We start from the raw sequence: 71,223 nt of genomic DNA on the forward strand, positions 1-71,223 counted from the left end.
AAATGAACACCCGGGAGCAGCTGCTTTGATGGTGAACTGCGGGTCCCTTGAGAGCCAGTGGTTCTCCCTCTCAGCCTCGGCAGCCTTAATGACTTCAAATACCTTGGTATTCATTTACATCCTCATTTAAATACTTGGTAGAAAAATAATTACACTGAGGTGTTTGATGAGATGAAATCTGATCTCAGCAGATGGAGGAAGCCTTCCCCTTTCATCAGCAGGGAAACCAAGTGTCATTTAAATGAAAATCTTCCTGAAATCTCTTTATTCCTAAATTTGCTGCCAATATCCCTGAGGAAATGCTTCCATCAAGAAGGCTTGGTGATATTGGGAAAGGGTACCAATTTCAGAAGTAATTGTCATCAGGTAGAGTAAGCATTCCCCCTGCCCCACTCCCCCCCAGCCCCATTTTTAACACTTGCTGTGGCTTTCGAGTTTTGGCTTGAAATAGAACACAAATGTGAGTTTGAGAATGGAAGTTTTTCCCAGCCAGGGTTGGGGATCCAGTTCGGTGGGCTTGGTGTAGTGTAGGAGGATGCCGGCCCCCCCCCCCCCCCCCCCCCCCCCCTGGCGGCCGTGCGCCGCTCCGCAGGGCTAGCAGCCGTCTACACTGCAAGTAGCTCGTTCGCCCCTACCGCCTCCCCACGCCGGCAGCTCACTGCGAGGAGGCACTTGAGTTCGCAGTCAGTGCGGAAGCCGGTGTGGGTGGGGAGACGGGAGGCATTTCACCCCCGTTTCCATGGCAGCAACATACGATCCACGGCGCTGAGAGCCGAGCGGATTTCAAGGGAGGTGACTTTTTACAGGTACTTGCTGCTGAAAAACAGTTTTCCTGCCAGATTAGACTGTGAGCGCTTGAGCCTGTTTGTACTCTTTACTGTTTATTTTACAGCACGCTTGCCAGGCAAGACTCTGAACAAACAGGTCTGGATTTCCTATGGAATTTTCCCGAGACCCGCTGTCACGTCTGTCCCGCTAGCGGGGAGACCGGTGGCCCTGGCCGGCTAGAGCGGCTGTACGCAGGGGGCACTTCGGCCGTGGCTGCCCCGGGAGAGCCCGAGACACATTTCGTTTGCGGCTGGCCGTCTTCTTGGCCACAGCAGGCTCCGTGGCCGGTCAGAAGGCGATTGGAGGGGCAGCGTGTTTCACGAAATGCCCTGTGGGGGCAGTCGGCTGCTCGGCGGCGGTTTCTCTCGCACTGGGGGCTGGAGGACCAGCTGTGTTCCCCGTGCTGGGTGGGAGGGAGAGGGGGCCAGCTGCACGCTCTGTGGCCTGCGGCCAGTGGAAAGTCTCCAGCCGCCTGTGCCTCTCGCTGGGGCGGTCCTGTCAGCTGGGGCTCTTGTTCCCTGAGGCCAGCGATCACTGGGCTTCCCGATGCTCCTGCTGGCCCTTTGTTTGGGGAAAACCAGACTAGTCCAGGAGGGAGAGAGAGAAGACAAGAAAAAACAAACACACACATGACAAACCAAAACAGTATATTTACAATACGTTCTTTGTAAAACAAACAAAAAACCTAACTGGAAAATCAGGATGGAAGGAAATAGCACTTTTGTGCAAGCTCACAGAGGAATGACTAACAAGGAAGCTACTCAGTAGAACTCGTTCTCATCCAGAAAAGCTCCAAGCCATTCCTGTCATACTCTTGGCAACTGGGGAGGTTTCGTAAAGGGATTTGGGGAAAAAATGATGTCTTTGGATGGGACACTTTTCTTTGTCTGTTTCCTTGGGACTGCTCTCAGCACTCACGCCAAACACCACTTTTCAAACTGCCATGCCTCCCATGCTTTTCTTGGGTGATTTGCCAGGATGAGATGAGAATATAAGCACGTGAGACATTTCAGTATGTTTCAGTACTTCTACAGTCGACTGGTTTCTCAGGTGTGTTCCTTTTGAAGACACCTCTCTTATGTGCTGTGGATTACACAAATCTACCTCCTCCTGGCCTTTTGGGCTCCATTTTGAAAAGAATGCTATGGTTTTATGTTATGAGATACCTTTTCTGAATAAAAGTATTTTAGTTTTAAGATATTACAGTGGTCTAAAAAAAAAAAAAAGATATTACAGTGGTCTAACTGATAGTTGACCTTCTTCAGCCTAACCCTCATCTAATTCAGACTTGCTCTTTGAGATCTCAAATTTCACTGTGTTCTCCTTTCTTTGGGGACATGATTCCTCATGGTTTCAGTTCATCAAGATGGATCAAGGTGACTCAGACCAGCCCATCACTGGTTTTGGTTATTTATTTGATCGGTCTTGGTATATGAAAGCTCAGAAGGAGCTTGGAAGGTTGGCAGTGTTTACTAAGAGGTAGTAGGATAGTTGACCACCCACTAGGTGGGTGTAAGAAATGACATTCCTGTTTCTTTTCTAGATATTCAATGCCACAAAAGAGCTGGCTAACACTGCGGCCTATCAGTCTGTCCGCATCTTCTCCGTGTCACTCGTTCAGGCAGAGCAGGAGCTGGAGGACCTTGCTCAGGTTGACTTGCAGTGGGCTAAGCCCACCTCAGGTAAGGGGTTGCTGGAATGCGTGCCATCACCTACATAATGGGTCAGAGCCCTAGGTGGAATCTGTAATCCTGGGTTCGCTTCTGATCTATTTATTATGATTCAACCATCCCTTTACTCATTTCTTGTTGACTTTCCACCTGATTTCCGATGGTAGCCATTTCATGTTTCCTCCCAAGATTCCACCAGTGACACTCCGCCCCCCCGCCTTGCTCTGAGCAGATGATGCTTCCTTGAGCTTCGCTAAACACACTAAGGCCCTTCAGCATGAGCTCTGCCGGCATCTCTCCCCACAGCCTCAGTGCTCTTCTGCTTTTCTCTCCCTTCCTTTGTTTCCTGTGTCTGAACACAATGGACCGGTGTCCTTTCAGGGCTGCCTCTGATGCGGGTGCTCACCCCCTCCACGGCCTTCTTTTACCCCTTGGGCTCTGGTCTTTCACGCCCCTGTCCACTCAGCACAGACTCCTTATTTCCTGCCTGTTCTCTGTTAGGCTTTGTGCTGGGCCCCAAAGATACAGCCGTGGGCAGTGCAGACATAGGCCCTGCTCTCAGATTTAGCCTTCCTTTTATTCTGACAAAGCAAAGGAAAACTGAACATAATAAACACCCTTCTCATGATGCCTCACCTCTCTCCTAAGCTTTTCTAGAACATCTTTTGTTCTCATTCTTTTCACTGCCTTCCCATATGTTCATTCTTTGTAATGTGGCTTCCGCTTCTGCCTCAACAACTTGCTCACCTCAAGGCTACTGCTGTTCTTCCAGTTATGCACTCCAGACACTCTAGCACTTGACACTGCTGACCGCAGCTTTTAGAAACTGCATGTTCCAGGGGTGCCTGGGTTTGAACATCCGACTCCTGATTTCGGCTCAGGTCATGATCTCAGGGTCCTGGAATTGAGCCCCTTGTTGAGCTCTGTGCTCAGTGGGAGTCTGCTTGGGACTCTCCCTCTCCCTTTGCCCCTCCTCCTACTCTCTTATTCTCTCTTTCTTTCTCTCTCTAAAATAAATAAATCTTAAAAAAAAAAAGAAACTGCACATTCGTCTTCACTTGCATGGTCTCTCCTCTCCCTAGTTTTCCTCCTCTGACTTCTCCCTCTTTCTCTTTGCTTTCTTCTCTCTCTTCCTCCAAATGTGGTCCCTTGTGCTTTTTCTTGTCCCTTTTCTTTTTTCGTCTGTACCTGCTTTACTTTGCTAACCTCTGCTCCCACATTTTCTTTTTTTTTTTAAATTCAATTAATTAACATATAGTGTATTATTAGTTTCAGAGGTAGAGTTCAGAGATTCATCAGTTGCGTACAACACCTAGTGCTCATTACATCACATTCCTTCCTTAATGCCCATCACCCAGTTATCCCATCCCCCCACCCCCCTCCCCTCCAGCAACCCTCAGTTTGTTTCCTGTGATTAAGAGTCTCTTATGGTTTGTCTCCCTCTCTGGTTTCCTGTTGTTTTATTTCTCACTCCCTTCCCCTATGCTCCTCTGTTTTGTTTCTTAAATTCCACATATGAGTGAGATCATATGATAATTGTCTTTCTCTGATTGACTTACTTCACTTAGAAATACCCTCTAGTTCTATCCGCGTTGTTGCAGATGGCAAGATTTCATTTTTTTTGATGGCTGAGTAATAGTCCGTTGTGTGTGTGTGTGTGTGTGTATCATACTTCTTTGTCCATTCATCAGTCATTGGACGTCTGGGCTCTTTCCCCAGTTTGGCTATTGTGGACATTACTACTATAAACATTAGGGTGCAGGTGCCCCTTTGGATCATTACATTTGTATCTTTGGGGTAAATACCCAGTAGTGCAATTGCTGGGTTGTAGGGTAGCTCTATTTTCAACTTTTTGAGGAACCTCCATACTGTTTTCCAGAGTGGCTGCATCAGTTTGCATTCCCACTAACAGTGTAGGAGGGTTCCCCTTTCTCCGCATCCTCGTCAACATCTGTCATTTCCTGTGTGCTCCCACATTTTCAAGTGTTAATTCATTCAACAAATATTTGAGAACCTCCTGTGTGCTAAGCACTGTTCTAAGTGCTTCGGGGACGGCAGTGGGTAAGACAGGCAAGAACACCTGATCTCATGGAGCTTGCTTTCTAGTGTGGGGGATTTTAGCAAATGAATAATAAAATCAGTAAATTATATACAAAGTGTCTGATAATACTCAGTATCACACTATCTGAATTCTCCCTATGAGAACTCAGGAGCTGAATCGATTTGGGTAAAATTTTGGATAAATCTTTTGGTCTATGAACTTTCCCTATGTGTTATCCAAAACTCAGGAATCAGTTAGATTTGGATAATATATTTTACCTTGCTATCAGCAGACTTTCACTCTAAACTTGGAGACCTAATACATTTTTGGGTATGAAGGGATAGGGTAGATGGTGAGCAAACTAATGAGACAAAAACACATAAATGAAATACCTCAGGGCAGGGGGTGCAGTAGGACTGTTGGGGCTGGGATGGGGTTGTGGTTTCCAGTGGAGAGCGGCCATGGTGGTCCCGACAGAGAAAGGTGAGGCAGTGCAGGTACTGGGGCAGAGCACAGTAGGTCAGGCCGCTCTTATATTCCAAATTTCTGCCGCCTCTCCTACTGTTGTCATATCTCTCTGACTGCAGCTGGGAAGGTTCTCTGATATTAAGGACTCATCCGGATAATTCAGGGCAGTTTCCCTGTCTCAAGGTCCTCAACCCCAGTCACATCTACAAAGCCCCATAGCCACGTAAGGTAACAGATCACAGACTGCAGGCATTGGGGTGTGGACATCTTTGGAGGGCTCTTCTGCCTTCCACACATTCTCGTTCCCAAGCATTTTCAAGTGGCTTTGTGGCTTTCTGCTTTCTTTCCTCCAAGATGTGATTCCCCTCCTGTCTTATCTTCCACTGTTCTCCTTTTATGGTCTAGGCTCTAATCAAATCCTTTCAACAGTTTTCCTACTCTGTGTGCCTTTTTACATATTGTTTCTTCTGCCCAGAATACCAGCTCTGCATCCCCCAACTCTCTCCCCGTCCCCCTTATTTACCTTTTCCTTCTCCCTGCCCATCAGTGGATCTGCCTTTATACCAGCTACCCACAGCCACCAGACACCAGCCAACGAACCTTTACTGACTCTGTGTTAGGTACTAGACACTGGGGATCCAGAAGGGAAGAAGATAAGGTTCCTGCCTTGGAGTAGCTAATACTCCAAGGGTAAGGGAAACACTATGCATAGAGTATTATGGAAGCACAGGGGAGAGGGGTAGGTCTTATTAGGCTTTTTGTGATGTGCCTTTCATTTGCTCTTCTTTCTCTTGCTGTTGAAACCCCTTACCACTTGTTTGTACCTCTTCAGGCACTTAACCATATTTTGCCGTATATTTTATTCAGCTGAATGTTTGGCTTATTCTGTAGAATATAAGAGCTATGAGGAGAGCCTCCGTGTCTCTCCATATGTCTTTGTTCACTGTATCCCAACCATCTAGAAGGGCCTGGCACCTAGAAGGTGCTAGTCGGTTTTATCTCATTCGAAACTGATTGGAATTCCCAGTATTACACTGTCAACTTTCTGAGGGCCAGAGCTGTACTGGGTTTGGGTCTTCTGTAGCGCCGAGCCAGTGACTTACATGCAGTAGGAGATCTACCGCGTTCCTGACTTCTTCTGTTTAACTTTTCCTCAACAGAGAACTTAGGCCATGGGATTTTCAAGTACATGTCAGCAGTGTGCTGGCTCTTTGGACGTTCCCTGTATGACACTCTGCAGTACCCCATCGGGCTGGTCTCCTCCTCGTGGGCTGGGACACCCATTGAAGCCTGGTCATCTGGAAGGTCGCTGAGAGCCTGTGGTGTTCTGACACGAGGGTGAGACAGTATCCTGAAGTCTGGGAGAAGGATCCAGGAAATTTTGTAAGAGAGAAGGATCATGGTTTTCTCTGGGGAGCCAAATACTTGTTGAATGTCCAAATAGGTATTGAATGTATGTAGCTTATTGCACGAACATGGAACGTGTTATTTTCACTGTCGTCAGCACCATGCTCATCTGAGAATATGTCAAGAAGAAATTATGATCCTTTTCCTTAGTAATAGCTAATACTTCCTGAAAGCTTTCTCTATGTTGGATACTGTTGTAATCACTTTGTATGTATTAATTCACTTAGTACTCGCAATAACCTCTAGAAGTGTAGATACTATGAACACAAATAGTATGTGGATAAAGCTACTACGTCTCAGTGGTTTAGTAACTCACTCATGGGTACAACTGGTAAGGGGCAAAGTCTGGCTTCAATGTCTGTGCTCTCAGCCACTGTGCTGTATTGCCCATAAGAATAAACAGTCTAACAGGAAGAACAAATACACATGTAATCAAAGAAATTTATTTGATTATGAAATTCTGATTATGAAAGCACAATCAGGAAAAGCTGGATCTGGAAGAATATGTGGAGTGGGGGAGAAAGGAGTAGTTAATAAAATCCTGACACTAATATTAACACAGAGATTAACAGTATGTGAACTGCTTTCACAGACGTTGTTTCATTCAATCTGAGAAGGCCCCTGGGGAGAGGATGGACTTGAGCTCTTAGTATAGCTCAGGTAAAGACATGCCTGTAGGGAAGGGGAGATGTTCAACTTTGGAACTAAGAGAATGGCCTAGGTAGAGTGGGAGGGATGTAAAGTCAGGCTTCCCAGATCTCTGGGGACAGGAAGGGACGCCACCGAATGTGTGGGGAAGTGGGCATTCTCATATATAGCGGTCATGAGTATAAACTCATATATGCATTTTACAGAGAACTTTAGGAATGTGTCCAAAGCCTTGAAAAAATATGCCCTTTGACCCAGCAGTTTCATTTCTGGGAATTTATCTTAAGGACATAATTAAGCATATATGCAGTGATTTTAGCTATAAGGAAGATGAGCAGAAAGCTTAAAAAAAATCCAAGTGTCCATCCACTGAGTCCTAGTTAAATAAATTGTCTGCATGAGATACTCATAATAAAACACTCCTCCCCTCTGGTTTTAGTGACCTTATCTGGAAACTGGGATGGCCCTCTCTGGACTCATAGCTGACCGATACCCTTATCCCAGGAAGAACCTGGACAGATATGAAAGTTGGAGGCTGTTCACATGTTTTCATGTGAAACAGAGTGGTTCAGTCTGATTCTGTGTTGCTTTCATCAGAAGTTTACCCCAAGTGAAAGCTGGATAGACACCCAGTTTCGGGATCATCCTGTGATTGGTCACTAGCTCTCTCATGACACTTGTGAATCTTATCAATTGCAGGTTGATTCCGTCTGATTCTGTGACTGGTCCGAGTAAGTACTCTGTTCTCTGGAATGCCATGATCCATCCACTGCATAACATGACTCTGAAAGGGGTGATCTGGTACCAGGGTGAGTGCTCATTTTGCTATTTCTCCATTGTATCAGTTAGCTTTTGCTGCATAACAAACTACCCCATAACCGAGTGACTTAAAACAATAATAATTTTATTTGGCTCACCATTCAGTGGGTTATTAGGGTAGTTTTCCTGTATAGACTGCTTTGGTTAATTTCTCTTGGGATTGCTGATGTGTCTTTGGCCACTTGGCAGGTGTCTGGTGGCTGGATGACCTAGGATGGCCTCTTCCTCCTGTTTGTTGACTGCTGGGGCACCATGGTCTCAAGTGGTCTCTCAGCCTTGAGCAAATTAGTTCAGACTTCTTTATCATTGACATAGCAGTCTCAGTCTCAGTCTCATAGCATTCACTCAGCAGTGTCTGAGTGAAGCCCAAAGCTGAAGCACTTTTCAAGCCTCTGCTTGCATCCCATTTGCTGAGGCCCCTTTGGCCAGAGCAAGTCTCAAGGCCAGTCCAGAGAGACTGCAGGAAGGCCCACTCCCTAAGGGCACGGATGGCGGTTGGGGAGCAACGTGCGGCCGTGTTTGTATCCACCCCAAGCCCCTCTCACAATCTGGACTGTTTTTAGGGGAGTCCAACGTGAATTTTAACAGGGACCTGTATAATTGCACGTTCCCTGCGCTCATTGAAGACTGGCGCCAGACCTTCCACCGTGGCTCCCAGGGGCAGACAGAGCGTTTCTTCCCGTTTGGATTTGTCCAGGTATGTGTTGGGAGGAAGAAGGTTTGGGGCATGGGTGTGGGGGTGTGCTGTGGAGGTCTCTTTCCTGGAATCCATATTCCTTTTTGTGCCCTCATAGTCTGCTGGTCAAGAACTGAGTGTCAGACTTAATTCATCTCAGTTCACTGATGGGACAAGTACATCTGCAAAAAAAGGTTAATAAGTGACAAATACTTCTTATTAAAAAAAGAATACATGTTCATTAAAGATATTTAAAAGATAAGCAAAAGAAACTGAAACATTTCTAATTCCCCAATCCTGACATAAGCTGACCTCTTCTGCTTATGTGTTTCTGCAATGAGATCCATACCATAATACTGTACCATAGCTTGCTTCTGCTCTTAATGTCATATTGTGAACAGTTTTTCATGCCAATAAATATTAATCTTGAGCACAACTCATAACGATTGCAGGGCACTTTGAAATCCGGTTGTATTCTAATTTATTTAACTAGTTCTCAGTAAATGGGCCCTTAGGTTTCTTTAAACATCTTGCTTTTATAAGCAGCAGCGTTTATTTTCCTTGTGGCTAAGTCATTGCATATGTGCTTAATTCTTTCTGTAAGATAAATTCCCAGAAATGAAATTGCTAGGTCAAATGGAACGCTTTTTAAGGCGTTGAACATGTCCTCAAGTTTCTCTGTAGACATGTATTAATTTGGATTAATTGTATACTCAGCAGCTATGTGTGAGAATGTCCACTTCCCCACACCCTCCCTAACTCGGTGCTGCCCCTTCTGCCCCTCTACAGCGAAGCTTTGCTCTCTCACTGCCTGCCCACTGCACGCGTTCTTTGCCTGGAGCAACCTTACTCTCCCACACTTCCCTAGCCAACTTCATCCTTTAGACCTCAGCCTGGGTATCAGGTTAGGAAGCCTTCTGTGAGTATTCAACATCTGGGGTAGGTACCTCCTTTCCCCAAACAGATGATTACTTAGCACCCTCTCCTTCCCCATGTTACTTGCGTGTCGGTTGCGCACATGACCACGTTTTTCTGTATCACATTTACATCCCAGTACCTAACTGCTCAGCAGTCGTTAAATATGGCCTAACACATGAATGAAAAAAAATATCAAGAGAAATCATACTTTTAATTAGCGGCAACTAGTCAGGAAGATTCTGCTCTCCTCCTTGCTGAAAAGGAATAAATGCATTTAACCAAGTTCATAATGGTGTTGCCTTACCTGTTCCTATGGCCCCTCCCAAGACCTAGACGTCTTAGCAGGGTGGTCGTTCTGACTTGCCTGGAATATAGGAAATAAAACAAGTAAGGTGTTAGAAAACCAGGGCCCGACTCCCAGCATAATAACGGAATCGGCTTTAATACTTGAATTGGACACACATGCGTCCAGCCGTCTGGCTCCGCAGGGTCCACAGATACCTCCCGCTCACCGTCCTCACATCTCCCCCACCCTGTCCTAGTTCACCATACTTTTTTTGGATAAAGATTTTTATAGACCTTTTTTCCACTTATAATTACTTTACAACCACATTCTTTCTCCTTTCTCACATTTGTTTTGACTTGGAAACAAGATGATTCTACTCATTATTATCAAAATAGCAAGCCCTGTCATCAGTTCTGTGTTTCTGTTGGTGGAAACCCCATTTGGACTTTTGAGGTTCTTTTTTTGTCTTTGCTGTGTAGATGGTGATTTGAGTGTGACTTCAGCCAATTCCAACCATGTGTTGTATGCTTATTATATGCCATGAATTGTGTGAGGTGCTAGAAATAGAGCGTGAATCAGAGAGACCTGGTCCTTGCACTTATGCCTTTCCGTTTAGTGAGACTAAGTCCCTTAGTCTCATGGCTTTAGCTGGTCATCATCGACAAAAATCTGTTGGTTGCTTGTGGAAAATTGGGAATGCAAACATATACCTTCAATGGGAAATATCAAATATGACAAAATAATGGTTCAGCACACGGATCTGGAGCTAGTCTGCCTGGATTCAAATCTAGCTCTGACTCTTCTCTAGCTATGTGATTTTTTAAAAAATATTTTATTTATTTATTTGACAGAGAGAGACAGAGCAGAAGCAGGGGGAGTGGGTAAGGGAGAAGCAGGCTCCCCGCTGAGCAAGTAGCCTGATGTGGGACTCTATCCCAGGACCCCGGGATCATGACCTGAGCCGAAGGCAGATGCTTAACTGACTGAGCCACTCAGGCGCCCCTAGCTATGTGATTTTGAACCAGATATTGAATAGGGCATTATTATTGGAAGTAGTATTTTTATTATTATCTTTATTATTTTAAGTATTACGTGAGTTGATCCATATAGAGCCTGGCACATGCCAGGTAATGTTAGTATTAATTATTATCAATGTGAGAAGTCAGAAAATCTGGAGGGACAGTTGGTCTGCAAGGAAAGATGAATTTATAGAGGTGTTGAGTTTGAAATGATGGTTGCAATAGCTAGAGCACAGCTAGAGATGTAGGACAGGAGCCCAGCGGAGTTAGACACAGGTATCCAGGGGTTATTAGTAGGGAGGTGACCCGGAGTGTGGGAGGGAAGGAAGAGCAAGAGGCTAGGGAGTCCCTAGGAGTATGCGTTTTGTACAAAGGGTCTGGAGGAACGGTGGAGCGGACTGCGAAGTGCAGTATGCTGTTGTAAAGTCCTCTGAGTGTGGCCACTTTTATATTCTGTGGCAATCATATGCCTTCATTAGGAGCAGTATTTCTACTAATCACTGTGGGAGGCTGAACAGCACCCTAGTAGATCTCAGATCATGGGGTATGCTGGCGCCTCCGTGTGGCCGCTGTGGAGTAGTGCAAGCAATGAAACCGGCCAATTGCTGCAGGACTTCTCCCCACTCTGCCATTTTGAAACAGCTTCCTTGGCAGGAGTGACCGTATTCAGCATTTCTCCCACTTGTGCTTCAGGCTAGTACTTACCGTAGACTCTGTCTGGTAGCTTCGTTGCTGTGAACTTCATCATGACACTGGCTGGTGACCAGTGTTCCGCTCTCAGTCTTCCGGGTGTTGTGTGGGAATAAGTAGGGTCACTCAGTGGGTCTTTTCACGAAGTTCCTTTGTGAAGCTTCAGCACCTTTTATCATTTCATATATTCCAGCAGATTTGCCTAAGAGGTTTTAATAAGAGAACTGGAAATGTCCCCTTAGTTCCAGATCACGTCCTTTTTACTACCACTGCAACCTCTCCAGTTTTTCCTGAGGATTTTCTAGTCTTTCTGGAACAGCTCAAGAAGCAGAAAACTTCCTGTGCTCAAAGCTTCATTTGGCCACATTTGTTGGGATGATCCCAGGTATTTGCTGGTTCTGGGGGTGAGAAGGCTTGGGGGAACAGCCTCTTCACGATGTAGCTCCTCTCATGGGGACAGAAATTTTCAAATGGTGTCCAAAGACAGTGTGGTTGCTTGTCCAGACTGTTTCCCAGCTTGTGGCCTGGCTTACTGTTAGATCATGGTTGTGAAAGAGAGATAATGGGTTGATGCCTCTCATTGGCTGGACTGGGGCTAAGAATGATGTGTAGTCTAAATCAGAGAACAGGGTGATATAAATACGAGAGAAGTAAGGAAGGAAGAGTGGGACCACATGCGTCAGAGTAATATTAAAGAGTTTTCCCGGGAGCCTCTCCTCTGCAGGAGTAGGAGTCTGTCGATTTTAAGTCTAGATGGAAGTATTTACTCAGGATGTTGCAGAGTCAGACAGACTCTTACTACCTTACTACCTTACTACCTTACTACCTTACTACCTTTACCGCTCCTGCACTACTCTGAGGCGCCATCTTCTTTCCCTTGAAGTGTTGCCTCCTTACTGGTCTTCCTGCTTCTACCTTTTCTCCCCTTTAGGGTAGTCTCAACATTGCAGTTAAAGTGATCCTTTGAAGTGTAAGCCACATCAGAAGGCTCCAGTGGTTCCTCTGTACGAGCGAGGTCAGCAGAGTGACACGTGGTCTGCCCCTGCCGCCAGCGCCCATCTGACCTCCTGTCCTAACTCTCTTTGCCTCGCTCGCGCCACGTCAGCTCCGCTGGCTGCCTTACAGTCTTACTTACACACAGGGCATACTCTGCCCTAGGGCCAGCCATTTTCCTTTCCTTCAGCCTAGAAAGTTCTTTCCCTGGTATATTAGTTTTCTGTTGCTGCATAAAAAATCACTGCATATTTAGCAGCTTAAAACAATGCTACACACATTTCTTATCTCACGGTTTGTGTGGGCGACGAGTCTGGCATGCCTGGCTTAGCTGAGTCTTCCACTCGGGGCTGCAGTGAAGGTGTTGGACAGAGCTGGGGTCTCAGCTGAGGCTTGGGGTTATCTTCCAAGCTCAGGTGGCTGTTGGTGGAATTCGTTTCCTTGAAGCTCTAGAACTCAGGGCAGCTAACTTCTTGAAGGCCAGTAGGAGAGAGCCTCTGACTTCTCTACCCTCTTATAAAGGCTTCCCTGACTGAGTTGGGCTCTCCACCTACTCTTCCTTTGGTTATCTTGAAGTCAGCTGATAAAGGACCTCACCTACATCTGCAGGATTCCAAGCAGACAATCAGATGTTACAGCTTCTTGAGTGATGGATACTGTCCTTTCTCTGGGTCCCATCCCCTATCCAGGTGCTTGCCTGCTTCTGTCATTTTGTCTTTTAGGTTATCTTATTCCTGCCCATCCCATTCCTGCTGCTCTCCTACGTCAGGCTTTTCTCTTATTTGTCTAGAATGTTCTCGTAGCTGTTGAACCAATCAGCCTTTCTGCTGTCGGGTTCTTCACAGAATCATTTGCATGATCACTAGATTAATCCTTTGAAATAGTCCTTTTATCATGTCAATTTCAGTGGCTCTCTTATTTCTAAGTTGAGCTTAAATTCACGTAAAATTAACGATTTTTAAGCATTCAGTTCGGTGGCATTAGGACCATCACAGTGTTCTGCATCCATCCCCTCTAGTGAGTCCCTGTTGCATGCGGGTAAAGTATGAACTCTATCCGAACACTTGCCTCACTGTCTTAACAATGTTGTCTTTCCTACATAAACCCTCCAGTTCAGCTCGACTACTCTCTCTCTCGCCTTCAAAATTGCCTTTCTCTTTCTTACCTTTGCATATTACAAGATTCTGACATATCCTGTTGGTAGTGACTGCTCATATTTTCTGGGCCCATCTGTCTTTTTTTTTTTTTTTTTTAAAGATTTTATTTATTTATTTATTTATTAGAGAGTGAGCGAGAAACAGCATGAGAGAGGAGAGGATCAGAGGGAGAAGCAGGCTCCCCGCTGAGCCGGGAGCCCGATGCGGGACTCGATCCCAGGAGCCTGGGATCATGACCTGAGCCGAAGGCAGACGCTTAACCGACTGAGCCACCCAGGCGCCCGGCCCTGTTGTCTTATAATAACAAACTTTGTCCTAGTGCAGAGTACGTGCTGTCTGTGCCTCCGACGTTAGCACTTAATCCACGCTGTTTTATATAGCTGTTTATTAACATTTCTTAGGTATGGGTCTGTCCCCTCAACAAAGCTGTGAAGTACTTGTACAGTTAGCTGTCGCTATGTAACAAATCGCCTCAAAACTCCGTGGCTTAACATAACATTTATCATAGCTCCCATGTGTGGGTAGCTGGGGCTGGTTGATCTTGGCTGAGCTCCACTGAACTCTTTCATATCTCTGTGGGTCAGAGGCAGGTGGGGGCTCTCACTTGGGCTTGGCTGGAGTGGGTTAGATGAGGAAGCTCCGTCCCACAGCGCTCATCCTTCTGCAGAGAGCTGCGGGCTAGCCCAGGCATGTCATTGTCCTGACAGCAGAAACGTGAAAGAGCAAGTGGAACCACACAGGTCTTTGGAGGCCGAGGCTAGGAACTGACGTGCCGTAACTTCTGTTTCAGTCTGTTGACCAAAACAAACCACCTTAGAAAGTGGTGGGGAAATACACTCTTTCTCTTCCTGGGGGAAACCACAAAGCCAGATGGCAGGAAAGTGTGGTTGTAGGAAGGGGTGAAGAATTGGGGTCTTTGATGCAATTTACCACATGCCATGGGCAGATTGCTCTCAGCTTCCCTGTAGCGCTTAAACGTGTTATAGATAGATGTATCAGTTACCTGTTGCTTTGTAACAAACAACCCCAAAACTTAGTGGCTTTAAAACGTCAGCCATTGTATTTGCTCATGATGCCATGGGTCGGCCAGGCAGGGCTCAACTGGGACGGCTCAGCTCTGCTCCGTGTGACGTCAGCCCGGCTTGCTCACGTGGCTGCAGTTTGAACTGAAGTCTCGAGCGTTCATGTGACTGGCCCCTCGGCTGAGCCCATGGGGACATTAGCCCCTCTCTCTCCTAAGGATCTTCCCATGTCCAAGGCCCCCGTCTCCAGGTAATTTCTCCAGCAGGGTAGCTGGACTGTTTTTACCTGGCTATCTCCAGGTTCCAAGAGAATGAAATCCGAAGGCAGGGCCACTTGGAGCAATGGCATCACTTCTACTGCGTTCAGCTGGTCAGAGAACATCGCAGGCTTAGCCCAGATTCGGTGGGAGGAGAAATAGACTCCAGCTCTTGACGAGAGGGGCGTCACAGACACACTGGCGTGTGGGGGGAGGGGTGTTCAGCCACAAAAGGAAGAAGCTCACTGAGTACTTGTCGAATGAGCATTTGAACGAATGAAAGAAGCAGAAGCAGAGTCTGCTTATGAAGAAGACTCTAGGACAGGATTCTGATGCAACATTCTCTACTTTCCAGTTATCTTCATATCTGTCTGCAACCTCAGATGACACATTTCCCCAGATCCGGTGGCATCAAACCGCAGACTTCGGCTATGTCCCCAACGCAAAGATGCCCAGCACTTTCATGGCGGTAGCAATGGATCTCTGTGATAGGAAGTCACCTTTTGGCAGGTACGGGTGCGTCTTGGGCTTTGCTTGAGCAATACTGTCTGTTCTTTGTCCGTAGCCTTCACTCTGACGTTCACTTGTGAGGGGCAGAGAGTGGGTGCTCTAAGGACTGGACCCTTGGGGCAGTGTCTGTCAATCATTTACACTGGCATGTGCTGCAGTAACTAAAACCCTCAACATCTCAGTGCTTGATGCAGCAACATTTTATTTCTTGTTCACCCCACATGTCCAAAGAAGGCCCACAGAGGTCATCAGAGAGGCTTTGCTCATTAGAGTCATTCACAGATCCGGAGTGACGGAGATTCCGAGTTGACCCGTGCTTCCCTCACCTTCACGTCTCCCCCTGGTGATGGAAGTAACTTCTGCTCACATTGCATTGGCCACAACAGGTCATAGGGCTCTGCGGGGCTTCAGCGCGAGCAGGAAATGGGACCCTTCCCTGAGCTCAGGGGGAGGAATGGGCTCTCTGAATGGCCCCGGTGGCCACCGCGCACTAGCTGTGGGATGCGAGGGGGATTGGCAATGAAATGGGGCCCAACACGTAGTGTCTGGTTTATAGTAGGAACTTGAACAGATACTTATTTTTGAACAAATGGAGATTGATTGATTGAATGACTAAAACCTGGAGGGGACCCAGTAATGAACAATGGATTCAGATGAAACACAGCGCTTTCAGTGGCTCGAATAATTTTGAGTTTAGCTCTCCTCCAGTGCCTTTCCTCCCTCCCGCAGGGGCCTTTATTCCTACCTTCGAAGTCATCTGCGTTTTCAAGGTTTCTAACCCATAGGAGGCCCAGAGCCCCACTTATGGTCACCATTCACCATGTCTCCTAAATTGACGAGCCACTGATCACTGGCTATTAGATTCAGTCAACTTTATTCTTATCTTCCTAATTCCCCTCCCCCCCCCCTTTTTTAAAGTGTGGTTACTGTTGAGCTCAAACCCAAAGTTCTCTACTTGTTCTTTGTCCTATAGCATCCACCCTCGAGACAAACAGACGGTGGCCTACAGGCTGCACTTGGGGGCCCGGGCTGTGGCTTATGGTGAGAAGTTGATCTTTCAAGGACCTCTGCCTGAGAACATGGAACTCTTGGCTGACAAGGGGCTGCTCAACCTCACATATTCGCTGGAAATCCAGGTGCAGAGGCAGCACAATATATTTGAGGTGAGAAGAATAGTTGAAACAGTAGGTGTGCATCCTGTGTGGGGAGTCAGGATTTTCTCCACACTGAGGCCCATCTCTTTAACTGTAACATTTCTGTGAGGCAGAAGTTGGTTTTTATTTTTTTAAATTTTTTTATTTTTTAAAGATTTTTTTTTATTTGACAGAGAGAGACACAGCGAGAGAGGGAACACAAGCAGGGGGAGTGGGAGAGGGAGAAGCAGGCTCCTGCTGAGCAGGGAGCCCGATGCGGGGCTCGATCCCAGGATCCTGGGATCATGGCCTGAGCTGAAGGCAGACGCTTAACGATTGAGCCACCCAGGCGCCCCCAGGGCTTGGTTTTTAGTAGGGCGGAGTTTATCTCAGAAGGGTGGCTGAGTAGCTATTAATTCTTCCACTTAGTGGCAATTTTGATAGGACAGTCAAGGAAAAGGAATTCACATTAAAATACTTTTGTATTTTCGCTCCCAGAGCAACCATCTTTGCTGTGGCGAGGGCCTGTGGCTTAATGTATAGGTTCCCTATTGAAAGATTCCTTACTCCCGAGTATTTCCCTCCTCCTTGGATGTCTTTTTATGTCACACTATCCCACATTCTGATATGCTTTTGAGCTTAGTGTCTCCTTTGAGGGGCTTAGCTTGGGGATTTGTAACTCAGTGTGAATTAATGTGATGAAACTACTTTCTTCTAGTATCTAGCGAGGATCATTCCACTGTGGAACTAGGGCAAACAATGAACGAACGAGCTTATGTAGGCGTCTTCCACAGTTGGGGGTGCGGGGGGAGGCATTCCTCTTGCAACATGCTGATGAGCGTCTCTGGGAACCATGAGGCCACCAGGCTGGATGGGGCGGGTGGGGTATGAGAAGAGGGCACTGGAGGGCATGAAAGAACATGAAAGACACACCTGAATTACACCTGAGTTTTTATCTAGGGCTGCCCCTCCTCTGGAGCCCCAACTACCACATCCACTGGCCTCAGGGGTTTGGGTGGCACTTACGCCCCTGAGCTTCTTTGGACACTGGGTCTGAGGTAATTCTAGCTCCCCAGAAGTCTCCATGCTGAGTTCGGTTCTCCCCTGTAGTCAATTGCTGGCAGTCTGCCCGTCATCTGGACCCGGAACCATAGTTGGGAGCAGGACAGAATTTCACCTGTGGGTGCTGGATACTTTATGTCCCCTTCCTTGGATTGCTTTCTGGTTGGAGAAAGGCTTATTATCCAAGGTCCCTTTGTGCCCCTTCCTCGTCCCGTGGCTCCTCGGGGAGGCCAGAGTGCTCACAGCAGCCGGACCGCTCCACTGGCTCAGGTCCTGCGTGCTTTGCCATCTGGTCGGAAGGATCACAGCAAGCACGTCCAGGGGAGCCTTCTCTAAAGGCTCTGTGTGATCATGCCTCCCTGTCTCCCTCAGTCATTGAGCCGTTCGTTTACCGATTGATTTTATCACCTGAATATTTCTTGTCACACTTTGGCTGTGTTGACCAAACCCAGCGTGGACTCAGGTTTGTTCTGGTTATCGTAGGCAGCGGGTCCTGGGCTAAGCGTGGCTCCTCCTCTCCCTCCTCATCTGTCTGATGAGCAGTTCCCAGTCTCTTGGCCTGCCCTGATGTTACGATTCTCTTATTAGATCTCGTGTTGCAGTGACCATCAGTGCAAGTGGCTGCCAGCTCCCCTGGACACGGTCTCGGCCCAGAGCCTGGCCCTGAACGTCCGTTCTTGCCATGGCACCCCGGCCGCCCTGCGCTACGCCTGGGCCACGTGGCCTTGTGAATATAAGCGGTGCCCCGTGTACCACCCCGGCAGCGCCCTCCCGGCTCCTCCCTTCGTGGCTTTCCTGGCAGACCTGAGGCCGGGGGGCCACCGCAGGCTTGCCGAATGACGTAGCGGCCTTACGGTCCTTCTCCTGGGCTTCAGTGTGGGTCCTTTAGATTTGGGCATTTCAGTGTTGAAGTGATGACGACAACTATTGCTTTTAAAGGCGGCTGGTAGAAAAGCCGCCTCGGCTGGCTCCCAGCCAGCACATGGCTGTTTCTAGATTCTGAACAGGAGATGAGCCAGTGCCTAGAGGCAAACGAGATGCTTGCCTTTAGTCCCCTCGTCAGCCTAGTGTCTTACTGGACTAATTCCCAACTACAGACAAATGAAGCCTCAGTGGAGAGGCTTGTAGAGAATGCGAAGTGTCACACTTTGTCACCTCACGTCTGGCGTTTGGAAACTCACGGCTGGAAGAGATTTCAAGGCTCATATTTGTGTGTTCTTTACAGACCCTGGCGGGTGGTTACTGAATCTCTGCATAAAGTTTCTGAACTTCCCAGCAGTTTTTCCTTATGTGGAACTGAACTCTTTCTAGCCCTGTTTGTATTCTCTCGTAAGCCAAAAACAGTTCTGTCCCTTTGGTCGAAATAATGATAATGTGAGTGTTCGAAACCAACCAGCCCCACGTGCAGGCCTGTGGGGAGGCGCGAAGGGGCTGCCTGAGGGAGGAGGAGATGGGGGTTCTGGAGCGGCCCAGGAAGGCGTGCGGGCAGCCAGGGATGGGTTGGGGAGTCAGGCTCCGGACAACATGGCAACACAGGTCACTGAGAAGCAAACAGGTTCAATATAAATCTCAGGCTTTTTAAGGTAAGAGGTTTACCTATAAAAAGGATAACCCAGCTGGAAGAAAAAAGAGGCTGAAAATAAAGCTCCATGATAAGTGTTTAGGAAAATAATCCAGATGGGACAATTGTGAAAGTGCGCTCTGGGTGGACTGTTAAGAATCATAATGCTTTTTACTGGTTGATTAACAGCTAACAACACTTGATAATTGTGTCATCTATTGGAATTTGGAAATAAAAGTATAATCTTTAGTGGCATGTATACATTTATAGCCCATCAAAACTGGGTTAGGAACAGGTTTGTAAATTGTCCTTTGAAGCATGAGTAGCTTCCACTCCCTTAATGGGAAAAAGAACTAAAACAAGAAGCACCTGACCCCAAGGGGCCCCAGTATAGCTCTTGAGCATCCGGAACGGTCAGCACCAGGATTTATTTCGTAGAAAACCAACACAACTATGCAGTCTACAAGGAACTTTGGCTCCTCTGAGGACTTCCTAGTGTAGAATTAACTCCCAACACCCATACTTTGACCTCATATGCATCTGACCTAAGGGGAACCACGAACCTAGGAACAGACTCCTGAGAAAAAGTAAATCTACCCTCCCCTCTGCCAACACACATGCACACAGGGGCTGTTCTAATTTGCAGGCGGCTCGACGTGGGCAGGAACCCTATGCCCAGGCTCCTTCCTCCCCCAGTAACTGAGTGAAGCACAGGGGGAAAATTAGCTTCAGGTAGTAAATTAATGAGAAGTCATGTGGAACTTCATTTTTAATGGCTGAATAATTTAAAACATTCTGCAGGAATTCAGTTTATTTTCCAAATGAAAATAACTTTTTACTATTTGAAAAATGAAATCTGTAATTATTGTAGATTTGGACACTAACAAAAATAATAAGCAAGTAAAAATCACCCCAAAATTCATCATTTGGCAAATTCACTTGATTTGCTTGGGCTATATTTTACACACTACACGTCATATTATTTTAAATCTGTTTTTGACTTACTCTAGTAAAATACTCTTCCTATGTAAATTGAATATAGCTTAAGTGTTTTAGTTTGTGGGAGCCCCCCTACTTTATTTAACCAATTTTCCATTAGTGGACATAGAGGTTTGTTCCGATTTTTCCGTTATAACGAATACTGTGATGAATGTTATATGCAGACATCATAGCGCACTTACCTCCTTAGGATCCTTAATGTGGAATTAACAGTTTTAAGGAAAATATGTTTAAAATTTTGATACCTACAGATTAACTCTCCTGAAGGGTCCAACGGTCTACAGTCCCACCAAGGTAAAGTGCCCACCAAGGTATAGCGTTTAGCCTCACTCCCAGCGACACTGGATATTGTCAAATTTAAATCTTTAACAATCCAATAGATGAAAAGATGTCTTTTTTTTTTAAAGATTTTTTTTTAAATTAATTAATTAATTAATTTATTTGAGAGAAAGAGAGAGAGACAGAGAAACAGCATGAGAGGGGAGAGGGTCAGAGGGAGAAGCAGGGTCCCCGCTGAGCTGGGAGCCCGATGTGGGACTCAATCCTGGGACTCCAGGATCATGACCTGAGCCGAAGGCAGTCGCTTAACCAACTGAGCCACCCAGGCGCCCCCCAGATGAAAAGATGTTTTAAGTATACGGGGGGGGGGGGGGGCGGTTCAAGTTTTTTAAAAATGATCCACAGTAAAAACATTTTATATTTATTCCATGTACCCCTTTCATGTGTATGCATGTGATTTTTACATAAATACATTATGTACACACTATAGTTGAAACCCAAATTTCAACGTCTGGACATGTGACACATTCTACTAAGTTCTAATTGTTTTATTTAATTTAAAAAACAGGTCTTGACTCCCTAAGTTTAGGAACAAGCAGTGGGTGGAGATCTGTAGTTTGAAAACCACTCCTCTAGGAAGGCTACAAAGTAAATACTCTTATTAAAGCAAACAGCACGATAACTTATTTAAAAAACGTCTTCCTTAAAATGAGCTCGTTTTGGCGTGTTTCACTCCGACCGCGCTACAAGGGGAAGACCCTCGCTCCGTGTTAAAGCAGCAGTCCCGTCTGCGCAGGCGCGCGTCCAGCCAACTTAGGCGGCGAGGAGAGGAAGGCCTGAGAGCACGGACAGCTCTGAGTCATCCCCTTTGAGCCCCTGGCTTGCTGTTATCCAGATTTTATTTTTTTGTACTGTGAAAGCTACACAGACTTATAAAAAGACTGCAGTGAAGAGTCATAAAGTGAACGGCGGTTACTTTAGTTTCGGGTACTTCCGTGGCCAGTGCGCTGTGCACTTAGCGTGGCTGTCCGACCCCTCCCTCCGCCGGCGCATCTACTCCTGGGGCACAAGATCCCCCTTCTTGTTGTCCCCAGTCAGCAGCTAGGAACTGCGGCACAGCGACACCTGTCACCACTCGTTCCCTGGTCTTCCCCTTCTGGGGTCCTTCCGTGGCTTCCTTCTGGCCGGCCCGGGTACCTGGCTGGCGGCCAGCGAGGACCTCCCACACGGCTCTGTGTGGTCCGGATCAGGCGAGGCGGGAAAGCTCCCCCTCGGCGTCATGGGCAGGGCCAACACATCCAGTTGCATAGAATACAGTCATGTTATTAGCCGGCTAGTGAAGGGACGGGGGGAGCCTGCCGCACGGGATGGGGGCCGCCCCCTGACACGCTGTATCTCTGTTCTCATGTGCACTCAGTTTATTCAGCGACAAGCACATTCTCAGATAAGGAACAGCAAAGGGGGCGGACAGGATTACAGAGGACTTTTTGATTTCCTTGAAGGATGTGACGTGTGAAGGAGAAGATGAACGGCGTGCCTCAGCCTGGCCTCTCCAGCTTGGGGACAAGTAGCACTGGGCTGTGATCCTAGCGACATGAAAACAGAGCAGCTTCTTGGGTAGCAGGGGCCAGGACTTCATTCCTGGAGCTAGGAGCAGAATCCAGGGGCAAGGCTTTCAGATTCCTACCTCTCCCTCCCGAGTGGGCAGCCTCCTCTCACTCGGGCTTACAGAACACTAAGTTTACCTCAGGCAGGGCTAAGCAAAAAAAAAAAAAAAAAAAAAAAAAAAGGAAAAAAAAATCCTGATTACAACAAGATGAAAATAAGCAGATTTGTAAAGAGAAATTTATTGCTAAAAATAAAGCAGCTGAAGTTTTTCCCAGGGAACACTGTCACCACAGGAGCCTCCGTGACAAAATGTGTTGGTATCTCCTTCGCTCCTGAAGTGCTGTCTTCTTCCATACCTGGAGTTTTACTTTAAATGACATGCTATGCAACCCCCTCCTGCTCAATCTGAAGACGGAGTCGGGCTACACTGTGACAGAGACTTCAGGTGCTGCAGGTGAGTGTCCACCAGGGGTTCGTGTGTCAGGAACACAGGTTCGTAAGAAGACACGAAGGGTGTGGGCTGAAGCTCTGGAAGGTCCAAGGATCCTGGAGAAGAAAATTCCTTCAGTTCCACCGCTGCCTGGGAATCTCAGGGGACTGATCAAGACACACGGATGTCCTTTCAATTTCTAACACCCTTAACGTCTGTCAGCCGAATCTTGCGCTTGTTTGGTAAGATAGGACAGAAACTTAACTTTTACAACGAAGAAAACCGTGGCCAAGACAGATTACGTGATTTGCCTAGGGTTATACAGTATATTAGAGGGAGAGAGTGAGAATTTTAATTCTGTTATTTCCAGTCCAGAGTTCTCCCTGTATCACCCAAGGCCAGATCCCTGATCGTTCCACCCATTCGTGGCAGGGAATCCACTGAACACAGGCGGGACCAAGGCCATGACCTGGTCCCCTTGGCTTCATTTGAAATTTTAGTCCTGCACAGTAGACTCTCCCCTGGAGCCCCGCTTGGGTCTTACTTAGGTTAGAAAAAGAGAAAGCCTAATTTCTCCGTGGGCCCCGCCTCACCCCGACGGCGGCCGCTCCCCGTGACTGCCCCCAGCACTGCTGGGGAGCCCGGCAGGCCAGCCAGCCCGTCCTCGCGCCCGGGGCTCTCTGTGGTCGGCGCGGTGCAGTTTCTATCCCTTGCTGCCCAGCTATTTGCAGTAGTCAACTCTGAATGAAGAGCAGAGGGCAGCCTAAAAACAGTCCATTTTCAAACCAGAAGGTAAAGTTAAGATACCTTGCAGAATGGGATCACTATGATCTTCACCAAAGGCCTGTCTCTGAAAGGCTTCGAAGCTTACAGTTGCATCATTCTCTGGCAGTCCTTGGGGCGGCTGCCCGTCTCCGGGTTTCCATACATCAAATTTCACCCACTGGTAACTGCAGGATCAAGGGACATCATTGTAAGGAGTGTCTGTTAGCCGTAATAACCCATTCTGACTTCCAGAGAGATCAGGTATTTTCTCCTCTAGGTCTCTCCCATATATATCTAAAAATCATATTAACAAACTAAGAGAAGATCGGTGTCTGCAGGACTTCGCAACCCTTCTGCTGTCATGGTACTCACAGACACTGGTAATTCTAGTACCGTGGGGGGCTGGCTCCTGCTCACTTGAGGCTGAGGACTAACACTGAGGCACACTGGCCGCGGAGCAAGCACGCTCTGCACACAGAAGCAGCTCAGTAAGCGGAAGAACAAGCGAAGCAGTAACTGCCGGTCACAGTGCTTCTCTCAAGGGAATGGATTTGATCACACTTACTTGACGCATTTTCGAGCTCCTGGACAACTCTGGATCAGGTTGTGAATAGTTGGATGAGAAAACCCAAAAAAGTCAGCTCCAGATGGAAGCAGGTTGGGCATTAGTTTCCCCCTAAATAGGAGAGGAAGGATTTGTAATTTACAAATCGAGATGGAGAGGAGAATGGGTTTAGGAATGGACCGTGGGTATGAATGCAGAGAACACACTTTCTTGACTTGGATACTCTGGAGAAATCCGAAGGATTTCTGGTAAGAAATATAAAGGATGCAGGATAGCTTTCTATAGATAGGGGATCTCCAGACATTAAACACAAGGAAAGTCTCACTGTACCATAAGTGATCTCTTTAGACTTGTCTGTCTTCAAGCTTCAACTTACATAGCAGCACTTATGGTCTTGAGCAGTTCTGCGTGACAGGCGTCTGCAGAAGAGGTGACAATGGCGTTCTGGGGGTCATCTTCAGGAACAATTTCAAACTGAGAAAGATCAAAGGGCAATGAGATCAACCTTGAAGGAGGAAGTAGTAGAAAGTCATCCTACTCCTATAACTACTTCTTCACTCTAGATCTTGAAGCTGATGTATATGATACTAGAAGGTGGGCACAATTTCCTAGAGTGCTGTTAAAAATTCAAATGAGTCCAAGAAAACACAGAAAGTCCTCTGACTGTTTCAGTTCTATACACCTTGCCTGACGGCTCTCCAGTGGCCAACACTTAATTTGCTACATACCTTTCCTATCTACTTACTTACATCTTTCAGCACAAATACAAATGGTATATTTTTTTTATTTTTTAAAGACTGATTTATTTATTTTAGAGAGAACAGCACCAGTGGGGGGAGGGGGCAGAGAGACAGAGAGAAAGAGAGAGGGAAAAAGCAGACTCCCTGCTGAGGGGGAGCCTGACTTGGGGCTCGATCTCATGACCTAAGCCAAAATCAAGAGTTGGATGCTCAACCAACTGAGCCACCCGGCACCCCACAAATGGTATTTTAGAAATACATGAGATCAAATAAGATCATGTAACCTTACGTTTACTTTGTAGTATCTAGGAGGAAGGCCATTTTTACTGCAAGCCTCGTTTATTTTTTGAATTGCAAAATATCCTGAAGCAAGTATCTGTAATACCTACATATCTGTCTATAATATCCATAATATTGAAGTAAAATATCTATTAAAAAAACCCCTTAAATCAAAATTATACTGAGGAATTTTTGCCAAGAAAGTATTTTTGTAACAAATACTATCTAGCCAACTTAATTCCTTGACCAGTTTTCTATAAGTTCAGTGAATTTTTGCAAAGAAAATATTTCTGTAAGTTCTATTTAGCCAATGAAATTCCTTGACTAGTGTTCTATAAAGTTCAGTTAAACAGTATCCATTTTTCCAAAGAAGACACACAGATGGCTAACAGACACATGAAAAGATGCTCAACATCACTCATCATCAGGGAGATACAAATAAAAATTACAATGAGGTATCACCTCACAGTGGTCACAATGGCTAAAATTAACACAGGAAATAAGTGTTGGTGAGGACGTAGAGAAAGGGGAACGCTCGTGCACTGTTGATGGGAATGCAAATTGGTGTAGCCACTCTGGAAAACAGTACGGAGTTTCCTCAGAAAGTTAAAAACAGAACTACCCTATGATCCAGCAATTGCACTACTGGGTATTTACCCAAAGGATACAAACATAGTGATCTGAAGGGAAACATGCACCCTGATGCTGACAGCAGCATTATCAACATGGATAGCCAAATTATACAAAGAGCCTAAATGTCCATCGACTGATGACTGGATAAAGAAGAGGTGGCATATACACACACATACAGACACACAACACACTAGAATGTTACTCAGCCATCAAAAAGAATGAAATCTTGCCACCTGCAATGACATGGAGCTAGAATGTATTATACTAAGTGAAGTAAGTCAGAAAAAGACAGTATCCTATGATTTCACTCATATGTGGAATTTAAGAAACAAAACAGATGAACATAGGGGGAAAAAAAGGAGAGGCAAACCATAAAACAGACTCTTAACTAGAGAGAATAAACAGGTTTACTGGAGGGGGGAGATAGGCGGGGGGGGCTGTTAATGGGTGATGGGGATTAGGAGGGTACTTGTGATAAGCACTGGGTGCTGTAGTAAGTGATGAATCACTAAATTCTACTCCTGAAGCTAATATTACACTGGAATTTAAATAAAAATTTAAATAAAAACTTAACAAAAACCAACACTGGAATTTAAATAAAAACTTAACAAAAACCAAAACAAAAAAACCAGTATTCAGCTTTTTAATGTTTACTTCAATCAAATTATTCCAAACAGGATTAATTTATTTTCTGTATATTTTCAAACAATCATGTGCATTATTGATCATTTTTTAGAATCCAAAATCTACTTTACTGAGTATGGTTTCTGCAGCTGTTTTCGTCTGCAGTTTTTATTTCAATTATACTGTGTCAAATTTTAGAGCTCTTTCAATTTTGTCAATAATTGTGAGTTTTAGTCAGTGGTTTTGTTACTTCAACCAACCAAAGACATATGTTTCAAGTTGAAGATACTGATGGTTTATATTTATTTCTTAGCCATGCATGAAAAAAAAACGCAAGTAAGTATTTTCAAATATTCCAGGATGGCTCTCTTATTTGGTACTGGGTCACATCAATTCCAATCTTTTATACTGTATGCACACTATTCTGTTTTGCACAAAGAGCAAATAAAAGGCCAAAATCTCATATTTTGATCTTGGAGAGCTTTCCTTGTTTGTATGTATAACTCTACTTCATTCTTTTAACTGCTACATAATATTACACAAGGTGGATAAATCTTAATTTTTAACCATTCTCCTACTGATGCGTATTTCAGCTATTTCTAATTTCTTGCCTTTGCATACAATGCCATAATGTATATTGTTATATGTAACTCTTTTATTCACATTTGCACATTTTTCTAGGAAATACTCGAATACCTAGCAGTATTCTGGGTCAAAGGACACACATATTAAACTTGTTGATATTGCTAAGTTGCCTTCCAAAAGACTGGAAATTTTCACTCATACTAATGCATACTTGTTTTCCTATACCCTGGCCAACACTAAATATTATCAGTCTCTCTGCTGTTTACCTATGAGCTAAGTAAGACCTTTTTATTTGCATTTCCGTAATTGCTAATGAGGGCCGTTCTTACCAACCATCTGCACTGTTTCTATGAAATACCTGTTGTATCTGATTGCTTTTTATATTTGACCACAGGAGCACTTTATCTGGATATTAAGCCACTGTTATATATTTTCTTCCTGTTTTTTGCTTGAGTTTTAACTTGGATTACTGGGTCTTTTGTCATTTATTAAATTTTTTTTTTTTTAAAGATTTTATTTATTTATTTGAGACAGAGAGAATGAGAGAGAGAGAGCACATGAGAGGGGGGAGGGTCAGAGGGAGAAGCAGGCACCCCGCCGAGCAGGGAGCCCGATGCGGGACTCGATCCAGGGACTCCAGGATCATGACCTGAGCTGAAGGCAGTCGCTTAACCAACTGAGCCACCCAGGCGCCCTCATTTATTAAATTTTTAATGGTCAAATCTGTTACTATTTTCCTTTATGGCTTCTACATTTCATGCCTTGCTCAAGAAAAGCTTTCACCTCAAAGATTATAAAAATATTCTTCTATATTTTCTGTTAACATATAGTATAAAACATTCTATAAAGCTAAAGTAATTAAAAGTCCTAGTAGCATTTATAAACAAAGAGATGAAAAAGAACCATCTGGAAGCATACTCAAGTGTAATATGCATTATATGCACACTAGAGATACCACATCATGTTAGTTGGAAAAAAAAGGAATTAAACCTCACGATGTACCTGAAAATAATGTCCAGAGGGGTTAACAAGCTTTAAAAAAAAAAAAGGAAACTAAAAACCCTGCAGACTCTTCTTTTCAGAAATATTTCAGGAGTTTGTCTTTAAAGAAATTTGGAATCGGCTTGTCGATATCCATTACAATCCTATTAAATTTTGATTACATTTGCACTGAATTTATAATTTGTTATAAATATGGTATATTGCTATAATAAGTCTTTCTGTTAGAGTACTTTCTAAACAGAACTCCTGCAACGGTCAGGTCATCTGAACACTCACATGTACCTAACAGTGCTCTAACCAGGATTGGGGCGGTGCGGTATTATCCACATGCATCAGGCAGGCTCTCAGCTTCTGCTCAAAGGTTCCTTTCCTTGCCTCTACCTCCTTCCACCCAACTTTCCAGTGATCTGTAACATCACCAGACAGTGAAGCCTGGAACTTTGAAAATGGTCTATTTTTTCCCAATGATCAGAGGTGATAGCTGGGGAAAATGAACTGCCTTGAATCACAGCAGTGGGAAGGATGAACAAAGATATTTCTTAAGACTAAGGTTCACGTCTCCCAGGTCCTTCAGAGTGTGTGCAATTAGAAACCAATATGTAGTTTCTTTGCTTCCTCCATTTTGGTCCTTCTTGAAATGGCAGAGTATCAGAATCATCGCTCTGGTACACAGGCCTGCACGTCACACATAAGGAGGCTTGCTCAGCCTCACAGTCACCATAGCAACAGTACAAGCAGCAGGGTTCAAAGGAAAGGGCGTCAGGATGAGAGTCAGCCAGGCAGATTCAAATCCCAGCTCCAGCACTTAATAACAAAGGTCTGACTTAGGGCCAATCGCTTTTCTGCATCTTGGAGTTACCTAAATGGTTATTATACAGTATGTACTCTAAGGATCAAAACAGGTAATACCTTTTAAGTGGATGTCACAGAGAAGGTTCTCAAAAAAAAAAAAAAAGAAAGAAAAGGAAAAGAGCGGTTATTCGTAGAGTGGGTACCTGAGGCTGCATGCCACCATCCTTGATCTGGCAGGTATACAGACACTTCCGGTCTGGGCACTTGACACTGGCATATATTCGAGTACTGCAGTAGCCCACGGGGTAGATGGCGCGCTCATCATGGAAGCCAGGTCGGTCGGTGATGATCTATAAGAAAGATTCCCCCAATCTGCGACTGAGGTCGCTGGAGAATTCAGGAGTCCAGTGTACTGTGGTAGCCTTTAAGACCACTTTGGGGCTGCAAAGAGTGACTCGAATCACAGAGAGAAAGTGTGTAGGCTGGGCAGCAGACAAAACTGACCTGGTTTCCTAGGGACTGGAGGTTTTCTGGGGTTGGTCTGGATCAGCAAGGGGCTGCGGCTAATGGGAACAGGGAGGGAAGGCTCAACCCCATTCCCATATTTCTGAGTCTCCTCTCTATGTATCGCTGGTCTCACTCACCTCCCCCAGGCTATATACTGTTAGACCCCCCAGTCCGATGGGGAACACAGGCCGTCCTGAGGGATCCAGGGCAATGGGCTGAACCAGCTTGCGAGCACCTCCCTCCATTTTCTTTTTCTTGGATGTTTTCTTCAGAACTGAAACGCAAATCTGGGGTCACCCACTTTAGGCCCCTCCCAACGCTGAGGGGAAGGGAAAAATTTACACGTGAGTGCTAAGAGCAGTAAGCCAATCCTGCTTCTATATACTCACTGAATGGGCACATGGGACTTTCCCCCAAAGCCCAGAGTATCTTTCTAACCCACCCACCTGGCAGTGGCTAATTTTAATATTAGTGCCTAAAAGACTTCCACTTTTTAAGGCCTCTTACTTAATCAGATCAGAAATTTCCCAAGCCATCTGTGTGCTCAAAAGGCCACCTAGCCCATTTCCCTGCCTCTAGGAAAGACTGAACTGAAGGCAACCTGGAGAACTGGGGGGGTGTGTGTGGCGGGCGGCCTGAGCCTGCTCCCTTCACATTTAACCAGGTCTGTCTAGAAGTCCTCCACCCAAAGTGGCTCTAATACACTTGCTTCCCGAGGGCTATTAGGGCTATGTAAGGATCAGAGGAGGGTTTAAGGACATCTGTGGTCATGTGTGTCTATCAGTAGTTCCAGGTCTTTGCCATTAGTCATTGGGCCACAGGGGCAAGTGATATCTTCTCCCCAAGGTACCTTCCAGTTTGTTGTTCTCTTTGCCTTTTTCTTTTTTCTCCTTCTTGGATTTCTTCCCAAATGGTTCCTCAGCCCCAGTGCTGGGCCCAGAAATGGACCCAGCTCCCTGGATAGCTCCCACAGAGCTGGCCACACCATAAGTCAAGGGCAAACTAGAGCTGTGGGCAGGAGCTGCAGTCTGTACCTCCCCTTCTGTTAGGGCCTGAAGCTGGAGGAGCTTCTTTAGCAAATACCTGAGGTTGGGAAGGAAAGGGAACAGAGGTATGAACTTCTGGTTTATCTCAGTTTGGTATTTTATTCAAGTACTGGAGAAGCCAGAACTATATACTAAGATTATTACACTCATAAAAATAATGTTCTTGGGCCCAGGGAATAATGAAGCTCCAGAAGACAATACGTCAAGGAGCCAAAGATAAGGACTGTAACTTATCTCTCTTGCATCTATAGATGTTGATGATGAAAGGTGTTACGCTTCCAGAGGGCACATACCAGGACCTGTTTATGTATATATTTTATATATACCCACTGTGCTTTGCACAGAGTAGTACATACTGAGTATTTGTGGAATGAGAGGCAGTTTCTTTTATCCCTTCTCTTCCTCTCCCTTGGGGAGTTACAAGAAGATAACTCATTAGATGTGGTAAGAGGGCTGTGTTAGAAAGATGAATAAAGGAGCTGTCTCATCCCCAGGGTCCAACACAACTTGGGTAAATGGGAACCGGTACTAGAGGTTGTGAGTTTCTCTGTACTTGATCAGTAGCCAATGGGTTGTAATGCACAAAAATTCCACTGGAGAAAAATTCCCAGAACAGTAACACCATATCAATCACTGAAAATGTGATTCTGAACACAAAATGAAGGCAGCTCACCGTCTTTCTTCTTTTGCTTTAAGAAATTTTTCCTCCAGACGAGCAATTTCATCACAAATAGCAGCATTTTCCTTTAAGAAAAATTTTTGGATATAATCACATAAAAAGAGTAGAAGATCAAAGTATTACTCTGGGAAGAGGAGCTGTATTTCTCTTTTCTTTTTTTTTTTTTTGGAGAGAGAGCTCGCACGCAGGAACGAGATGGAGGGGAAGGTGGGGGGAAAGGGCTGAGGGAGTGGGAAAGAGAGAGAATCCTAAGCAGGCTCCATGCCCAGCGAGGAGCCCAACACAGGACTCGATCTCATGACCCTGAGATCATGACTTGAGCTGAAATCAAGAGTCAGGTGTTTAACAGACTGAGCCACCCAGGCACTCCAAGAAGATCTATATTTCAAACCAAAGAAGTGTTGCTGGGTGAGAAGGATGAGCTACTCTACCTTGCAGAGAAACTATTAAAAAAACCTACAGTAAAGGCAGAGCCAAGTTCCACTATGGGCAGGGTAATTACATAACTTATTGAAACTGGGGCATATTTGAGTGAAAAGGGGGTGCTATTAATTATTATGCCAGTACAGTATGGTAGACAAGGGTCTCCTAGGCAAACCAAGATGTATGATCCCCCTAATTAGGGTATTGGCAGAGAAAAGGGCATACCGCTTAAATCCATATATGCTTAAATTTAATCCTTACAAATATGAGAAATATCCATTCCTAAGTGCCTTGACTCTTGGGGAGCTCATAAAACCAACCTAACCCAAAGCATCCCATGGAATATGAACCTTAAAGAGAAAAACTGGACAGAATAGAATCAACTCTAGTATGCAAAATTCTTAAACTTCATAATCTACTTATGTGTACTCAAGTATCATCTTTCTGACTCAATCTGTTTCCCAAGCATCAGTTGTAAAGGAAATGCTCTCATCTGGATGTTTCACAAGTGGGACCTCAAACTCTTAATGTTCAGACTTTACATACCTCTGACATGTAGAGGACAAAAAAAAGGGACTGGCCAATGAAGTATCAAGTCCTCTTAATTCTACTTTCTTCATTTGTCTCCAGAGCACGCAAGTGCTAAATAAATGCTTTTGAAAATAACGTTCTAATTTCCAAACCTTCCCTTATCCTTCCAAAAATGTTGAGAGATGTTCAAAGCTTTTGGTAGAAAGAAGAGGTAAGGTGGTGAATCAGCCATGGAAGCACATTCGAGGACTCCATTCCCTGTTTCCCAGCACTGAGGCAAGCTGGAGCAAGCCAGAATACCGCCACACAAGTTGTGGCCCGCAAGCCAGTGCACTTAATAAACTCAGCGCCTCTACAATAAAAGAACAGCAGGAATACTTGAGAGACTCAAGGGATTAGAAGGGGGGTAAATTACTGAAAGTTTCACGGGCCTGTTGAGGGAAGAGGTCGGTTGTGCGTATTCGGGGTGCTGGGGAATAGGCTGGGTAGCGGAAGTAGTAAACTAGGACCAGGGTGTCTAAGTTGGAATCAGGGCTCTGACACAGTGCCCTTGAGCAAATCATCTCTCTGGGTTTCAGTGTTGCCATTTTTTAAAAACAATGCCTCACTCTAGGGTTCTCTTGAGAATCAAACGCCTTTCCAAGAGTTTTGCGGTAAGAACGACAATGACTGAAACTTACTGGCACCTCTTCTAGGTGCCAAGCACTTCACTTCCCTCACTTAATCTTCACAACGCCGAAAGGTAGTTGGCTCTCACGGGTCGGGAAAGAGAAGAGTACAGAAACTACCTAATTTGTCCAAGGACACAAGGCTAACGAGAAGTAACGTGTACTGCAAAAGCTAACACTACTGTTCCTGCCACTCTGGGAGGGGAACGGTGTGGGCAAAGATGTCGCGAATCACGAGTGTCGAGGCGAAGGGCCGAGCGACGGTCAGACTCACAAACACGGTGGCTTTGGCCGCTTTGCGCAGCCGCAGGTACTTGAGCCGGTACTTCTCGTTCTGGCTCTTCTTCGGGAGCTTTTTCATCCTGGCCTTGCCGGACTGCAGCGGGCCCCGCGGCGAGGAGGCCGGGCCGCCCAGCAGGCTCATGGTCCGGCCCCGCTACGGGGCCTCCAGGGCGCGGCCGGCATCGGCTCCTAGGCCGAAGAGCGCCGGCTTCGTCTCGTCTGGGCTGCCGGGATCCGGCTCTTAGGAATCTATCCTTCCAGAACGTTCCGAAGGCGGACGGCCGGGCCAGAAGTCCGGCAACCGACCTCAGCCCCGGGCCTCCCCGCACTTCCGCGTCTGCCTCCGAAGTAAGTCCTGGCCGGAAGTTACGTAACGGCGCCGGCCGCGGGTAACTTCCGGGGCGGTGAGCCTGCGGTGTTCGCGGCAGTGCCAGTCGGCGGATCCGAGCGGGGAGGCGGCCGGGTGAAGGTGGCGGGAGACGGTGTTCTGTGACTCCGCGCTGTGTGCTTAGCTGGAGTGTGTGGAGCTGAGGCCTAACCACCACGCCCCGTATTCCCGGCGCGAATCTCACACTTGCTCCCGCCAGCCCACTGGGTTTCAACGCCAGTTTCCCACACTTCTTAACACAGGTCTTCCCGGATTGTGGGACGCACTTGAACCCAAGTGCTGGGACTGCGGCTTTCTTGTATACAGCTCGCAGAAAGGTTTCTTGAGAGCCTATTAGGCCGTGATTTTACTAGGATCCGGGACGACACTAGTGAATGGAAAAAAAGGCCTCTGCCTCCTCAGGTTAGAATCTAATAGGGAAGACAAGATCTAACACGCAATTTTAATAACATGCTAGCACTAAGTAGGCACTCAGTAAACGTTTCCTTGACGAAACTACAAGTATGTTTATAGCTAACTTTGTAGCCGAGGTCTATCTAAAATCATCGAATAAGGAGGGTAGACAATTGTTTACGAAGCGGGATAGGAAAAGGCTCAGGTTTGGAAGATGAAAGGCATGTATTCCTGCTTATTCCAGCAATGCCATAACTAGCTGAGTGAGCCTCTGCGTCATAGGTTTTTCCTGTTTAAAACTGAACATACTGTTTAGAATAATGGGGGCTAATGAGGGTTCTAAGTTGTAAGGTACTCTTACTGATCTAAAATATAATTACAGGTACATATTCAAAACGTAGACTTGTAGAGTTGTATATGGAAATTAAGGAAACTATGTACATAGTTAAAACAAGTGAATTACTGGAGAAAAATGTAACGCTAATGGGTATAAGTAACTTATAATCAGAGTTCAAAAAGAGAGGTTTAGAATTGATGACCCAGGTATGTCATTTCTGCAAACTATAAAAAATAGTGACAGGGTCTGACAAAATGGTTTTAACACAGCGGAGTCTTAGGAAAGTTCTTTTATGTCCCTCCATACTGAAGGCTGCCCTTGTTGGACTTGGCTGGGTTTTAATAGAGCAACTCCTCAGGGAGCCAGTGTGCTTTCAGAACCATAACTCAAGGCAGCCATAATAGAATCATTTTTGGAAACTGCCAGGAATATTTTCAGCCTATGAAATACCCACAGTCATACCTTTGCTAGTATAGATTGCTTCTTGGAACCTGAGAAGAGATAATTGAGTGATAGGGAGAGATTGTCTTTTTCTTTTTTTCTTTTTTAAAATCTGTTTGCAAACTGCATGATTTATTTGCTGTCCAGCTATATTTTGTCCTTGCAGGCTTTGTGATCTGACTTTATTTTCACTATTCCTCTTCATATGCTGGTATCATACCTAGTGGGAGGGAAAGTGTGATCATTGCTTTAGTTTTCAAGCTGCTCTGGCCAATGGATTTCAGTGGAATTTGAATTAAAATATTTTTTCATCATTAGAAACATTTCCTTACAACTTATAAAACACTGTGTGCAAGTTTTAGATATTTAGAAAATATAGTACAAAGAAGATTTTAAAAAATCCATAATGTTGCCACACAGGGTGAGCTGTTTTTAACATGTGTGGTTAATACTTTCATGCATTTTTATGTATATTAGATAATACAAGGTTTCCTTTTTTTCCACTTACCATTATTATAGTCATTTTGTGGTGTTATTACGACTGCTTTATAAGCATAATTTCAAACGGATCCTTAATATTCTAGTTATGGCATAATAATTTTACATGATTACTTCCATGTTGTTTGGTTTTTGGTCATCAGTTGCTGTGAAGTGCATCTTTGCGCACAAAGCTTTTTTTTATACAAGATTATTTAGGGGCGGGGTCTGTGTGCTCCAAACAATATAACATTGTCAAGCAACGTTCAGTCACTTATTTATTCAGAAGAGTATTTATTTAGTGCCCACTATGACACAACTTTTAGGAAACTTATTTAAGAGGAAAAGACAGGCACCTGTCTGGGTGCCTGGGCAGTATTAATACAGGGTAATAACTTTTATCTCAGAGGTAGGTATTGAATGATGTGGCAGCACATAGTTAGGGAACAGGGGAGGAGATAGAGAAGCCATGTTGAAGAAAATACGGCTGGGCAGACTCTGAAGGAGAGCTGGTGGCGGCCAGTGAAGAACGGAGGAGGGCATCTTGAGCAGGGGAGACAGCACATTCAAAGGCTCAGCATCATCAGATGCATGGGAGCAATATAATTTTTCTGCTTACCTATATGAGGAAGGGTCTAAATGGCCTATACAAAAATTCTCTGAAGAAATATGCAGCTCTAAAAAGAAATATCCAATGAGAGACAACATGGTATTGTGGGCTGAGCGGGGCGTCTGAAGTCAGACTAAGGTTCCATTAAGTCCAGACACAGAAATGGAAGTTAGAAGCTAAAATGGGATAATGAGTCAGAGAAGAGAGAGAAAGGGCAACAGCACTTTACTATCATTCCCCTTTAGTTCTAAGTGGTTGCTCTTCAGTGATTGGCTCTAAGTGGAGGAGGTATAGCATCCCCTGGAGGATTAGAAGCACACCTGGACCCATTAGGAGTCATGAAGGAGTCCACAGCCCATAACCCCAGCCCTTGGTGAAGTGAGTTTCTGGTTTAGATGATGAAAACCACCATAGCTCCACCCACAGCTGACGCATGGCCCTGGCCTTGTTCTATGCTGTCCTAACCCCCAAGAGCAGGTAAGTTCCTGCATCATTATCTTCTGGCCCACTCTGCGGGCCACACAGGGTCTGGGCAGGGTCACTGTCCAGTGAATGAATGGTTATTCAGGAGAAGAGGAGGAGACTGCCTGGGTGGAGTGGGAGGTTTCCACGAAGCAAGCTGGCAAGTTCCTAGGATTTCAGGCCACACCACAGGGTTTCCAGGGATTTCACGTTTTTATTCACTTGGCAGATTGCCCCACATGCTCTTTGGGTTAAGCTGAGTGTGCATCCTAGAAGGGCCATGGAGTAAATATACAGAGAAGAACCTGCCTCCATAAATAGCCTTTGGAACTTTCTCTCCTTGTAGAATGTCTAGACTTTTAGTTTAGTTTTAGCTTTTTTTTTTCTATCCTCATAGAATGCTCTAGACCTAATTTTTAAAATTCTTTGACTCTTCAGCTCTAACTTACAGATTTGTTTTCATGTGTTGATTTTATCTTCTCACCTTTAGGAAAACATAATACAGGATGGATGATTCAGCTGAATCCACACTTAGCATTTCTAAAGTCGGTATTTTTGTACATTAGTGTGTGAGGCTTGTGAAGAAGGAGGGAGAGTTTTACTTTCCATAAAATTTCTTGCTCCATGGTTTCTTAACTAAGGGTTTTCATCACCTATTTGGTGGGTGAGATGTTTAGGTTTTGAGGGTTCTAAGCCAGCCAATAATGTCATGAAATCGACCACTGTGTCAATGTTGTGCTTCTGGGTGGTTGTGTCCTTCAAAACACATAAGACACTCAACCAGCTAAAAGAGATGAGCTCAGAGATGTTGGCTCGGAGGAAAAGAAGGATCACATTGAGGTCATTGATAGGGCATCCCAGCATCTTTCTGCTGAGGAGATCAAAAGCTGGGAGCATCTCATAGACGGATAGTAGTCGTTTGTCCCACCGACATAGTCGTGTGAGGTTGTATATTATCACTGGAACCAACAGGGTGTATACTGTTATACTGGAGAGACTAGCAATTTGCAAAACTGACAGAGAGGTCAGCCTGCACGTGATCAGATGGGGCATGTGGGTCTCATCACTTAGCAGCCCTGTCTTGACGGAACAGCTGAATTCCTCTTGGGAGAAGACATCCAGGTGGAAGTGGCCAAGGTACAGGTAGATGGCTGAGGTGAAGAGGAGCAAGAGGGAGTTCCTCAGCAGGTAGGTAGCCACTAGGGAATGTGAGCGCTGCTTACATGCCAGGTACCGCTCTAGCAAGGGGAATTCAAAGTATCGTTCTTTCCGTGCCCTGGGCAGGGGAAGAAAGGAAGCAGGGTTAGGAGAGACCATTTAGAACCATATCCTGAGAGAGCCATGTGGGGACGTAATGGAATCTGTGTGTCCGATGTGGCGTTCTTGGCTCACATGAAAATCTGCCTTCCCTGACCATAACCACTTCTCTCCCCAAAGAGGTGTGTGAGTAGATCTTCATTCTCCAACTAATGAGTGCAATGTGGTCAACCCAGTGAATGATCAGTGAATAACCAATGGTCACACTCGATTTCTGCCCAGCAAAGCAGACTAAACCTTCAAGCTAAAATGGGATTCTTAGGAAGCAATAGGCTTATTGAATTAGCACTGGACTGGGAGTCTAGATAACCACATTCTGGTTCTTGGTCTGTATACTCTGGATGATTTTTAGGCCAATTCACCTATTTTGTAAAAATAAACATGCTAACAGGTATTTGTTGAGACCTGTGGTGTTCAGGCACATGTAAGCCAGTCTCAGCTCTGAAGGCGCTTACGGTCTGGCTTGTGGGGAAGAGGCAGATAAGATATGCAAATAGGAAATAAAAATCATGCTTGATTTGTGGCTAAAATGATGGATACAAACCATGGTGTTGTAAAAGTTAGGAGAGAGGTAATGGCATGGACCACAGTGTTTGGAAACCTTTACAGAGAATACTGTCTTAGAGATGGCCTTCAAGAGGTAGATGGAGTCCAGAAAGATAGATGGCAGAGGAGCTTTTTCCAGAGGAAAAAGCATGTGTACAAACACGAGACAGAATACGGTTCAAGTCTCAGCTCAATGCTCCTCTTGGTGGGGCGCCCCCTGGCCGCCTGATTTAAAACTGCACCACACCACCACCCTCCAGCTTTACATTTTTTCCCCTTCAAACCACATGTCTTCTGCCATGTAATTTGCTTTCGTGTTGTGTTTATTTGTTGTCTGTTTCCCCTCAGTAGAATGTGAGCCCCATATGGGTAGGGGTAGCTTTGTCTCCTCCCCACCCCTGCCCCCAACACACACAGCACACACTGATGGGTCCGAAGCACCCAGAACAGCACCTGGGATGCAGTAAAGGATGCACGAATGCTTCAGTGAATGAATGGTTATTCAGGAGAAGAGGAGGAGACTGCCTGGGTGGAGTGGGAGGTTTCTGTCACTTGGTGGTCAGAGGTGTGAAAAAGTAGTTGGTGACAGTGTGTAGAAGGCCTTGGAAAAATAGTTGGGAGAATTTGGGTCTTTTTCTGGAGGCACGGGGGGGAGGGTCTGAGCGGGGGGGATGGTATATGGAAGTGGTACATTAGAGACATTAGTCCCTTTGTGACTCGGGGTGTTCATCTGTCAACTAAGGAAGAGTCCTTTCTCTCCTCCCTGTAGAGAAATGATAGAAAGTGAGTGAGATGGTATCTTAAACACTCTGGATTCTTGAGAAGGATGGTACAGAGGAGAGTTTAAAGATGACCCTGCACAAGGTTATTGTGTTAACGTGCAGCTGAGTCCTTCAGAAAGGGGTGGGAGAGGCCACTCACTTCTCCAGCTCATCCCAGAAATCATGCGGGTCTGAGCTCTTCTGCCGGATCTTCAACATGTGCTGCACCAGGCGGATGGAGCGATTATAGGATTTGTCCAGTTCGCTGATGATGAAAAGCAGATCTGAGCTGAGGGCTGGCGCCGCCGCATACTGCCACAGCAGAATGGGCAGGTACATGACGACAGCCAGGGCCAGCAGGGAGTAGGGGAGGGCCTGTGGGGCAAGAGTGAGCTGAGGAGGGAGGCCCAGGGTGCAGGGGCCTTGTAGACAGAGCTCTGAGTGGGGGGCTCTCATTCCCTGCTTCCTGCCTCAGAAAGGGGAGGCAGGTGGGGAACGAGCCACCACAGGCCCAGGACTTAAGGCTCTCCGCTGACTTGGCTGAATATAGTGAAGCCCAGAGGAGAAGGGATGGTGGGTCTCTCTGCTCCCCAGCTCCACTCCTCAGATCTGGAGTCTGTGTAGGTGTGGAGGACCCCAGGGAGGGCAAAGGGAGGGAGAAGGACAGAGGGAGGGAAGGAAAGAGAGAGAAGGGGAGAAGGGGACAGAGAGAGAACATGAGAACACACCCCCTGTTCCCTATGAATGTTAGCCTGGGTCGCTAACCAGAGATCACAGCCAACTGTGGTCATGGCGTCACATCCTGGGGGAGAGCGACCTTCATTCTCAATCTTCATTCTCCATCAACCTCTCTTTCTTTGACTGCTCCAAGTTCTTATTGCTAGGCATCCAGAGTCTGTTAGCTTTCAAAGCCCAGCCAGGGGCCCCAATGTCACTGAGGGGAGGAGGTCAAATCCCACATCCTCCATGCCTTCCCTGACTCCTCTCCTGTGCGGTGGTCCTTTCATCTCTGCAGTCGTGGTCATGCCAAACGACACCCTCAGGGACTGCCTTGGAATTCGTTGGGGGCCACTTCTGTTATGCGTGTACACAAGCTGACATTGAGGTACGTGGGAGTCTTGTGTTCTCAACTAGACAATATGCTACTTGAGACAAGCCACTATTTTGGCCACAGTAAAAACTCTACTTGTTGTAGGCTTTTTGAAGCTACATTTGTGATAGGTGCTTCACCTGCATGTTTCTTTTGATCATCAGGAGGATGCTGCCGGGCAGGCACTATTAATATCTCTATCTTACAGACAAGGAGACTGAAGCACGAGAAGGTTAAGTGACCTGGCCAGGGTTACACATCTCGTGGGTGGGGGAGCAGAATCGGGAACTAGGCAGTCTGATTTTGGGGCTTATTCCCTTAAAGACTACTTGACTATAGCTTTTCTTGAAGTAGGGATGCTTTTTATATTAGAGGAGAGTTTGAAGAAAAAGAGGGAGGATGCATATTTGGTGGCAGCTAGGTAGAGAAGAAAAAGGTGTGTGTGTGTGTTTTTGAACTAAACACCAGAGACAGGTTAGGAAAACTACACCAGTCCACTCGAGAAAATCAGAACCTTTTCATTCCTGTTCAAGAAATGGCATTTCTTGAAAATAAACTTCACTCCCAGAGATTCTGTTTCAGTGGGTTTGAAGTGGAGCCAGGGAATCTGGGTATAAAGAGCACTCAGGCGATCCTGACAGACCGTTTAACTCTTTTCTGACATTTGAATCCCGTCTGCAATATCTTGACCTTGTTGCCATCTGGATCCCGCTTGAACACTTGTGACAGAGACCCCCATGAACTCTTTCCATTAAGTCTCTGGTTTTGTCTGGGTCCCAGACCCGTGTGGCCTTTGGAGGCCTTGTAAACTGTCATAACTGGAAAACGTCATGAGTGACTTCCGATTCAACATCGTGAATTGGACACCCATGACTTCTGCTCCCTCGTGAAGCCCCACAAGAATGACAATAAGGGGATAAAAAAGACCTAATTCTATCAGGACAAGGAAAACAGAAGACAAGAGCCATAAAACATTGCAAACTGGAAAGCAGTATTATGCTAGGAAACGGTGGCCCGTGGGCAGGATGGGGAGTTGAGGCAGGCCAAGCAAGCTGTTTTTGCACCACAGAGCTGGAAAGACCCGGGAATTGCAGATATGAGGTACCTCTGAAAATGGAGGTACAAGTGGGGCTGCCAACAGGAGTATTGAAAAAACAGACCCACTCATCCTCCCTGTAATGTGACGCACTGATCAAGCGACTGCCCTTTCCATCCCCTGGCAGAGGCTTGTGGTTCACCCTTTGGAAACATTAAACCAAAGAGCTTTTGCACTTGGCTCCATTGAGGGCAGGGGAACAGCACTGAGAACTGCGTTAGTTGAGTGAATACTAGGTGCTGAGACCCACAGCTGAGTTCCTAGAGGGTTGGCAGCTGAGCTTAGTACCCACTGCCCCCTGGCCCCTCTGTGCAGATTAAGGATCCAGTGATTCTTCTTGGGGACCGGCCCAAGATAAAGGATTACACACACAGATATTTGAGGTTTCCCCAGTGAAATGTCCCAAAGGCTTCACTGTAATCAGAAGGCTGGTCAGCCAGCCTCACCCATGGGCACGAAGCTTCCAATCAGATAAAAGTGGGCGACCAAAGATCACCGGACGCTTGAAGAAACACAGGAGTCAATGATGAAAACAAAAAAGCAGGGGGCGGGGCGGTGAAGAGATCAGAGAGAAGACAATGACGTGGCTCTGGCCTGCCCTGCCCCGCCCCGCAGTGGCCGGATGGAGCCCAGCCCACCTTACCTTGTGAGGCCACAAGGACTTCATCTTGTGCTGGCCCAGCTCATCCAGTTCGTGGTGAACAAGCGAGTCCCAGCAGGAACTGTCCACGTAGGCGGCCTGCCGGATGCTGAAGTTACTGGGAGAGAAGCAGCGGATGGGAGGCCCTGGAACAGGAACACGGCTTGGGAGCAGCCCGGAGCTGGAGCGGAGGAATGGGGACCCAGGGATCACCCAGCCGAGAGCCTTCCAGGGGTTGCCTCCACAGCTCTGCCAGTTTCCATCTCTGGCAGGCACTTTCTCCATCCCAGGCCCCAGTTTCTGGGGGCCACACGGCCAAGTCACCACAGGTCTGTTTGGCTCAGGCCTGCCCATGTGACTGGCCTTTGACGTGGGTTCTTTCCTCTCGGAGCTCTCCCTGGACTCCCAGACACGCGGGCAGTGGGGGCGCTCCACACTCCTGGGTTTGGGGGTGAGACCTTCCTGAGAGGACTGACATCTTCTAGGTTCTAAACTTTAGAGGGTTAATTGCCTGGGCTTCTGCGCCCACATCCAGAGAAAGGGTGAGCAGGTTGTGCTGAAAGGAAAGTGGACTTGGTGGGGGGAGAGTTTTGTTTTCTTGTCATTCTCTAGAGAGAGAAAGAAATGGGAACCAATGGTTCTTTCCATCTTGTGGGTGAATGAAGAGGCAGTGCGCGGTTGAGATAACCCCTTGGGAAACATAGGAAGCTAATCGCACAGCCAGAAAAGAAAGCCAGAAATCCCAGTTCTCAGGAAGTCTACCTTTTCTTTAACAGGAAATTTGCTGAGTTAATCTAGTGCCTAGAACAGCAGATATACGTGTTTGTTCATGTTTGTGTGTGTGGCCACAGTCTGTGGAGAAGAAGGAATGGATTCATTTAGCATGTATGATATGTCAGGCTCTTAACATATGTCCTCAAATCGGAAGCCTGGGAGGGGGAGAGTAGGAGAAGGCTGAGACGGTAAGAGACTCGTCTAAAGCATGGTTGACTAGGACCGTTAGTGGTCCGGGGTCCTGAAAACATGGAACTCCAATCTCTCTCATCCATATGAAAATCAAAATAAAAGTTTATTTTATTGCAATGCATAAAATATATGAAATACTGAGATTTAAACTAAATAATTTTATTATAAAAGTTGGGAAATGACTTTCAAAATTCTCGGTACCTCTGCTCTGTTGGTGCCCTTAACCCCTGCATCGCCTGCCTTTTGGGTAATGCCCAGGCCAGAGTCACAAAAGCTGGACAGTGTGGGAGCTGTCTCACTTCAGAGCCCAGGCATAGAGGGAAACAAAGCGGGGTCTCTTGTACACCGGGTCTTTTTTTTTTTTTTAAAGATTTTATTTATTATTTGACAGAGAGAGACATAGTGAGAGAGGGAACACAAGCAGGGGGAGTAGAAGAGGGAGAAGCAGGCTTCCCGCGGAGCAGGGAGCCGGATGTGGGGCTCGATCCCAGGACCCTGGGATCATGACCTGAGCCGAAGGCAGACGCTTAACGACTGAGCCACCCAGGCGCCCCTCTCGTACACCGGGTCTTGGAGGCCACTTACCGGAGGAGAACTCCTGGGCAAATGCCAGGGACATCAGCAACAAGGGGAAGCCCACAGCTATGAACTTGACCATGCGGTCCAGGGGAAGTTCCAGGCGCAGTCCTTTGAGGCAGGGGCCTCTGCGGTCAGGCAGCAGGGCATCTGACAGCATGTATTCTGCAGCTGCGTGTGCGAGCGACATGGTGCCAGGGACCTTCGGGGTGCGGCGGCGGCAGGAAGGGTCCCAGGACAGTGGTGTGGGGAGATGGCCCCTTCAGGAAGCTGGCTTTGAGCAGACAGTGCCTGCAGCCCCAGCCTCGCGGGGATCTGTGCTAGGACCAGGCACTGGTTCTCTAAATAACCGGCCAGGCCCTGAGCCAGGCATCTGGTAATTAGAGGGAGGCATAGCTTAGTGGGTCCTCACTGGAGGAGGGTCGGGCGTCAGCCGGGGCTGGTGCCAGGCTCCTCTCTCTGGATTGTCCCCAAGCAGATGGAGCCCCGTGGCTTTATGCTGCCCTCTCATTAATAAAGTATTTTTGGTGGGGTGGTGGAGAGAAGGAGGGTTGTGGAGCCAGGGCCCCCCATGTAATTGGTGTGGAATTTGGGTGGAGATTGCTTAAATCTGTTGAAGGCCCTCATTTTGTGGTTAGGGTGGGAGTGGGGCCCCCAAGACCTAGCTAGGATTGTTGCTCCTACATTGTATTCTTTGTCTCCGTGATGATTTTCGCCTTGGGCCCAGGCTCTTTCCCAGAAACTACTCTATATTTGCTGTTAAATTTCCTTCCCTGCCTTTGGTCTTCTCCCACAGTGTTTCAGCCACATACATACAGTTTCCATCTATTTACAGTTTTTTTTCTTAGCCTCCGTGAGTTCTCTAGAAAGCTGGGGGATGGGTGGCAGTATTGAATAGTGGAAAGAACATGGCCTTTAAAATTTGGAGGAAAAGGTCTCCCACTGTAGACCTAGCAGTACTCATATTTTTTTTTTTTTATTACGTGACTTTAGGCAAGTCACTTTTGGTTCAGTATTCTCATCTATCAAATGGTATTATGTTGTAATCTTACAAGATTGTGAGGATTGATTAAGAGTATTGTATGTGAAGGTGCCTTGTAAACTAAAGTGTAGGGCAAATGTCAACTCTATTTCAACTTGGTGGAGTTGGGTGGGTGGAAAAGCAAACACTGGGCATAGGGCACTCTTGTCTCTAGCACCACCTCTAGACTTGGCAAGAGAGGACCTGACCTTGGCCTTCACACTGGACCCCTTTGGCTGTATCCTTACAAGGCAAAGAGTCCCTGGGGCTAGGGGGAAGTGTCCACTGGGAGGTAGGCCACTCTCCTAGCACCTGGGACACTGTAATTCCCTGTCGAGGTGGCCCTGGCCTGCTTCCAGGGCCGGTACAGGCCTTCTCCTCAGGTGCGTCCTCCCAAGGGTAGATCATGCTGCTGGTGTGCACTCCTGGGCTTAAGAAATTGCTTGTTGTAGGGATCTGGATAGAATTTAAAAGTCATGGAGTGCCCACACATGTAACTGTGAGGCTTCTGGCAATGTGGGACTTAGGTGGTTTGGGAAGAAGGGATCTGGGAAGTCTGAGGATTCTAAATTCAAACCTGGCATTCCTGATCATTAATGATTATTATCATTATGTGTGTGTATATGTGTGACAAGGTAGACTGATAGAACATATTTTATTTAACAGTTAGCTTGATTTATAACTTTAAAATGTTTAGGTATATGGTCTGTGGGCCTCTATTTGAACTGTTTTTTCCTGGGCTCACAAATGTCCAGGCTGGGCCTGCCTCTCTCTCCATCCCCAGGCTAGAGGCCAACTCTGATTCTCAGCTGCCCTGTGTGCAAAGTGGAATAATCCAGGCATGGGAACAGGATCTATTCTATTCCCCATTAGTCTCTCCACACTCTCATTTCTGTATCTTTTCACTGTGTGTGTTTTTGCCAAATGTTCATTATTGGTTTGTATGTATGTATTTTCTTTTCCCTAAATCATTTTACATTTTGTTGGAGTATAATTTACATTGATATGCACATATCATAAGCATAAAGTTCAATAAACTTTCTTTTGATCAAGAACTAGAACCTTGCTAACACCCCAGAAGCCACTTTTGTCCTCCTTCCTAAGTATAATTTCCCAAAAGATAATCATTATGCTAACTTCTAATAACATACATTAGTGTTGTCTTCTTTATACTTTCTAGAAACGGCATCATATGGATATATTCTTTTGTGTCTGGCTTTTTTGCTCTACATTTATTCTTTTTTTTTTTCGGTGGTTTCAGTTTGTTAAAATTTGGTTAAAGATTTTGCATTTATATTTACAAAAAAGAACAAGCTTGATCCTGTTTTCCTTTTTTGGAAGGACTCTGGCACATAATGCTGGCCTTATGAAAAGAATTAGAAAAGACTTCTTTTTAATTTGTTCTCTGGAAAAGTTTGTGCAAGATCAGTGTCAATTCTCTTCACTAAATATTTGCAAGAATTCATAAGTGAAGCCATCTAGGCATGGGGTTTTCTTTGTGGGGAAGTTTTAGTTAATGGATTCAGTTTCCTTAATAAATATTTGACTTCGGATTTTCTGGTCTCTCTTCTATTAGCTTAAATGCACTAGTTTTCTATTGCTGCATAAAAACTGTACTAAAACTGAGGGCTTAAAACAGGCATATATTTACTTAACCTCCTCAGTTGCCTGTTGATGAACACTCATTTTGCTTATACTCCTCGTGCCACTGAACATGTGTATTTCCCCTTATGGTCCTTCAAGAGAATTCAATTGGGATATATACTGAGGATCTAGAAGTTTTAGGTCATAGGGCAGCACATAGTCACTTTATCTTAAGTAGTATATTGTTCTCTAGAATGGCCATGGTGCATAAAGTTCATCTCAAAGCATCTGTAGATCAGAAATTTAAGAGCAGCTTGGCTGGGTTATTCTGACTCCAGATCTCTCACGAAGTTATAGTCAAGATGTTGACTGGGGTTGCAGACAACCAAAGGCTTTGGTGGGACTGGAGGATCCAAATCCAGGTACACCCAGTGATCATTGGCTGGAGTCTCATTGGGTGTTGGCAGGAGGCCTCCATTTCTTATCACGGGGGCCTCTCCATGGGGGCAACGTGGCAGCTGGTTTTCCCAGAGCGGATACTCCAACAGATAGATCAAACAGGAAGCTGTAATGCCTTTCAGGACTTCACCTCTGACGTTGCAATGGCTGTTTCTATTTTTTTCCTATTCAATAGAAGGGAGCCATGAAATCCAGCCCATATTCAAGGGGAGGGGAATTAGGCACAGCATTTTGAAGGGAGTGTCAAAAAATATGTGGAATGTTTTAAAAGCACTACAGGTGACTAGTTAAATTTTTGAGGGAATTGTCCATTTTTCATCCAAATTGTCAAATTTATTTTGCATACCAGTATTTATTATATCCTCTCATTATATTGTAGCAATATTTTATCATGAAAACATTAAATATAAAGCAAAGTTGAAAGCTTATACAGTGAACATCTGTAATATTTCTACCATTAGCATATTTTACTCTGCTTGATTTTTTTTTTAAAGATTTTATTTATTTATTTGACAGAGAGAGACACAGCGAGAAGGAACACAAGCAGGGGGAGTGGGAGAGGAAGAAGCAGGCTTCCCACTGAGGAGGGAGCCCAATGCGGGGCTTGATCCCAGGACCCCGGGATCATGACCTGAGCCGGAGGCAGACACTTACTGAGCCACCCAGGCGCCCCACTGTGTTTGATTTTTTACACATCTATCTACCCATCCCTCTATCTACCCATCAATACATGTTATTTTTCTGGGTACATGTCAAAGTAAATGGCAAATATTCACATACTTCTCTAAATACTTCACCATGCATATCACTAATTATACTTAAAATATGTTTACAGTTTGTTTCTTTTAAGGTAAAATTTATGTACACTGATGCACAAAGCTTAAGTGTGCATACACAGAATTTGACAAATGCATACACAGGTATAATCCACACCTACTCAAGATTAGAACGTTCTCATCACTCCAGAAAATTCCATTTTATTCTTTTTTAAGGATCCCAATTTTCTGGTGAAAACCCCCACACTTTCATCTAATTCATCCATCCTCTATTTTCTTGATCATATTAATCAGAATTGTTTTAAAATCCTTGTTGCCAACTCCAGAATTGGGATGATCTGAAGATCTGCTTCTACTGTCTCCTTTTTGCAAATGGTCTTACCTCCTTGTCATTTTTGCACTATATGCTGAACATTGTGGATAAAAGAACCAACTGTAAGAACCAGAGATGGCTCTAGATGATGCTCTCTTTTGCCAGAGATGTTTCCCCTTTCTTTTGTTAGGTACAGAGGGTAAGATGCTCATCACTGAATCCGATCAGGGACTGAGCTGAGTTAGGTCAGTGCTGGAGTTTTAATAAGATTCATTCCACAACTTAATTTTTTCTAATCTTAGAGCCTGATCTTTCCAGATTTTTGATGGGGAGTCTGTTGGGTCTTTGTCTCTTAATCTCTGGAAGACTGGAGAGGTTCTATTATCCTCTTTAGAGGATTTCAGCTTAATTCTTTCGCCTCCCACTGCATGTAGTTAGTTTCACAATATGGCCCCTGTTTTGAAGGAGAGACGGGTTGGGTGAGTTTGTATCAGTGAGTTGAATGCAGGCTCCTTCCCTGTGCAGTGTTTTTGTTTCCTAAATACCGCAGAGTGTAGGAGATTTCACTGTTGGTCTAGTCCAGGGTGAGTTGGCACCCACAAGCAGAAAATTCCTCCAGGGTAAAAATTCCTGGACATTGTCCTCTTACCTCGAAATGGGTCTGTCCCTTCTGGAAGTTTAATTCATCTTGTCCTCATTTCTTCCATAGCTTCCTGATATCCTGATTAAAAAAGCATAATTTTATAGTTAATATAACCTTTTATTCCCTGCCATGACATACTGCACTTTACCCAAAAGTCTATGTACTAGAATTTTAATATTCATAAGTGATTTTGTGTTTCATATCTCATTTTCTTTCTTTTTTTTTAACTCAGCCCCGTGCCTCTAAAGTCAATTCATGTTGCTATGTTCACAGCTAATCTGTTGTTTTTACTGCTGCAAAATATTTCATTTTACCTCCTCATTTGCTTGTTGATGAACACACATTTTGCTTGTACTCCTTGTGCCACAGAAAATGTACATTTCCCCTTGTGGTCCTTCAAGAGAATTCCATTGGGATATATATGGAGGACCTGGAAGTTTTAGGTCATAGGGCAGCATATAGTTACCTCGTCTTTTTTTTTTTTTTTATAGTTACCTCGTCTTAAGTCATATCATATTGCTCTCTAGAATGGCTGCGGCTCATAAAGTTTCTTACATTTCCACATCTTCACTGATAGTTAACACCATTCGACTTTAAAATTTGTGTCAGTCTTATTGAATATAATAAGTATAGGTTCTCAAAATGTTGTGCAGGAACCCCTGAGAGTATCTGAGGAGCTTTTAAGGGGTCCATAAGGTCAAAACTATTTTCATACTAATATTAAGACACTATTTGGTCTTTTAACTCCCATTCTTGCAGGACAGTGTAGTGGTGTTTTCCAGAGGCTGCATGATATGTGGTATTTCAATTGCTTCTCCTATAGCAAGCAATCCAAGAGGGAACAATCTGAGCATGAATGCATCAAACCCATAGAAGAATCTCAGAGGTTTTGCTCAGGGCTTTGGACTCGCCCTCTCTGACGCTGATGTAGAGGATGCTGGAGAGAAAAGGCATAGGAAACAAAGATTGTTAATAGCGACGACAACGTTGAATTAAGCTGAAAAGAAAATTGTCACGTCAATATCATGCATGCTAGTATATGGGAGAAGCAATGGCTGATGAATAACTCACAAAGGACAACTTTAATACCAGGCACGATGTCTATTGTCGAACCAATCAACCCCATTATAAATACTACAACTACCAGCTGGGATCTGGCTTGATGAGACCTGATGACAGCATGCTGTGGTCAGCGTGTAACCCCCCAGCCACTGACAAACACAAGCTAGGAACAGAGCTGTGACATGCTGTCCTCAAATGGTGTCTCAGACACAAAGTTCATCAGTACCTTAGGGGTAATCATAGAGCAGTTGCCGAGATCCATAAATTACAAGTTTCTGATGAAGTAGTATACGGGAGTGTGAAGCTGAGAAGTAGGAAATATTAGAGCAATCAAGACCAGGCTCCCCACCGTGGTGCTCTCTAGTAGAGGGCCTGGAGCCCTGGCTGCCTTGTGCAGCCCCTGAGAATGAACTCTGTCCCTGTAGAGGTATGTTGTGCAGCAATTCTCTTCCCGGTAGGAGGCCAGGTATGAGCATCTGCCCCCACTGAACTGTGTTTTACTCTTCTCACTACACTCAATGTTTGTTAGGAGTCAGATGAGCTGGGCAGTGTTTCAGAGATCAGCATGGTTAGAGGAAATGGCCAAGGCCTGGAGTTTTTACTGCCTACAGTCTTTTTCATACATTTAGAGATAAAGCTTTTTGTGTTGCATTTCTTGGGTCTGGATGTGTATTTTGCTTCAGAAATTTAATCTCCTTTTTCATAGAGGCAATCCCAAAATATTCACCAGAACATGATAATGTAAAGCTGACATTATCCCAAATCCAGGGAGTACAGCGTGGTGTGGTTATAGTTATACCATGTACTGAATGACAAGTCCTGTCCTTATCTACAAAGTGAGAAGTCAAAATATCAACTCTTAAGGTGTTCTGTAAACCCAAAATGGGATAATGCGTATGGAAATATTTTTTTCAAATGCTCAGTTGCTATAGAAATATGAATTGCCATCAGGCAGCTGGAAATTGACTTTAGATTTTCCCTGGACCTGAAGCTCTATGATCCAATACAGCAGGAGAGGTTAGTTACCAGCTAAATCAGAGGGCAGTAGTTGGGGTGACAGTACCATGTGGTCAAAAAGGGGTACAGTCTGCACTCTGACAAGCCATGCATATCAGTATTTTTTTTTATTATGTTCAATTAGCCAACATGGGTGATGGGTATTAAGGAGGGCATGTGTGGTTACGCATACCAGTATTAATGGAGATTGACTCATTGAATTTTATTTTATTTATTTATTTTTTAAGATTTTACTTATTTATTTGACAGAGAGAGAGCACACAAGCAGGGGGAGCAGCAGAGGGAGAGAGAGAAGCGGCTCCCCACTGAGCAGGGAGCCTGATGCGGGGCTTGATCCCAGGACCCTGGGATCATGACCCGAGCTGAAGGCAGACGCTTAACCGACTGACCCACCCATGTGCCCCGACTCACTGAATTTTAATGCACCCAGTTGTAGAAGTTAGAAGACCATGAAGAAACTGTTTTACATGCTTGCACGTGGTATATGCATGATGTAGCCAAAGATGAAGGAAAGAAATAAAAAACAAGGAATTGTATATATCCATAAAAAAGATGTAAATTATCACATTTATCTGTGAAAAATTATATATGCTTGTGAGTGTATGTATTGAAAACTGTAAAAAAGCAGAAAAGAAGTAGGATATAGTACTTTGTGTATTTATGCCAGTAACTAGATTTTCTTTGTACATGAAACTGAATCCAAATTGATAGTTGGGTTAAGCCCCATGATGCTGGAAAGTCAGCATCTATGACTCCCTACAGTGTTCTATTAAAGAAAGATTAGATTATATCAACTGAGAATTTTCTAGCTTGAAAAATTCAGGAATCAGAATAATTTTATAGCTTAAAAATTGGGTAGATTAGGCTTGGAATATAGCTTACCTCAATAAAATTGGGAAAAAAGATGAGTTCTATCTTTTGTCTGTACTCAGAGGAGCTCAGGAAAATTCAGGTTAGGTCAGGGTTAGAAGTAGGTGAAGCCAGAAATAGAACATAATATGTTCACAGATCAAAAGAAAAATGATTTGAGTGGGGAACAAGATCCCCCTCCTCTGTGTATCCTTTCTATTGGGGTCCCAAGAAGTCTGTCCTTAAATTCCCGTCTTATGTCGTACTCCGCCCCTCAGAGTGGAGTATGCAGAAATATTAAGAAGAGGCACATAGAAAGTCACGGGGACAGCATTCACTCTAGAAAAAAGAAAACAGAACCAGGAAAGAAACATACTCATAGTACAGTAAACATTAAGTATTGAGAAATTCAAACTGTGATGTACCTATGTTGGGGGGATAGGAGAGAAGAATTGGGGGGTTCAGCGAGTATAAGAGAACTAAATCCAAATCAAATCTAATTCCCTTAGCAAATAACTCATAATAACTATAATGAGTTAGAAACTATTCTGGGCCCTGAATTAGCGAATAATGTCTAAATTATGTCTAAATAATTAAGTGAATCAACAAAAGCACTGTAAGCATATTATTTAAGTCTGTTTTCCATCTTGACTGTGTGACCCTGAGCGAGTTATATGACCACAGGAAGCCTAGGCTCCCTTAGCTAGAGCTTGGGAATTATTATAGTAGCTACTTCATAGGATCGTGAGGTTTAAATCACCGTGGGACCTGGTAAATAGCAAGTGTCCAATAAATGTTAACTCTTGTGTTGTTTATTATTATTATTTACATGCTCACATCATGGTATTTAACCAAAGCGCTAGTATCCCCACAGTGGCAAAGCACTCAAATCTTAGACATGTTTTCTAGAAGCGTGCATCCTCATTGTTGGGAATCTAAACTGACAGACATCTGTGTCTAAGATTTATTTCCTAAAATAAAAATAATTTAAATTCTAGTTACTTTAGTTGCTTTACTTATATAATTAATGCCATTTGCATAATTCAGTAGAGTTTATGCATTCCTTTCACACATTTAAATCATTTAATCCTCATAAAAATCTTGGGGGCAGATGGTACTTATTAGCAGGAATTATAATATGTTTTTTATTGGTGAAGAAACTCAAGAGCAGATAGATTAAGAGATTTGCCCAAGGTCACAGAACTGAGAGATGACTTGGAACTTGAAACCAAAGAACTTTTTTCCCCTTGCCTCTAGTTCCGTGGTTCTTAACGTGTGGTTCTCAGATCAGCACCATCAGCACCCCCTGGGAATTTGTAATATAAACCTTGGGCCCCACCCAGATCTATCAGAATTCTGGAGATGAGGCCTGCAATCTGAGTCTTAACTTTTCTAGGCGATTCTGATGTACATGAACATTTGACAGCCACTGTGTTCTAAGTTTGTAGCCTTTTAAATATGTACACCTGTGTCTCTCAGGCACTTTATTCTTGATGTCTTGCTATTAGCACAGCACAGGGAAAAAGAGGAATGCTGTATTAGTATTATATATATATATATATATATTTTTTTTTTTTTTAAATCTTCCAGGAAACTAAAGCTCAAAAAGTTACTCAAGTTACCAGGTAGCTAGTAAGAGATGGAACTGGGCCTGGGACCCAGGACCTCTGGCCACCAGCCCATCCTGTAACACACTGTTTTGCTAGAACAGACTTTTTGTTGGACTTTATTTATTTTTAAAGATTTTATTTAGTTACTTGAGAGAGAGACAGAGATAGCGAGAGAAAGCAGGAGCAGGGAGGAGAGGGAGAAGCCGGGTTCCTACTGAGCAGGGAGCCTGATGTTGGGCTCGATCCTAAGACCCCGGGATCATGACCTGAGCCAAAGGCAGACGCTTAACCAGGCGCCCCTGGACTTTATTTTTTAAATTAAAATTGATTTACTGGATTTCTGGAGATAAACAGGAGAGGGATCTTATTACTGTGTTTCATAAGCATAGTTTTTTAATTTCAAAAGCAATATGAAAAAAGTGATAAAATGTAAGAAAAAAATGAGAAATTAAAAACACCATATTTCCTCTATCTAATAATGACCATTCTTAACTACTTAATGTCTACCTTCCAGATATTTTTGTATGGATATATGTGCCTTTTTTCCTTGAAATGAGACCATATTATAGACACTGTTTATAACTTAACCTCTTTGTGTTACATTTAAAAATACATGGTTTCATATGATTCCCTCCACCCCTCTCCACTAACAATGCCTGCCTTAAACGTGTTCCTCTAGGCTTGGCTTCAGATTTCACTAGTAAAGACAGGGAAATCCACATTGTATCATAAGCTTTATACCTTAAATTACGGTGCAGAAATGGCACCCCATTTATTCATAAATATAACTCCTTGAGTTGTGTGTATTATCCCATTTTAAGATAAGGGATTTAAAAGTCAGAGAGAGGTTAATCAACTTTGCCACAGTCGTTCAGCTAAGAAGGGGCAGAGGCAGAATTTGTACTGAGATCAGACTGATTCCAAAGTATATGGTCTGAATAATTAGCAGGGCCATATAATTTGTCATTGAACTAGGATATATCTGAGAGGGAAAGAGATGATTCTAGAGTGATGTCAGCAGAAATGGCAGAGTAGGGGGCTCCCCATGTCCTTTCATGCACAAAAGCAATAAATAAACTGACAAAAGACTTTTGAAATTAACTTTCTAGGAACTTTGGATACTAACCAAAAGTTTGTAGCAGCAACCAGAGACACACAATTAATGGAAAAGAGCTAAATCTCAGTAGGACAGCTTTGTGGCATTTTACTTTATCCTGGATGCATCTCCTGCTCCCCGCTGGGTGTTGGCCTTGAAGACCGCAGCCTGCATTCCTGATATAAGAACCAGGACTGGAGGGAGCGCAACAGACCCTAATTCTCCAAGAATTATGGTTATTTGTTTCGACCCCTCTGGTGGTCCTCTGAAAGGCGAGCTCAAAGGGCTTGCCTCTACTTCACTTAACCTGGACTTCTCCCAGGGCCGAGGCGGCTGTAGGGGGAGGAAGACATGTATGAATAAATGTTTAAAGGCAAATGCATCAGTGACTGCAAGGATAACAGTTGGGGCAAACAATAGATGAGCCATAAAACTTGGGAAGAAAGACTAGGGAATGAGATGTTTTGGGAAATAGGGGCTTTGAAAAGCTCCCATGTATTCCTGAGAATCTAGAAGACCACATGCATGTCCAGCACAGGCACATGCTCAGAACAGATCTGAGAAGACCCTAAGTTCTTACCTCTGACTGACCTTCAGGCAGCATTATTTATAAAGTGGGAATAACCCAAGTGTCCATCAACAGATACATGGATGGATAAAGGAAATGTAGTATATCCATACAATGGAATATTATTCAGCCACAAAAAGGTTGAAATATCGACACATGCTACAACATGGATGAACCTTGAAAACATTACACTGTGGGAAAGAAGACAGACATAAAAGGCCACATGTTGCACAATTCCACTTATATGAAATGACCAAATCGGGCAAATCAATAGGGACAGAGAGCAGATTAGTGGCTGCCAGGGGCTGAGGGAAGATGGGAGTAGGGAGTGACTGTTTATGATTGCACAGCATTGCAAATGTACTAAAAACTATAGTATATACAACTGAAAATGCTTAAAATGGTGAATTTTACCTCAATAGAAAGTAAAAATAAAATAAAACAGAAAACAAATAAGCAGGTGGCTCTAATAGCTTTGAGATGCCTTTGAAATGCCTCCATGGCAACAGTCTCTGAAGAGACATCAAGTCAGAGGAACTTCTCCTAGGGTTGCATCATCCAAGCAAGAGCCCTCAAAGGTTCTTAGAGAAAACTCAACTTTTAATGAACCCCTGAGGTCTTATTTGTGTTCAAGTCCCAAGGAGACTTTGCATTATGGGGCTTATGTGAAGTTTGTGATAATGAATTGTTTTTCTCTATTTGTAGATTTTGTGCAGTGGGACTGCAGAGATAGCTTGGGATTTATTAATGATACTGAAGGACGTAGAAAAAAAATTTTTTTAAAGATTTTATTTATTTATTTGACACAGAGAGAGCACAAGCAGGGGGAACAGCAGGCAGAGGGGGAGGGGAGGGAGAAGCAGGTTCCCCCCCAGAGCAGGGAGCCCGATGTGGGACTCGATCCCAGGACCCCCGGATCATGACCTGAGCCGAAGGCAGATGCTAAACTGACTGAGCCACCCGGGTGTCCTGGATGTAGAAAAATTCTAAGCAAAAATCTATAAATAAGATACCAACCAGCACTGCTGAGCCTTGGTTGAATAGGGGCCACAAAGAAAAATAAGCAATCATTGATCAGTATGAATATATACTCATCAACATAAAAGGCCTTGAAGAAGATGGGTTTTGGTGTTTGTGCTATAATTTCATAATTTCTCCAAGGGGACTCCAGCCCTTAACTCTGACCAAAAATACATCTAACTCACCAACTTCCTGAGACTTGAATTTCCCCAAATTGAGATTTATTGGCTAAAAATTCTGTCCTCATTAAAATAAAAATGTACCTAATAAGGAATGTAGAGTACGGATGGTCACATACCAACTGAATTAGTCCTTGAAGGAATGAGTTTATCAGATCTCTTCCTAAAGCCAGTTACACAAGGAATGGAATTTAGAGCAGCCAGGGCTGGGTGTTTAAGAACAGAATTGGGTACCTATACAGGTACTTTCATTATATGACTTGTGATTTCTTAAAATGCCCAGAAAGTCTTTTGCTCCTCTAATCTCTATGTCTAAAATTTTCTTCTTTAAATCTAGTGCTTAAGGTATGGTTACTAAAATGCATGACAAAAATGTATTTCTTGGGAGGGATGTTTCATTGAGCTATGTTTACCCAACAGGACATCAGAATAACTGATATTACCAAGCACAATTTAGCCATGTCTTTTTCAAGTATTTGTTCAATTACAATGAGGCCCAATCTCACCATCTTACTTAAAATTGTAGCCCATTTCCCTCTCTTTTGATCATCTTTCCTTGCTTTATTTTTAAGGATATAAAAAATTGTGAAAAATATCTTTTATATTTATCCACATATAATTTTAAGTGCTCTCCAAGTTTACATTTATATTATATATACAAGGTTACTTTTTACAATTTCAGGGGCTCCCCAAATTATCTTTGTCATTCTGCCTACAGAAATTCCCCTAACATTTCTTTTAGTGCAGTCAGCTGACAACAGAATTTCTAAGCTTTTGTTTGTATGAAAAAATCTTGATTTCACCTTCAATTCTGAAAGATACTTCCACTGAATACAGAATTCTAGAGTGCTAATTGTTTTCTTTCTGCACTCTAAAGATGTTATTCCATTACCTTCTTGCCTGCATTGTTTCTGATGAGAAATCCGCAGTAATTCTTATCTTTGTTCCTCTGTATATAATGTGCTTTTTTTCCTTTGGCTGCTTTTAAAATGTTCTCTTTATGATTGCTATTTAGCAATTTGATTATGGTATAAATTTGTGTGGTTTTATTTGTGTCAATTCTGCTTGTAGATTAAGTGAGCCTCTTGGATACATGGGTATATAGTTTTCATCTAATTTGGAAAATTTTCAGCCATTATTTTAAAAAATATCCCCCCCCCCCCCTTTCTCTTGCTAGGACTGAAACTACACCTATGTTAGACTGCTTGCTATTGTTCTAAAGGTTACTGAGGTTCTATTAACTTGTATGTCAGTCTTTTTTCTCTCTGTCTTTCTAGAGAGTTTCTGTTGCTATGTCTTCAAGTGCCTTGATATTTTCTTCTGCAGTATATAATCTGATGTTAATGCAATCGATTATTTATTCCTCTTCAGATATTTATATTTAAGTTTCTAGATGTTCCATTTGTTTTTTCTTATACCTTCAATTTCTTTTAGCATCATGTTCATTTTTTCTTTAAATTATTGAGCATATTGAATATATTTATAACAGTTAATTGTAAAGTCCTTATCTGCCAATTCCATCATCTCTGTCACTTCTGGGCTGTTTCTGTTGACTTATTTTCCTCTTGGTTTTGGATCACATTTTTCTGCTTCTTCCATATCTAGTGTATTTTATGTTTATTGCATTTCTTTAAAGTGTATTGGGCTTTCTTCTGGCAGGCTTTCTTTTAAAGTTTGGATTTTAAGCTTTTCTAGATACATCTAAAATAGCCCATGGTATTCCCCATGTATTTATTGAAATCTCTTCACTCTGTCTGGCAGGAATTCAAATGATCCCAGGCTGCATCAGCTCTGGGAATTATTCTGCTTAATACTCTCTGGTAATTGGTTTTGTCCAAGAAGTGGTTTTTTTCCCCCTTCCCTCCCTTCCCCCCAGACCTGGCCTCATGGAACTTAACTGTACTCAGATATGGCACTGAACCAAAGTCTCAAGTGGACCTCTATGCAGGTTTCTGGAGCTCCCCTGTGCAAGCTCTCTCTGTTCCAGTATCCTACTCCACAGACTCTAGCTGCTTTGGGCTCCCCAACTGCTAGCATCTGTCTCTGCAGTTTAGCACAACTACCAGGCTGTGTTTGCTTTGCTTTCCCTGTACTCCTGTTTGGAAATTGCCTCTAGGAAGAAAGTCAGGGTGATCACATTTATTCCCCCCCCCCCCCAGCTTTTTTCCTGGAGCTAGATTCTTCTGCTGTTTTTGGTTAACATCTGAAAACAGTTGTTTCATATATTCTAATTTTCTAGTTTAAGGCATAGGGCAAGTCTGAACACTATTACTCCCTCATGGTTCAAAGAGGAAGTTGCAAACCCACTTTTTCTTGAAGTATCTTTTCTGTATACTTTTCATGAAAATTCTTATATGAGAAAAGTTGAGCATATTTTCATGTGTTTAAAAGCAATTAATATTTGAAATCTCTATTCATGTCTTTTGTCCATTTCCCTTGGGTTGTAGGTCTTTTTATTCTCAATTTTAGGAGCTCTTTATATTATAGACTTTAGCTTTTTGTCTGAGATATAAATATATACATTTGAAATTTCCACTGTTTATGGTGTGAGAAATGGATCTAATTTTATTATTGTTCATATGGCTATCCAGTTGTACCATCACTATTTAAAAAAAATGGAAACTCATCTTTTTCCTACTGACTTGAGATGTTACCTTCATCAAATATTAAATTTCTACTTGTTCTCAAGTCCATATGCAAGTTTTATATTCTACTCCAGCCATTTACCATTTTCTTCATGTGCTATTATAGAAGCTTTATAATGTCTCCATATCTTAGGGTTGGATTTTACACATTGTGCATTCCCCCCCAATCACACCCCACCAGGATTTTCCATGCTATTCTTGTTTATTTATTCTTTCTTATAAACTTTATAATCAGTTTGTATTATCCAGGAAAAAAACGAGGCTATATTTATTGAGATCATGTTACATTTATAAGCAGACTTAGAATTGATATATTTTGGTTGAGTCTTCTAATCCAAGAACATGGAATGTTTTCCTATTTGTTAGATCTCATTTGTGTCCTAAGTATGTTTATATCTTTAGCCATATAGGTTTTATCAAGTTCTTGTTGGATTTTTACCTAGGAATTTTATTTTATTTTTCTATTATAATGAGATCTATTATTATATGTTCCAACAGGTTACTATTTGTATATGAAGTATTTTTTATTTTATTCCTGCAATTTTATTGGTATTATTTTTAGTATACTTTCATTAATTCTTTTGAAGTTTTCAGATATATAATAATATCATCTGCACATACAGATGGTTTTTCTTCTTCCTTTCAGATTCTTTTGCCTCTAATTCCGTTCTCTTGCCTAATGGCATTTTCTCTTCCCTCCTATACAATATTAAGTACAGTGGGCATCTTCTTCTTGGTGTAGGTTTTAATGGGAATGTATTAGTTTGCTAGGGCTGCCATAACAAAATAGTATTGACTGGGTGACATAAACAACAGAAATTTATTTTGTCACAGTTTTGGAGGCTAGAAATAAAGATCAAGATGTCAGCAGGTTTGATTTCTCCTGAGGCCTCTCTACTTGGCTTGCAGATGGCTGTCCTCTTCCTGTGCCCCCCATGGTTTACCCTGTGTGCACACATCCCTGGTGTCTCTCTTGGTGTCCAAATTTCCTCATTTTATAAGGACACCAGTTGGATGAGGTGTTGGATTAGGGCCCACCCTATTGCCTCATTGTAACTTAATTACCTATTTAATGGCCCTTTTTCCAATACAGTCATATTAGGTCTTCAACATATGAATTTGGAGGGGGTGGGGCACAATCCAGCTTATAACAGCAATGAATATTTTTACATTAAGAATGTTTTCAATTCATCTGAAGAATTGTCTATCAATTTCTATTTATTTAATATTTAGACATAATGAATGGGTATTGAATTTGGTAAAATGCTTTTTCATGTGCTCTTGGCCCCACCTCATCACATCCCCTCAGGTATTTTGAATCCTGAAAGTTCCATTTTCTTCCTTGTACCTTCAATATTCTCTTCCTACTACCTCTTTTTCTCAGTGTACAAGCATAAGCACAGCTTCATTACACTAAAAATGGTCCTCCCAATACCCTTTCCCTCTCTTTTTCTTCTATGGTAAAAAATTTAAAACAGTGATGTATACTTACTTATACCTTCCATTTATGTCTACATTCAAGGGCTGGTGTTCATTTTTAGATGTTATGCCATTCCTTGTCCATCTCTCTCTTAATAGCCAGTGCACCTCTGTGCAGATGTACCTGTAAATCAAAATCTGGGTTTTCTATGCGTTTTTGAATAGCTGTCTAATTGTCAAGTCTTTCCTGGGCTAGAGGGAGCTCCTGAGCAGGATCTTTGATTTCTGTCCTTGAATTTTAGGTATGTTGCCACCAGGTGGCAGTAGCTAAAGGGATCATCCAGTCTGAACTGATATTGACGATGTTTAGGCCTTTGTTGATTTTTAAACACCATCTTCTACTTCTTTTTAATGGAAATATAAAAATGTATATAAATATGTATTCAAATATGTATATATTTATATTATGTATATATATTTACATTTTATATATACACATATACATATATAATTTATTTAATGGAGGAATATATATACATATACATAGTAAAATAGTGTGTGTGTGTATACTATATACTATATACTATATATATATACTTTTTAAAAATTTTATTTATTTTATTTTTTTTAAGATTTTATTTATTTGACAGAGAGAGACACAGTGAGGGAGGGAACACAAGCAAGGGGAGTGGGAGAGGGAGAAGCAGGCTTCCCGCTGAGCAGGGAGCCCGATGCGGGGCTCGATCCCAAGACTCTGAGATCATGACCCGAGCCGAAGGCAGATGCCCAACGACTGAGCCTCCCAGGCGCCCCTATATATATACTTTAAAAAGTAAAATGAAAGCAAGCACTAGAGTTTGTCATGTGATAAATGTTATAACCCTGTCCAATATCCAGATCTATAAGTTGTGTTACTGAATTTTGGTCGTTTTTGAAGAGAGCCAGTGTGAGGATTCCTGCATAGCACCCACTAAACGGGGGAGGGGACAGGGTAGGCACCTGCCTCCATTGTTCTTGAGATAAGCAGTGCCAGGGTTGAAGTGAAATTGTGCATGGTAGCAGTTAAAGTGTGCTTCATGTATGATCTCAAAGGCCATGATTTCCTTTTCTATAGTATCTAGGAGAGTATTTGAAGGAACCACCTCTTGATTACTACTTAGGCCTCTAATTTATCTACATGTAAAATAAAACTCTTTAAAATATCATCTTATGGCTGGGTGCCTGGGTGGCTCAGTCGGTTAAGCATATCTGCCTTCAGCTCAAGTAATGATCCCAGGGTCCTGGGATCGAGTTCCGCATCAGGCTCCCTGCTCAGCTGGGAGTCTGGTTCTCCCTCTCCCTGCCGCCCCCCTGCTTGTGCTCTTTCTCTCTCTCTTTGCCAAATAAATAAATAAAATAAAAAAAAATCATCTTATGGCCACAATGATACAAAGGATATTTTCCTTCTTCATTTGGAGAGGAGCCTCTGGGAACAGCCTTAACTGGAAATCATGGTCTTTAGCTCAGAATTCCTGCCAGGCTAACAAAAAAAAATAAAGGGACTAGTCTCTTCTTTTCCTGGAATAGGAGGGAAAAGAAGGATCTAGGTTCAGGACTGCTCTTTCCTCCATTATCTGAGCATTTTCCCTTCTAGGAGCAGGAGAGAAGGGACTGTAAGACCCAGCTTTGATGTCATCATTGGGACAGTGGCTGCATTCCATGTCTCTTGGTATCCTTCCCAACCTAGAGTCCCACAGTGGAATGTTTTGGATGTGGATTTTGGTTTGGATTTGTCCCCTCCTCTTGTTTGGAGAATTTCTATCTCCAAATCAAGAAAATGTCTAGTTTCCATGCAAAGGAAGAGGAGCGAGGTAGTAATGGCTATCCTTTCTTGTCCCTTTCCACACTTAAGTGTGCTCTTCCCTTTTAAATTCATCTGCAGGCCTGAAGTGTCCACAGGTCCTCAGCCCCCAGGGCATATCTCCAGTCCAAGCGGGGCGGTGCTAGACTGTGCGCCAGAATCCAGTACTGACAGCATCTCAGAGAGACTGAGTAGTTGCCCAGGCTACTCAGAACTTGGCCTTGAACCAGGTTCAAAGACTGAGACCTGGGAAGACCTCCTCCCTTTGTAGTTGTCAGGCTTAGTATCTTTATTTCAGGTTTTCATTCACTTTATCTCTGTAGGTATCATCTCTGATGGGGGCAGGTCCAAAGTTTCACTACCTACAGATTCCATTTAAAACTGGTCACGGGCGCCTGGGTGGCTCAGATGGTTAAGCGTCTGCCTTCGGCTCAGGTCATGATCCCAGGGTCCTGGGATCGAGTCCCGCATCAGGCTCTCTGCTCCTTGGGAGCCTGCTTCTCCCTCTGCCTCTCTCTCTCTGTCTCTCATGAATAAATAAATAAAATCTTTAAAAAAAATAAAAAAATAAAAAAAATAAAACTGGTCACAAAACAAACAAACAAACAAAAGCCTGGTCACTCTCTCTTCTTTCCTTTTCACCCTTCCCCACTTCTTCAGCATTCATTCTCTTTTTAAAAAGATTTATTTATTTTAGAGAGAGAGAGCATGAGAGAGCATGAGCAAGGCGAAGGGCAGAGGGAGAGGAAGAGAATTTTAAGCAGACTCTGCACTGAGTGAGGACCCTGATGTGGGGCTCAGTCCCACGACCCTGAGATCATGACCTGAGCTGAAATCAAGAGTTGGACACTTAACTGAGTGAGCCACCCAGGCACCCCAGCATTCATGTTCTTCATAAATTCTCTTGGAACTTGAGTGTAGGGTAAACCATCCTATTGAGTGTGCTGTTTCTACTGGGACTCTGAATGACATTGTCTTAGTTTTCTGGGCAGGCCCTCAATTTCCTTGACCTAGACTCTAACCTTACCTCTTGGCTAGTCTCCTCTGTGGGAACTGTTTTATTTCCCACCAGCCACTGATTGTGGCCCTACTATATATGAAAAGATCACCAGGATGCAGGAAAATGATTCCTGCCTACCTTCCTGCCTTTGCTTTTCTAGCTCCTGTGCCTTATTCACCCATGGCTAGGACTCTCTATGCTCCCTGCCTCACCAAATACCAGATTTGCTCTGCCCTATGGATCCTGTGCACTAAGTCAGGTCTTATATACTTGCCTGCCCCAGCAGCCCACAGGAAGGACAGGACACAGGGAAGCCAAAGACCTTAAGACTGATAGGTGCACATCTCTCTGCTACCCTCCCCCCACAAAGAGCTCCTCTCCCAAAAGAGCTCCCAAATTGGATTGGGAATTCTCTGGGTTGCTCTTGACTTGAGACACACTTTGTATATTTACCCCAAATTGCACATGGGTTCCCAGAAACAGATCCAAACTCTGACCAGTGGAAAGAAATGGCTAGGCTAAAAGGGAAATACTCTTTTAAAGAGGTTGTATCTTACGATTTCTCAATTATTTCTTGGGGGTAGTTTAAAAATTAAAGGTATGTCTCGGTAGTATCAGTATTGAACTATATTTAGTGGAACTTTATAAGGGAGTCTTTAAGATGTGACAAGGAGGGAACCTGCTGCAGGCAGATGATTGCCCCATCTGTGAAGGGGCCATGGCTCTGGCCAAAAGCAGATGAATCCTGTGTAACTGGGTGCCTCTTCCTTCTGTGCCCCAGGGTGATGAAAAATGGGAGGAATCTTTTCTCTTTGTCCACATTCCCTCCTGACTCAACCCCAAGAGAAAATAGTGCGTCCTGAGTGTTGGGGCTAGGAGACAGTACTGGTGACGTATGGCCCCACTCCCTGTGCCTTTTCTTTTTAGGACAAGCCTGTCCTCAGGAGTTTCCTCCTCTTCAGAGTGCCTTCCCTTTGCAGGGGAGACTACTGTGGCCAATTCTGCTGGTTTGTAAAGTTAGGGGAAGTAGGGAGGGAATTAGAGAGTCCTTTTATGGTTTCAGCTCTAAGGTGTTTAGTTTATCTTTTTAAAATATAGCTCTTGTGAGACAAATGACCTACAGACTTCCCCTACCCTTTTCCTGCAAAGATGTTACTCTCTGAAAGAACAATAATCTCTGGAATTTGGCCTGTTTGTACTTTTTTTTTTTTTGGAGGGGGGGTTACTACACCAACAAAAAGAGCCTGGGAGGGAAAAAACAAGTATAAATACACATTGAGTATTGTGTGGAAGCAAGAAGGAAGGGCTGTTTTTACCCCACTGGAAAGATGGTGGAGGGGCTAATGACCAGTCACAGGATGTGAGAGCTGTTCTTCAGCCTGGAATGCTCTCCTTCCTGTCCCTTCCCTTGGCTGCTCCAACTGGCTAGCAGTGATGGTGCATCCTATCAACTTCATCAGTATTTAGGCTGGTCTTTATCTTGTTTTGTGTGGCTCCTGTTTTCTTTCTCAGTTAGTTCACCACTCAGAGTGTGGAGGGGAGGAGGATTAATTATCAGTAGCCACATGTATCGGTCAGAGTTCTCCAGAGAAACAGAATCAATAGGATTTATCTATCTATAGATTTGTTTTAAGGAATTGGCTCATGTGATTGTGGGAACAAACAAGTCCGCAATTTGTAGGGCAGGCTGGCATGCTGGAATTCAGGTAAGAGTTGATGTTGTAGTTTTGAATCTCAAATTCTTGGGTCAGACCAGCAGGCTGGAAACTCAGGCAGGATTCTATGTCTGGAGGCAAAATTCCTTCTCCAGGAAATTTCTTTGCTTTTAAGGCTTTCAACCAATTGGATGAGAACAACCCACATTATGGAGATAACGTGCTTAGAGTCAGATGATCATAAATGTTAATCACATTTACAAAATACATCCATGGCAACTTCTAGACTAGTGTTTGATCAAACAACTAGATACTATAGTCTACACAAGCTGACATATAAAATCAGCTGTCATAGTCCATCCATTGTCAACTTGGCATCCAAACATATCTGCTTGAACCGTACTTAATCTCCATATAAAGACAATAACAAAGCCATACTTCTTCCTAACATGATACAGCCAAACTGACACAAAATACCAAGAATCACACCACTCTTAGCCAAGGCTCTCTTATTTTACTCTTCAGTACACTCACTGATTTAGCCCTATCACCCACCTTTCCCTAAATATACTTGTATTTTCTGTACCTCCATGTCTTTTTTTTATGTTGCTTTCCCTACCTGGAAATACTCCCATCGTCTGCTAGTCACCTTCTACTTATCACTTAGGACTCTGAGCAAAGAGTTCTTAGCACACTGTAAAACTTAATCATGTATAGTAACGATGTTAAGAAATAGGACATGGTTTCTGAGTGAAGATTGAGCATAAAATAAATAAAGGTCTGGCCAATTATCTGTCATAAAAATAAAGACACACCACATATTATACACTATAATAATTTAAAACATAAAATCATAAAAGAAATTGTATAAAATAAGAAATGAGATACTCCTCAGCGGACAACAAAGTGTGTGTGCGTGCATGTGTGTGTCACATAAAAGACTACTACTATAAACAGGGCTCATTTAAAATATAAATGCTAACTATGCCCCATGTTAGCCTGTGAACAATAATGATGTCATTAGCCTTATCTGAGTTTGAAAATAATTTGGGGGATATATTAAGTTATTTTGAGAAGGTTCCCAGTAGATTTTGAGCAAATACATAGATAGGTACCTAGGTTGCAAGCAAACGTGGTTAGAGTTGTTTTGCTGACATTAGAGCATGAGTTTATCTTTTTAAAATATAGCTCTTGTGAGACAAATGGCCTACAGACTTCCCCTACCCACTTCCTCAAAGATGTTACTCTCTGAGAGAATAATAATCTCTGGAATCTGGCCTATTTGTACTTTTTTTTTTGCGGGGGTGGGGTGTACTACATCAATAAAAAGGGCCTGGAAGGGAAAAAAAAAAACCACAAGTACATACTGAGTATTGTGTGGAAGCAAGAGGGGAGGGCTGTTTTTGCCCCACTAGCAAGATGGTGGAGGGGCTAATGACCAGCTACAGGATGTGCGAGCTGTTCTCCAGCCTGGAATGCTCTCTGCCCCATTCCCTTCCCTTGGGTGCTCCAATTGGCTAGCTCCTGTTACAGCCCGTGATGGTTCTTAGCTGCAAGAAGCAATCTGACTCTGGTTAACTTCAGCAGGGAAGAAATTTATTGGAAAGATATGGGGTAATTCACAAAACTGTACAGAACCTAGGGAGCCAAGTTTAGGAAATAATTAGGAACCATGGAAAGCCTGGGGGCTAGAATCACAGTTATGGCCTCAAGTAAGGAATGTGCTGCTTTAAGTCACACTGGGCATTGGCCATTATCACTGGTCCCATTACAAATGTAGCACCGCTGGTTGCGAGAGATTATCATCTTTGTCTTTCCATTATGGACTCAAAATTCTCCTTGCTTCTTCGTACCACTTGCTCTGGAAGCAAATCCTACATGGGGGAATCTGATTGGCTGAGCTCTCTCTGTACCTTTTAGAGATCTGGGGAGCATTGTCTGGCCTTATTAGCTACCACCTGGGGAGAATTCAATAGTCAAGCCAGGGCAGGTTTCCAGACAGAGAAGGGGGTTCTGGTGCTGGGAAGCCCAATATTGACTACAACCTATCCTTCAGTTCTCTGAATTTCACTTCCTCAGGGAAGCTATTCTTGACCTTGGAAATTCAGTTCAATTCCCCCATTTAATGCTTTCATCCAACCCTGTACCTTCCCTTGGAGCATTACCACGCTTCTAATTCAATCTAATAACATCTAGGGCCTCTTTATGATAAATGTCTGGTGTGAGGTTTTGCAGCTCATAGAGGAGGTGTGAATTCTAGGCCCACACACATGCAAGTGCAGGTGTGGTTCTCAGGGTTCTCTGGGGAGAGGGTTTTCCTTTTTCCCTGCTTCCTCCAGAGCCAAGGCTGAGACCAGCCTGTGTCCTTGACCTCTGTGTGGGGGCAGTTTTTTTCTAGTTCATTCTCTCAAGTCTCACTTCCTTTGAGCATGGGTTTGTGAGTGTGGTGGGAGGTGACATGGCCTCGACTCCCACTCAGCATCATGCCAGGGCCACCAGCTTCATCTCTTGCCCCTCATGTGTGCAAATCCAGGTTCTTGGCCCAAGGACACCCGCAGGTCAACCCTGACTCCAGCTTCATGTACACTGTCAGAGTCCTGCTTTCTTACATTTTTTTTTTTCCCTCACAACAATTTCCCTTACTTTCCCACAAATCATACCATATAATAAAAGATCGCTTTAATATTGCTTATCCACTATTTTTATGTGTCTCTAGTGATAGGTTTTATTTTCCTGCTTATATAGCCAGAATTATTTATAGTTTCAATAAATATTTTTCAATTTAATGAATGGAGGCTTTATTTATTTTTATTTATTTTTTATTTAAATTCAGTTAACCAGCATATAGTACATCATTAGTTTCAGATGTACCGTTCAATAATTCATCAGTTGCGTATAACATCCAGTGCTCATCACGTCACGTGCCCTCCTGAATGGGTGCTTTAATTATTATTTTAATAAACAGAAATATTTATTTCTCTTTCATGTGCCTCTTGGTCACTGCTGTGTACTTGCTGAATCTTCCATAAAAAAGCCATTTTTCCTAAAATAAACTCAGAACATTCAAATTTGGAACTGAGATGGACTCTCAGGGTGGGGAGAGGTGATTGCACCCTGTTCTGGAGATTTCCCTGTCCCTCCTCTCTGCTGTCCACTCACCAGCATGCAGGCCTCAGAGGGCCACTGCTTCTCCTCAACACCAGACAAATGACCACAACCTTGTTGCCCTGTGGTGCCTCTTGAGACAAGGCCAGACGGTTCCAACATGACTGTCCTAGAGGCCAGGGGATGGTAGAAGGGAAATAAGCAGGTAGCATGTGAACAGAATACATCTTATGAGATATTGTCTAATCATTACCAGCTTCGGGAGTCCCACAGAGGTGTCCACACCCTAGCTCCTGTGTCGGAGGCCACCCTTTACCCTCACTATGCAGGATCACCTTTGGCCTGTCTACTTCTCAAAGTCCAAACTGAGGAAGGGATGCCAGGTTCTCTCTCTTTTTCCACCTAGGCCCCTCTTCTTACAATGTTGGTTTCCTGGATGAGAATCCACTTATCTCTTAGGTGATTGGCACTGGCAGCACCTTTTCTCTATAGGAGAAGAATCCAGTGGGGCACCTTTTGTTCAGGCAGTAAATGAAGGCATCAGAATTTGCACTCAGCTCAGCCCGACACCAAAGCCCATGCAGTTTGCGCTGTCTGATGCTGCTACAAGGTTTGCATTTCTCTGAGCATCTAAGTGATAATTATCACTTTGAGCCCCTGTGGCTTTATACATTAATTTCCAATCTTAACATAAATAAGGATGTGGTGTCTTAAAAAAGAGCATGATCTTTTGAGATATACTGTTGAGATGTGCACTTGTATGTTTGTGCTGCTTCTTACTAACCCCTGAGCTTGAACTAATTATTTCACTTTTGTTAACCTCTGTTCACTTTAGCTGTAAAATGGAAACACTACCAATATCTTACATACCAAATTGTGACATCCTGATGCTCTTTTCATTGCTGGGTTTTTAGAATGCTGGCAGCCAGTCTCGCGGACTCATTCCTTGCCCATCCCAACCCAACCTTAAATAAGGAGGTTGAAGAACTTCCTGGTGAAACAGACAAGCCTTATACATACTGATAAAGTGGCTTACATGGACACTTTAGTTAGAGAGTAACTAAAGCAGTGCTTCTGAAAGTGCAGTCCCCAAGTTAGCAGCATCAGCATCACCTGGGAACTTTTTAGAAATACAGGTTCTCAATCCTGGCCCCAGAGCTAGTAAATCAGAAACTCTGGGGTACAGCCCTGCATGCTGTCTTCCTAAGCCTCCTAGGTCATTCTGATGCAGGCTAAAGTTTGAAACCCACTCTTCTATCAGTAAAGGACATATTTCTTTTTTTTTTCCTTTAAAAAAACTTTTTTTATTAACATATAATGTATTACTTGTTTCAGGGGTACAGGTCTGTGATTCATCAGTCTTATACAATTCACAGCGCTCACCATAGCACATACCCTCCCCAGTGTCCATCACCCAGCCACCCCATCCCTCCCACCCCCCTCCACTCCAGCAACCCTCATTTGTTTCCTGAGATTAAGAGTCTCTTATGGTTTGTCTCCTTCTCTGGTTTCATCTTATTTCATTTTCCCCTCCCTTCCCCTATGATCCTCTGTCTTGTTTCTCAAATTCCTCATATCAGTGAGATCACATGATACTAGTCAAGGACATATTTCAATTACACTGGGGTCTCAGACCACAAGGTCTGGCCATTATGTGGCCAGACAATCATGGTGTCCACTCTCCCTCAGCCACATGAAATTGAAAATATAATTTTAATATTTGAAATGAAGCAAAAATTACCTCTATTCTGAAATTAGTTTTTGGCTTTCTTTTTTTTTAACTGGGAGACTGTAGAGATGTTTTCTAAAATCTTTCTGGTGTCCTGATTTACTGGTGTCTAAGCACTTGCTTCATCTGCTTGCTTCATTGCTTTCAGCCCAGCCCCAAGTAATGAAACTTGGTCAACATATGCTTCACACTTGGAGCTGCCTTACTCTAAATTCCGTGCAAAGACAGGAAATGAGGTGGTGGAGACTCCCACTGCATTATGTAGTGGCAGCAACCTACTGGAGGGGAACTCCTGGGCCAGCAACATGAGTGGCAAGAGGAAGCCCAAGGCTATGAACGCGATTCCCCGTTGGCCACCAGGGCTTCAGAGTGCAAGTGCCCTGCAGCTGTGTGTACAAGCCCCAAGATACTGCTGAGCACTGGGGTAGGGATGGGTGAGGGTGGGGAGGCAGAGACAGGAGGAGGGATCCCAGGACAGGCAGGGTGAGGACAGGACAGCTTCAGCAGGTGGCTCTGAGCAGTTATCTATGCTAGGAGAAGGAGATGCTTCTCTAACTGTCCAGGCCTTGGGTAATTAGAGGGAGGCTTGGCCTTGAGAGAGTCTTTGCTGGAAGAGGATCCAACTTCAGCTGGGCCTGGTGCCAGACTGCTTACCCTGAGTTGCCCCTGAGCTGGTGGAGCTCCACTGCTTTGTGCTAAACCCTCACAAAGGAATTTTCAGCATGGTGATAGGGAAAGGGAGGCTATGGGCCAGCGACCCTCCATAATTGGTGTGGGATTTGAGCAGAGTTTGCTTAAATGTGTTGAAGGTTCTTACTTTGTGGTTCTGAATGAGAATGGAACCCCAAGACTCTGCTTGGGATTATTACAACAGCATTTTCTTCTCTTTCCAAATGAAGGTTTTAACTCTGGACTGTGGTTCCTATTCAAAAACTGCTGTGCATTTGATGCTAAAGACTATCCTTTCCACACCCTTGCCCTGGACTTTTCACAAGCTGTTTCAACTACATGAGAGCCTTCTATAAAGCTCTGGAATGCATAGCAGGATACAGAAGTGCAAAAGGCATGAACTTTGATAGCTGCAGTCAAAAGACCAGGGACCATAGTATCAGTTTTTTGCTGTGTAACTTTTGAGGAACTGAATACACAAACACATAATGGCCAGACCTTGTGTAAAAATAGAATTCTTCCCCACAACCTCTGCAGCAACCAGCCTGTGAAGCCAAACCACAGCCTCTGCAATAATTAGCCCAGAGTGGTCAGGATTCAGTTGTTGACTGCTTTGCTGATTTCTGCCCTCTGTTCCAACTCCGGACCAGAGAAAGCCAAATATATTCCCCCAACCAATCACAGAGGGAGCCCCGGCTCTAGTTAGCCTGCCTCCAGCTTCCCCATGCCAACATCCTCCAATTAGAGCACCACTGAAGCCTTTCCCCCTTTTCTCACTCCCTGGCCTACTTAGGAGTCTCTCTACCAAAGGTAAGTGACAGTGGCTGGCTCCCTGTTATGGCAAGCTCTGAATAAATAGCCTTTGCTTGTTCTCATTTGGTGGTCTTTGTTTTTTCCACACTTTGGATAACTCACTTAGCCCTATTTTTCTTATCTTATTTTTTTAAGATTTATTTATTTATTTAAAGAGAGAGAGCACATGCACATGTGAGTTGGGGGAGGGGCAGAAGGAGAGGGAGAGAAGCAGACTTCCCACTGAGTATGGAGTCCAATGGGGCTCCATCCCATTACCTCATGACCCTGAGATCATGACCTGAGCCAAAATCAAGAGTTGGAGCCCCAACTGACTGAGCCACCCAGGCGCCCTCTATTTTTGTTTGTAAACAGTATATAAGATGGTCTCACAAGATGGTAAGTATTGATTGCTATTGAGCGTTAAGATGCCATTTAAAAGAAAAACACTTTATTGAGATGTGATTGATATACAAAATGCCATACATATTGAATGTATACAACTTGATGAGCTTGTAGGTAAGTATACATCCATGAAAACAACCATCACCACACTCAATACCATGAACATATGCATCACCTCCAAAAGTTTCCTTCTGTCTCCTATTTAAAAAAATTTTTTGTGACAAGAACACAACATAAGATTTACCATCTTAGCAAATTTTTTAAGTATACAATACCATATTGTTAACTACAGGCAAAAAAAAGAAAGAGACCCTTTGAAGTTTAGGCTGAGTATACTTCTCAAGGGACACATGAGAGAGGATGTTCCTTGTGTACACACTCTTTTTATCTCTAATGGTATGAAAAATGAGAAAAGAGCTTATGTACTCACATAACTTTCCTCTCTTTTTAAGAAAACTCTATGCCACACCCATAACAAGTAGAAAAAACCCCTGAGAAAGCTGAAATTAAAGTTATCTCAAACTTAATATGCTTTCTCATAATAGTCTTCTGCATATAAATTTGAATTCACTCTAAAAAAAAAGATGCTTTGTAAAGTGTAATATGAAGGACAAACTTATCTCAACTGTAGGACTTGCCAGTCAGGGAGAGAAGCAGCTATGGGCAGACACATGGGCAAAGGTCATCTCCCTCCATAACAGCCTTCTTAGACTTGGTGAGAGGTGTTCTGTCCTCGGCCCTTCTCTGGCTGTGCCCCTTCCCACAGGATAAACAGATCTAAGGGGACATGCTCAGCCAGAACCTCTGTACCTCATTTAGGACTTGCTTTCAATGTTGGGATACCAGAATTCCCCGCTCAAATACCCTTGACCTGCTTATAATACTCTTCCTAAGGTCCATCCCCTAAAAGTAGATCACGCAGCTGGTTGTTCACTCCGAGACCAAAGGGATGACCAGGGGATGGCTGTGTATGGGGGATATAGATGGATTTTGGATGCGAGGATATCCATAAATGTGTCTGTGTGAAGCCCCTTGCAGAGGGAGCCAGATCTGGTGGTGGGACAT

General features: G+C 44.0%; 3 protein-coding genes across 3 annotated transcripts in view; 1 reads left to right on the forward strand and 2 right to left on the reverse strand.

Annotated features, from left to right (window-relative positions):
• Positions 1 to 18,662, forward strand: part of SIAE (sialic acid acetylesterase) — a 38,436-nt gene extending 19,774 nt beyond the window's left edge. Inside the window, exons 4-10 of the mRNA XM_021696464.1 lie at positions 2,372 to 2,510; positions 6,168 to 6,345; positions 7,762 to 7,871; positions 8,445 to 8,578; positions 15,255 to 15,409; positions 16,383 to 16,572; positions 18,193 to 18,662. Coding sequence (XP_021552139.1) covers positions 2,372 to 2,510; positions 6,168 to 6,345; positions 7,762 to 7,871; positions 8,445 to 8,578; positions 15,255 to 15,409; positions 16,383 to 16,572; positions 18,193 to 18,444 — 1,158 coding nt within the window. The 3' untranslated portion in view covers positions 18,445 to 18,662. The remainder of the gene's footprint in view (positions 1 to 2,371; positions 2,511 to 6,167; positions 6,346 to 7,761; positions 7,872 to 8,444; positions 8,579 to 15,254; positions 15,410 to 16,382; positions 16,573 to 18,192) is intronic.
• A 3,557-nt stretch (positions 18,663 to 22,219) lies between these two features.
• On the reverse strand, positions 22,220 to 32,952 carry TBRG1 (transforming growth factor beta regulator 1). Its single transcript, XM_021696257.1, has 9 exons — positions 32,595 to 32,952; positions 30,693 to 30,763; positions 29,824 to 30,056; positions 29,111 to 29,247; positions 28,670 to 28,816; positions 24,188 to 24,285; positions 23,812 to 23,922; positions 23,289 to 23,431; positions 22,220 to 22,597 (listed from the first exon to the last, which is right to left on the reverse strand). Exons 1-9 carry the CDS (start codon positions 32,742 to 32,744, stop codon positions 22,452 to 22,454), a joined length of 1,236 nt encoding a protein of 411 aa, XP_021551932.1. The 5' UTR covers positions 32,745 to 32,952; the 3' UTR covers positions 22,220 to 22,451.
• Positions 32,953 to 36,346: 3,394 nt separating this feature from the next.
• On the reverse strand, positions 36,347 to 42,892 carry PANX3 (pannexin 3). Its single transcript, XM_021696541.1, has 4 exons — positions 42,712 to 42,892; positions 41,164 to 41,306; positions 38,495 to 38,709; positions 36,347 to 36,986 (listed from the first exon to the last, which is right to left on the reverse strand). The coding sequence occupies exons 1-4, from the start codon at positions 42,890 to 42,892 to the stop codon at positions 36,347 to 36,349; spliced, it is 1,179 nt and encodes a 392-aa protein (XP_021552216.1).
• Positions 42,893 to 71,223: the final 28,331 nt, after the last annotated feature.

Source organism: Neomonachus schauinslandi, chromosome 11 (genome assembly GCF_002201575.2).
Source record: "Neomonachus schauinslandi chromosome 11, ASM220157v2, whole genome shotgun sequence".
Lineage (NCBI taxonomy): Eukaryota > Metazoa > Chordata > Mammalia > Carnivora > Phocidae > Neomonachus > Neomonachus schauinslandi.

Coding starts and splice junctions, on each gene's coding strand:
- PANX3 (XM_021696541.1), bottom strand. CDS start 42,892: ATGTCGCTCGCACACGCAGCTGCAGAATACATGCTGTCAGATGCCCTG. Junction 41,307..42,711: donor TGCCCAGGAGTTCTCCTCCG/GTAAGTGGCCTC, acceptor TTCCTGTTCCAG/GGCCTCCCATCCGCTGCTTC. Junction 36,987..38,494: donor TTCTGGGATGAGCTGGAGAA/GTGAGTGGCCTC, acceptor TCCCCTGCCCAG/GGCACGGAAAGAACGATACT.
- TBRG1 (XM_021696257.1), bottom strand. CDS start 32,744: ATGAGCCTGCTGGGCGGCCCGGCCTCCTCGCCGCGGGGCCCGCTGCAG. Junction 23,923..24,187: donor AAGACCATAAGTGCTGCTAT/GTAAGTTGAAGC, acceptor TCTCCTATTTAG/GGGGAAACTAATGCCCAACC. Junction 23,432..23,811: donor GGAGCTCGAAAATGCGTCAA/GTAAGTGTGATC, acceptor TTGATCCTGCAG/TTACCAGTGGGTGAAATTTG.